The sequence below is a fragment of the Platichthys flesus genome, chromosome 18 (genome assembly GCF_949316205.1).
Source record: "Platichthys flesus chromosome 18, fPlaFle2.1, whole genome shotgun sequence".
NCBI lineage: Eukaryota > Metazoa > Chordata > Actinopteri > Pleuronectiformes > Pleuronectidae > Platichthys > Platichthys flesus.
Genome location: NC_084962.1, coordinates 12,272,263 through 12,335,421, shown reverse-complemented (window position 1 = coordinate 12,335,421; position 63,159 = coordinate 12,272,263). Strand labels below are relative to the sequence as shown.

Genomic DNA, 63,159 nt, shown 5'->3' with positions numbered 1-63,159 from the left:
AAAGGCCTCTCTGTTAAATTGGCTGACAGATAATAAGATCATACAGCAGAGTAAAGACACAAAGACCTTTGTCCCACAATCCAACAGTCTTACTTCTGGTAAAGCTCCTGGTCTGCATCGTAAAACAACACACAGCGAGGGCAGCATGGACACATCCAAGAGGAAATACATGCAGCAGGACTTCGGTTGACGAGTCTAACTAGTCATTATTTAGACAAAACTTTCCCAGAGATTTGTTTTGTTTTGCTTTTTTAACAAAACAACTCCGGTAAAGCTATAAGCTAAGGGTCCACAGAACCTCTGGAGAACCTCTGTGATCTTGTGTACAGCTTGCAAAAACATGAAATGCATAAAAAGCAACTCAGAAAAACAAAAAAGAAAAAGAGCAATAAGAGAAAATAACTGAAAATAGTGGACAAAAAATTATTCTAGCGTGGCCCCGCCAAATGTATGTCTATCAACTCATTGTCGGAGTGAAGGAAAAAAACCCGACAAACATCTTAATACAGAATTTTGAGTTTCAAAGAATAATTGAAATATGATAAAGAAAAATAGAGTGGGGACATAATGGTAGTGATGTTAAAGGCCAATGTGGAGCATCACTACAGTGAGAGTCATGCAGCTAACTGAGCGAATTCCAAAGACATATGTGCTTTGGTTAAAACCAGCTGCAAGTACCATCTTTACCATCACTACCATCTGACATCAGACACCTCACCAAAGAGAAGCAGCTCCAGCCATTGCATTTAAGACAAAATGTCTAAGTTCCAAGGATGCATCCTGAATGCTTAATGCATGCATGCTCATGAATCATCTAGAATCAAACTGAATTCAAATTAAATTGCAACTGGATTAAATAAATAATGAAATCAGGAGATCCAGTCCTGTAATGAAAACTTCTCACCACATGGTGAATATGATACATACAAACAAATACATATTTACACAGATTACTGCCTAGCAGTTGTATGACGTATGATGCAGAAAAATAGGAACATATAAATAGTCTATTCATCTCTTTATAGATAATTGTGGAAGTAGTGGGGTCCCCCTGCCATGGAGTTACCATTTATCTATTGTTGTAGCTGGTTTCAGTGGAAACAGCAAGTGTTAAAAGGCTTTTGTCGAAAAAAGACATTTTTCATTAAAACAGATTTTTCAAATGTGTCTGCATCCGTCAAACTAACAGTATAACTCTCCTCGCTCATGTGTTTGTGGTCTCAGTACTTATGAAGCAGTAGCTGCTCCCGCCTGTTCTCGTTATCTCTCAATCCCTTTGCTAAAAATCCCAAATGTGCCGATTCTATTCAACCACTATCTGCTTTACATTTATCTATAGCATTCATATTGAGATGTGCAGCTCTCTTTTTCCCCACATCACCCCTCGATACAACCCACCAGCGTGTCCTCGGGCCTTCTGCCCCAAGGGCTCATGGGATACGCACATTCCCTGGGGCTGCTGTTTCACAGCCTGTGAGAGAAGCACTCAAGAGAGAAGGAGAGAGAACAGCAGAGAGGCGGCGGCAGCGTCTCTCTGTTTGCTTGATGTCACTATAATGGAAATATGCATAAGTGAGAAAAGGCATAGGGGGCCTTTGGGGCCCGAGAAGTACAAATATTTTAATAACAAACACTTTCAGTGTTTGCCTCCTGTAACGGCACCTGGGTATTATTTCACATTGAATGCAGTCAGTCAGTCCTGAGTTCTGTATGCATAAAGATATAGATGTTTTCTGCTTTTTCTGGAAGTGATTTTCATGCTGTTGAAAGTTTTGCTGGTGATATGTCCTTTGGAGAACTGTCATTAATCAAAAGTCAAAGTCACCTCAGATCTCACATTAGAACAGACCAGTTTAGCAACGGCTGAAATTGCAGCTGACCCCTCTTGCCCTGAGCACTTATTCAAAATCAGCAACACGGCCATAGGGGGCTAAAACAACTAAATTGAGTGGGGTTGCAAGAAGCTAGTAAGAGTACGGGGGAAAAATACCCAATAAAGCCATGCCAACTTGCAGTCTCAGGGGTTTCTTTGAGCTTTCTAATGTCCTAATGGGTGACTTATAGCTTTGTATCCGCTATAAATGTAAATGACAAAGGGTTTATACTGTAGAGAGTAAGAAAAATGAACAGAATTGGTCGTAACCTACTGTATGTCCGGTGCACAGGTACATGTGGTCAGAAATAGAACTGAAAGAGGTGACGACCTCCAGCGCCACAAGGTGAACGAATAACAATACAACAATTAACGATGAAAAAACTGTGTGTAGAACATTTAGGAACAAGTAAATATTATGGGCCATAAAACAAAAGGCTCCGGAAATGTTAAATATACAATATAACTTGATTGTTGTTAGAGAACCAGATTAGTCAAAACTTCTTTCAACGTAGGGGTTGTTGGTTGTACTATATGAATATCAGACATATTTGCATATATATAGATAAATGAAAAAGAAAAAAACGCTTCTATGGACCCAGTGCATCTAGTATAATCGAATATTTGCAGGTTGCTAAGACGCATTTGCTTTTTCATTTTTTTTGTTATACTTGTCGGGAATCTTTTTTTTATTCTTGCATTAGAATTTAGTTCATTCTGGAGTTGAAAGCAACAGTCAGAGAGAATTAAAGGCCTCAGTGTTAGTGGACCTTCACGTCTGTATTCAGTGTTTATGAGATCGGGAAACAGAAAAGAGAAAAAAAACAAAACGAAAAAGGCTTCGGCTGAACAGGTTCGACTCCCCTCCTCGGATTTTCATAATGAGCTGTCAGTCATTTCTCAGTGCCCAACAACTTTCATCTGCCCTGATTCCTCCCAACCTCCCCCATTTATCACTCCTTTCTCTCCTCTGTGACGTGCTCCTCCGACGCCCCGTGTCGTTTATCACGTCCGGTGGAATAGAGTTTCTCCAGCTGTCAATTTAGGAAATGGAGTGACGAGCGAGACCCCTGGGACCCCCGCACTAATCTCAGACTGCAGCGTTACGGAAAATGAGCTACATCTGCGCTAGCCAGTTACACTCGCATCCTCGGGAGCACACGTATAAATCAATTACCTGTCCTCGGCCCAAAATTCATCCTGTCAGTTGACAAACAACTAATCAAAGGCTGCAGCAGGGCAGAAGTCAGACAAACTCAGGTGGTGATCCATCGCACGGCAAGATCACACGGACTCACACTTTTATTACCTGTACACAACATTTAAATTCATTTTTAAATTACCGCCAAAGGTTGGAAAAAATGCTCTGCCTTTGTCATCTGCTTTTTCACAGCGTTCAATAAGCTCCTGCGCGGCCCCCGGTGAATATAGCGGTCAGTGTGGAGCTGTGAAAAATGCCAGTGTCACCGAGTTGTGAATCCCCACGGGGAACAGATATCATAGTCGGTTACATGACAGCTGTGGAGGAGCAGTGAGTGATACCTCTGCTCATCACTCTGCTGACCGGTGAGGACGGCAGCAGCAGACGGAACGTGAACCACACTTCCAGCCTCCGGACGCATAAACACCTCCGATTCACTGGTAACAGAAACAACCTTTGATGGAGAATAGTCAAAATTGTTGCTGTACATCCCTAATTTGTGTTATGTATTTCTGTATTATGGCTTACTTGTTTTTTTTGCAAATTTCTCATTTATTGGCAGGCTCAGTGGTCCTCTAATTCAAACAAGGAGTCATATCCGGTTCCACCAGAGTGCGAGGATGTGTGGAACAGTACTCTAATGGCCATAGTATAGCAGTTATTCCATTGGCCGGGCACTTGTAATCACCCTTGTGGTTTAAAAGGTCGAGGGGTCAGGGGTTATCGGAGATAAGGACCCGAGGGACCGTCATAAAACACTTGCGACACTTCAGCCCTCATTTGTCATGCCAGAGCTCGATATCACTCATTCGTCTTGGTTAGGAAAGTCTTTTCCTTAAATAGACACCTTGCGTCATAGTCCTGCATTGTGGCCAGTTTGCAGGTTGTATTTTTAACAATGGTGTTTTGAGTTTGACGGTCTATTCTTGCAGAGTAGAAAACAGAAAGAGAATCTCTGACCTGCTGTCGTATCAGTCACAAGTCTGTGTTTCGAGGAAACAGCAGGTTTAAATCGAAATAAGCTTTGTTTAGAATTGTGTCTCCTCTCCATGTCTAAGTATGACATAGGTTTTGGGGTTTCAAAGTCAAAACACACAGTGAAAGCTCGCCCCTCGCCACATCTGCATCGTGTTTGCCTGAATTTGCCCGTGCAGAAAGGAACATTTAAACGGCCGACACAACAAATGAGATTCCCTTACATTACGCGAGCGTGTAATCACATTTCCCATCTTGTCTCTTTCCCTACATGCTATGTCTTGACGAAAGTGGAGCCGGAAAGCAGGGGGCTGCACGGAGAGGGTCACGGTGCGGCCCGGGCTGCGGGCCTCCTCCCTCCGTCAGCTCTGCATACAGCGAGACACTTCGCCCACCCCCCCCCGCTGAGACGTCTCATTTAGTGCATCTGCAAACAACATTACAGGTGGAAACGCTTTCGGAGATGTCTTGCAAGCATTAATCCCATTTGTGTCCTAATCCATTTCCAATGTGCATTCCGCTGCACTCATGAAATGAGAGGGACGCTGCGCGGATCAAACGGATGCTACACAGGACATCTCCTAATGCTCCCGTGGACACACAAAGGAAATGTCATCACCGAGAGGATCTGCATTCAGTGACGAGAACAGAGAGGGATGGTGTTGAGCAAAGAGACGCTGATTCAATAAATCATTTACTTGTGAGGCAAAGGTTCAATAATTTTGTTACATTTTGTGTAATTTGGGAGGAAATATAAATGTTTTTTAACCGAAGCCGAGGGTTTATGGTTTGACCCCTTTCTGTTTGTTTGCCGGTTTGTTTGTAAGTGAGATAACACAAAGCAACTGAACTTAATTCTATGAAACTTGGTGAGGAAACAGATCAGGGTGCCGATCCAGGAATATTTTTCTCTTTCTTTGGCATTGGGAGTGTTTTTTGAAATTCTCACTGTTTTCTCAGAGAATAATTGATGAATAAGGTAAAAAAAAATCTGGTATATCTAGAGGACTGGTATCTTGGATTGTTGGATCTTGGTGGACGTATGTGATGAGGGCCATTCTAGTTAAATATTCATTATTATGTGTAGAGAAATACAGAGGGAACAGATTGGAACCTCATCCTGTCAAATAAAGTCCTAAAATCTAAAATAATGCCAGCAGCAGTGACACAATCATAAAATCAATAAAACTAATTCCTCCTCTTGAATAAGTAAATCTCAAATTTCATTTATAGCTATATGTATGTTTTCTGATAGAGAGTTAAGTAAAAACAAAAGACATCTTTTGAAGTATTGTATTAAAAAACCAAGATAACGTGAAGAAGATCTGCACATCTTTCAGCAGATGGTGTTTTGAGGATGATTTCATGAAATAGCACCAAAGATTCCCGGACACTTTGTGCTCCAACCTGTTTTACTGGAGATATAATTTAAATTTCACTTCATAGAACTTGACTCCTGGGCCCACAAACATTAAAGAAAAAGTTTAACTTCTGTTTATCTAATCTGTAGACTAAACAAATCATCGCCACAACTCCAAGGGTTGTTTTAGTAATTCATAAAGACAAAACTTTAAACTCAACAAAGCCATAAAGATAAAAGCACTGGATACAGCACTGAGAGAAGAGGGCATGAATAAATATCAGATGCTGCCTGTAGTTAAATACTACCCTCTAGTGGAGGTTAATAATGCTTGATGTCTGCTCATCACCGAACAACAGGAAGCTTTTTATCACATGAAAAGGAAGATTCTTCACAGATTTTCTTGACTTTGTTGTTCCATCCTCACAAGGACATACGATTAATTTATCACTTTCTAGTCTGATTATATGAATGAACTGAAACCATCTGAGTCTCCAGGAGCGGACACATGCTGATGATCTGCTCGGTTTCTCAAAACAAACACAAGTAAGTTGGGTGAGATCAATTCAAAAACCCACAGATGGAGGAATATCGCACATCAAAACCACTATGACACTGATTTTGGAGATATTAGTTTGACGATTTTGTCCTGATCTACAGAGAGAAACTATAAATTCCTCATGTGAACAGTGGGACATTGTGCAGGAAGAAGCTTAAACATGGCGCCGAGTCTGATTCAAGAAGGGTAGCTGCAATAGATTAGTCTATTGATAAGTCGACTGACAGGTAATTATTTGTTATTTGATAATAGATTTCTAATGGATTGAATAAAGGTTCCTAAATGTGATGATTTGGCATTTGTCCATATCTGACAGTAACCTGATGGGTTTATATATTAGCCTTACAGAGATTATTACAGAGGCCTCGGATTAAGTGTGGCTGACATTTGTTAAACTTTATTTTTGGACAAAATCCATAGTTTGGGAAAACAAGCATTAGTTGCAGGCCCGAACACCTGCACTCTTCCTTTTCCCTCCTGCTTTCTTTACTGCTTTACTTCCACATGACAAAGTTAAACTACTATTAGCTGAATGACATACGCCACCCAGTCCCCATCTCTGCCTGCTTTTAGCATTCTCCTCCTTGGTCACGTCCAATTAGCTATCCCCTAAACACTCTCTCTCATTAGGCAACCCATAATCCACTCATCGTGCCTCGATTTGGCAAATAAATCACCCACAGACTTTTTTCAGACTCTTTGCCCCCCCCCCCCTTCCTCCGCCGCCGCTGTTGCTGTCTTTTTTAAGCTCCGTCTCTCCCGCAGCCTCGTTAACCCTGTCCTGAGTTTCTACGGTGACAATCTCCAGCAGGCCTCCTCATTGGACATGGCAGCCTGGCAATTTGCATGCCAGACTATTTCTCTTCATCATTGGGCCTCTTTCTCGCTCTCTCCCATTCGCCAGCTCTCCCTCCAGTTCTCTATGCTAGAAGAATAGAGAATAACTCAGCAACTGACGGCAGACGGCATGCACGTCCTTGTCCTACAAGGTTACGAATCCATTTCATCTGTGCAAGAGGGGAGTGAATTAAAATAAATGATGGCTGGACATTTATTGCATTCTGGGGGTGAAGGAGGGATTGGGGAGGAGAGGCACAAGTTGCCGGGTGAGACTTGTGTCTCATACTGAGTCCGACTGGCAGACACTTTGATATTGACTGGCGTTCGGCATTGGCACAGAGAATGGAGACAATGGGAAGACAATAAAATGATCCAGTGCTGAGCTGAGTTTGAGTCTGTTTGTCTCTGTGCAGACTTCACCTCAGTATGAGATCACACAAGTCCTCACGTGTCAGTGTGTCCAGCATCACACGGATCACATGCTGCGGGTCAGTGCCAGGGCAAGACGACAGACTCTTATTAACAGGAGAAATTCATAGCTTACATGTGATTATTATATAAAGTTCAGTGCAGTTATATTTGACTTTTGTACTCAATGTTCCCATTAAACAACTTCACAACATTCAACAAGTACTAGTTGTTCACAGGTGCAGAGAAGAGATGGCTATATTCTGAAGCATGGAATGAAAACAGGTGGTATTTACTATTGGAGGGCTGGCACAGTGGTACAGTGGTTAGCACTGCCCCCTCACAGAAAGAAGGTGCTTGGTTTGAATCCCCTTTATGAGTAGTGTGTCTTCCTGTGCTGCTCCGGCTTCCTGCCACAATGCAGCCACATGTAGAGTGATTGTGTTTTGTCATGTTGGCCCCGCATCACACTGACCACCCGCACAGCCTCTCGCCCAGTGTCAGCTGGGATTGGTTCTGGCTCCTCCATCAACCCTCACAGATAAACAAAATAATGGATGGATGGATTTTCTATTGGATTATATTAGTTGAATGTTTTATTTTGATCTGAAATAGTTAATAATTGTTTTTATTTATTTGATAGGTACAGACAATTAATAAACATTAGTATAAAATAAGTAAATTGAATATGGAAATATGGGTTATTTACTAAGAAGAATTTACATCTGTTGTCCGGAGGCAAGTCAAAAAATCCAGTACAAATACAAACACCAGAATACAAATAGAAAAAAAAAGAACAAAACACAAGACACTTTAGTCCAATTAAAAGTTCAGGGTTAGTTCCAATGAGTTTTAAAAATGGAATATTTTACACACAATTCAAACCAGTGAATCCCTGAATCACTTTGGTGTTACACAAACACAGGGACAGTGTGGGTGGATGTCACCGGAGAGCCGCGGCTGTGCATCACACCAAACTGCTCCTTGTTTCCGTCTGCGCGTTCCAGAAATACACCGAGGGCCCAGAGGATCCCCCGGCAAAGTGACTTTTTTTTCCCGTTGACCACAAAGCTATCAATATGTCTGCCTCTTGACACTGCCCTCTGGACACGGGGGCCGGACTCCCGAGTGCTGACTGCTGCTCGCTGCACAACTCCACTGGACCCCTTCCAGGACACTCTATTGTAATACAGTTATTTTTAGACAAGTCGACGCAAATAAATATTTATAGTTGCTGCGCGGGTCAGGGGTCTCGATGAACCGCAGGGCGGGTGGCAGGGAATAAACTACAGTAACTACGTAAGCAGGAATAAGAGTCCGGTGAAGCAGTGCAGGAATAAGCAGGGATATTTAAGGATTGGCACTTGCTCGTATTTCATAACTGAACCAAAATGTGTATGAAAGTTATAATCCACACAGCACAATAATGTTGAGGCTACATCTATCAGTATTAATTCTAGTGAGGCTTCAAATAACTTTAGTGGAGAGCTTTCTGGTGCCTTATGGGGACTTTCGCTGCAACGTGGTGTTTTTTACTCACACTTTCCCTGAACGCAGCTAACTCTCTTTTTCCCTCCCCGACATCTGGAGGCCTGTGATAATGGCCCTGACGCTGATCACTTTTACATTAAACTTTGGTGTGTCAGTGGAAATCATTACACTTGTCACTTCACTCCACTCCCTCTCAAAGTTAGACTTTTGCAGTGAGGACACTTCGACGTAAAGGAAAGTGGAATGACCTCGACGGAGCCCTGGCCCCCGGGTGATGAAGACGTAGCACAGGAGGGGGAATTTGTGAGGGCTAAAGGAAATGAAGAAATGCTGAGGAAGCCAGAAGAAATGGTGATGGAATAGTAACATTTTCCTGTGGTCTCCCCACTAAACAGAATTTGGACGCAATATTGTGTCTGTCATTGTTCGTCTAGCATAACTTTGAGTCTAAATATAGGTCAGGTAAGAACGACTCAGGCTACTTATGACAGACACACACAGACACACAGACACAGACACACACACACACAGATACAGACCCACACACAGACACACACACACACAGGCTGCCATTACACACACATGAAACTCACAGATTGCCATAGCACTCATACACACTCACACAAAGTATGAACAATGATGCTTCTGTATTTTGATAATAAATGAAAATATATTATTTTAAAAAACCCTTCCACCCATCAAAACTAATTTATAAACTGAATTTAAATGCTCTTAAAATGCTTCATCAGAGCAGTGACTTAAAATATTTTAGTATTTAGCTGTTATTTTGAAGTTGAGAGGAAATATAAGCACATATGAAAAAAAATGCTGACTTCTGTAATAACCTCTCATACAACAATGTGGTATAAAAAGTACGAGGCATATAGAATATGTGATTCAAATACAATAGAAATAATATAAATACAAAAGGAAAACATGAACAATTAAAATCTATAGACACAGACATCACCTCCGCAAAATATTTCCAAAATCAGACACTGCAGTTTTTTTCCCAGTTATTCATTATATAGCAGATTGTTGTCGGCGGTCAGACAATACAGAGACCCCACAGAAGTCGATTTTAATTCCTGAAAGTAATAGTGTACACCTCCGTCTCAATACTCAGAATGGATTCGATTTCCAGTGGAACATTTTGTCCAGAGTCCCTCAATTTTCAGATGTTCTCAATAAAGAAACAAATAATAATATGGTTGACTGCCAGATCTCCTTTTCCAAACCACATCAATATCTGTCACTGCAGCAAAACGGCTCACGACAATTAGCAATATCGGGTTTCACCGGCCCAGCAGCCCAGACGGTGACACACGGCGACCTTCCCACTAAACACCCGGGCAGGCGTCTGTCAGTCAAGGCCGCACAAATAACCGGGCTACTCAAACACTTGTCATCATCGCTCATCAGCATCTTGATTGTTGAGGAGGACAGATCAGCGGGAATGTCCACATACATCCGACAGCCACTGATGTGACAGCAAGGGTTTATGGGATAGCAACCAGCGAGACCCAACCGCCTCACCTTGACCCCTCTGCACCGCTTCCACCGCCGCCGCTCTACCCGTCTCGGGCTCCGCGGCCCGACCTCATCATCCCAGGGCCTCTGGCCTCGCCTGTGACGGCTGAGTTATTACCATAATTACCCAAGAGGCATTGCAGGGAGCCGCCACGTGGCAGAGGCCGCCCATGTTTAACAGAATATTTGGGTGTTTTATCGGCTTTAACTCAGCCCCCGGGGCGGGCGACAGGGGGTCTGGATGATAAGAAAACCACTCATGTGGGAAATGAAGAGGACCGTTTCACAGACGGAACCAAGAAGGGGATGAAATATACTGTTAATGCAGCAGTGGCCGGTGCACATATGTCATATATTCTCTGAGACACGGTGTAAATATGCTCATATATTCAGACGGTGTCACACAGAAGGACTTGGGAGGAGACGGCTGCTATCGAAAAAAATGGGACCCGAAAAACTTGTTTAATGAAAAAAGAACTTTGATTGTCTCGTGTCAGCATCAAATATTTGATGTTGTGAGTTGCAATGCAGGCGGATTAAAAGAATTATACATGTTTATTTTTCAGAGCAGGGGCTTGTGAACTGACGGAGTGAAAGGTTCATGTTAGTTAAAGTTGTTTTTTCTTTCTATTTTCCTAGTTGATATCAGTCAATCCTTTTTCTACCTGGGTAACTTTGATCATTTCAATTCATAGATGTATATGGGTAAAAAAATAAAGCCTTAAAAACAGCAGTTCAACAAAAAGTGAGCACAGGGTCATGAAAAGTTTTCCGGGGTAAAACAGGATTCACTGAACTTTATGTTTACAAAAATGGAAAAATATAGATATATTTTGAGGACAAGGTGTTTTGGGGACAATTGAAAATCCAAGTTTCAATTTGTCCCAGAAGGCTATTTATTACGATGGAGTATAACATTCTGAGATTTCTGGAATTAAATGATATGAATGAATAAACAAAGGCTACGTGTCATGTTAGAGGAGGAATATAGAAGATGAGCCTGTCGTCTGCATAGAAATATGGAATGTGGAGCTTCTTGTTAAGTTACATCTTAGTACAGGTCTCGAAAATTACGTAATAATATTTATTTTGGTGTTGAGCTACGGTGAGGTTTCTTACATCTGCCTCTTATTTAAATGGGTTTGGTAGATTCTCAGGAGATGGGTTCAAGATCTTTGGATTCAGAAAGAGTGGAAGCAAGCCCAGGTTCTTCTTGCGGCTTATTTCCTTTACTAAAAACTCTGACTTTATCATGACTTTATTTGCATAAAATGGCAATTTCTTTTCTCAAAATAAAATATTTTTCTCGTTATATTACGAGTTTCCTCTAAATGAATTATTGGAACATTACCACTGATTTCTCATTATATTACAACTTTATTCTTGTAATTTTTCGACTTAATCCTCCTAATCTCAGAATTTCTTTCTTCCACACGGCCCTGATACTCAGTTGTACTTTATAGTCCATGTCTATACCTCCGTGCCCACAAGCCAGGAGGCCATGCATATTCATCGAGTTTGAGTGAAAAGTACAGCCCATCCTGCCATACACAGGGCACAGGGGCCATTGGCCTCAGTCCAACTACGCACACAGGGACAAAGATTGTGTACAGTGAGCGCTCACTTCCATCGCTCCCTGTATTTACATTTAAAAGCTCACTCAAACCCAAACAGAGAAATACAGTAACACACACACACACAATCACACACGCCCTCACCTGCTCGGAAAGGTCAACGCATTAGCATTCCAATACGTACAGTATTCAGACTTTCTGAGTCCGGTACCGCTTCCCATCAAACATGTCCAAGATGGCACTTAGCCCTGTGTGCCCGTGTCTTATTATGCAGACCCATCTGTGTGGGGTCAAAGGTCAGGGCCAGGCCTGGCAGGGGCTACAGGTGAGCAGATGAGAACAGTGGGGGCTCGGTTTAATTTAGCTAAGCGCTACAGGATGTGGTGCGCCCCTGTACCTGGGAAGGACGAGTTGAACTTTTCACACTGCTCCTCCGACTCATCGTTTCAACGGATGGAAAGTCGAGGCAAATGAGTAATAGAGTCAAAAAAAGAGCTTTGACGCGGAATCTGTGTTTCTTTGCGGTTAAGTAGCTTTTTTTACTCTGTGCGAGAGTTGTTCAAACAAAGACAGACAGCCACATAAACACACAACCTCCACAGACACACAGGTCTCTGTCACTGTGTCTTTGTTTTCACCTCCTTCTCCTCCCCTTTTTTCCCCTTTGACATACATCTAAGTACCCAATACACACACACACACACATATTGAAAGAAGATGACTGTTAGCAGTGTGTGTGTGTGTGTGTGTGTATGTGTGTGTGTGTGTGTGTGTGTGTGTGTGTGTGTGTGTAATAGTGTGAGGGAGAAAATCCCTAATCTGGCATGGACCTGCTTCCTGTCTAGACTCTGCATGAGGAGGCGAGCTCTAGGCCAGCATGAGGAGGCCAGTGCTGTGTGTGTGTGTGTGTGTGTGTGTGTGTGTGTGTGTGTGTGTGTGTGTGTGTGTGAGAGAGAGAGGGAGCGAATGCATGCATGCACACTCCATTGTGTCTGCGTTAATGCTACTAATGTATGTATGTAAATGAAAATGTAATATGTGTGTGTGTGTGTGCACAAATCTACATTGTATCTGCTTCTGAGCGTATTTGCACACTATCATGGTTCTTGTCTAAACCAGAGAGCAGACATTAACCTCTGGCCCTTCATATCTACTGTCCAATGTCTGTTTTTAATTGGACGACTTCCAGTAAGCCTCCTTTTCTTTTGTTTTCTCGTTATTTTGACACTTTCTCTGCCACGCGTGCCAATGCCTCCACGATTCCAAAGGCCAATTTCCTCATTATCCAACTTGCAGCACTTACGGGAAAACTGAGGTGGGGGTGAGGAGAGTTAAATTTGGAGGGAAGTGGAAAAAGGGCCTGATGTGGTTTTCTCTGAAATTCCGTACAAAGAGCGAGGATGAGCTGAAGGCCTGAGAGACTCTCGTCTTTCCTCCATATTCTCCCGCATTCCTCAGTGCAGCTGATCGGCATTAAAACAGGACATAACATAGTGAACGTTAAGTTGGGTTAGTGTCACGTTACTGACCCACAATCCCCTGTGGTTTTGTTACATGATTAAACTGAGCTGAATCATAACTGCAGTTGCCGACAGCCTCCTGCCATCAATCACTGGCACAAACTTTGCCATTAGTAATCACAACGAACATCGGCGAGCACAGCGACTTTCTGCCGGCTTACTCACGCTGAGTGCTAATCAAAAAATGCTAAGTGTGTTTAGCCTTAGCTCTGACAGTATTTGTCTGGAGTGTGAATCAACAACATCCTGGGCGTCTCTATTTCATATTCATGCCGGGGCCCAATGACACCTTGTCCTCTGCTATCCGAAAGGCCTTAACTCAGCAGATCGCCTCCCCCTTAGACCCAGATGTAAAGTGAACAGGCTTCACCTCTGTGACATCAGGCCGCCACGATATGCCATCTTATGGGACCAAGCCGTCACACAGGACTGACAAAGACCGCAGCGGAGTCAAAGAATCCAGGAGGAACAAATAATCATTGTTGTTTAGGAAGGAAAAGGAAACGACAAGGATTGAGTGTGTGTGGTGTGAAAAGTGTTCTTCAGCTTTTTCTTTAAAACTCAATTGAGCAATATTTGTATAATTGAATATGATCAAATGTATAATGTGTTGTGAAGATCAGTAAGATGAGAACTAACAACGACGACACAAACATTTTGGGTAATTATTTTTATCTTCATCCATGTCCCATCCATTAACTTAGAGAGAGCAGCGTTAATGCTCTATACTGCAGCAAGCCACCAGGAGGCGATGGGGAGCAGTCAAGTTGACCATCTTTACAGTCCATGGTGCTTACACTGGAGTAAACGGGTTTGGTCATGACTTCAGGGTAGGAGGGTGCAGTTCACATCACTGCCCTCTAGGTTTGCACGACATTGTTCCGAACTCGATGCCGTGGGCTCTTTACGTAAGTTTGCATTTAACCACTCACAGGAGCTGTCGGCGAGTGAAATTGCCCCAAATTGAACTGCAACACAGAGGCGCATCCTTAGCCTCTCAATCAATTGAGTATATTTCTAATAATAAGTAAAAGACAACAATCTCACATAACAACGCCACTGTGACAGACAAGCTTTTGCCGATGCCACGTGACCTCACCTTCAGTCACCGTCTAGCCAGCGTGGTATTCCTTCCTTCCTTATGTACATGTATTAAGAAAACCGATGACTAACACAGATGGTGGAATCAAATGAGTCATTTGAATTGTATGGCTATGACACGCACACATCACTGTCTCCGCTGGTGCGGGTTTTAAGGGGTCTCCTGTTAGCATTCCTACCAAACTGACTCCACAAGTATGACTCATGGCTTGTTACCTCCAGACGAAAGCAGCCTTTGCTGCGCTGGCTCGTCTCCGTGCTGTAGTAGGGGAATCTGGGAGGATGCTGCTTAGTATTTGGGGTTTGTCTGACTCTGTCTCGCCAGTCTTAAGCAGTCTGACTGTGTGTGTGTGTGTGTGTGTGTGTCTGTGTGTCTGTGTGTGTGGGGGAGATGGTTGAGTCTGTCTACTCTATGAAACCACGATAAGATCTTCAAAGCCAAAGGAAACATGTTTTATAAACACAGCGGGCTACAATCACCCTGCTCCTGTGAGGTTGTGCTCTACAGTGGCATCGAACTAGTTCGGACAAATACACCCAGCAGGACTCTAACCTACATTACAGCAAAAAGAGGACATTTTCCTCCATAGGGCCACCAACATGTGTTTTTGTTTTCATCCTCCGAAACTGGAGCAGCATTCCTTTTCTCTGTGCTGCGCGAGACGGAGAGATTGCCGGAGAGTGACTCACTAAAACCTGACCCAGCAGTGAGGTAATCACTGGAGGACGCTTGGAGTAAAAGTGAACTTTGATGGTGATGTCTGGGATCATGTCTAGGAAGCCCCCAGACAGCTTGAACTGCACTACAATGTGTGCATGCGTGGGAGGGCATGACATACTTGCCGTGCACCAGACAGGGTCCTGGTGTGTGAATGGCCTCCGGATGGAGAAGCAAAACCCATTCCAGAATCTCTCCGTTCTTGATAAGAGGAACGGAAACACACTTATAAAGCAAAAGTCGAGTGGCTGCTTGATTTATAATTCCATCCTGACATTCTAAATTTCCAAAAGAGAATGAATGGGCTGTAATTACTCTAGATTCACACATGAATCTGTTTATTTGTAAATTGCGTGACTCCGTGTATTTAATTTGCAGAGGAAATAGTCCAACTAATTTCATATTTCCCAGAAAACTTTGTAATTATGTTCCGACTTTCTGTTGAAAACAGGGCAATTTCCTCAAGCGATAAATCAACAATTTTCTACAGTTGGGTCCTGCTGAGATGTTACGTTTTGGTGCTCTTGTATCAGCGCACACACACAGACACACAAAAACACCAGCAGACAGCAGACATTGTTTGTTATGCAGCATCACCTGCTGGCATAGTGGAGAACTGCCAACATTGAAATCGCCGAAGGATTGCTAGAGCGGAAGAAAGAACCTTGTTTATGTCAACACGAGAACTTAGCAGAATTTAAACTGCAAAGACTTATTCTATAGGAAAAAGCCACATTACATAAATCATTGAATTCACTGAAGCATGCCACAGAAAGTAGAGGAAGAAAGATCATCTTGAAGAGAAGATAAATCACTAATGACTTTGCCTTGTGTCACAGTTTTCCCAGATTACTTCTGTCAAATGTTTAAGATAAGCTTTGACACAGTGCAACAAAGTAGAGGACTGTGGGAAAGTGGCTGAGGGATACCAGGGACCTGGACACTTGTCCTAAAATAGTCTGACAATGGCGGGTAAGGCATCTCATTCCCTGCCCATTCTTGGATCACAAGAGGCCCAAACACCCATTTTTAGTCCATTTAGGTTTGGATCGCTCATTCATCTTCGCTGAAGCCAACTTATGAATGAAGACATATCAGCCAGAGCCCTGAGTGACACGACTGGAAACACATTTCCAAACAGAAACAGAGAAAAAAGAAGTTCCTGTGATCATGGATCGTACCAAGGATCAAAACGTTTTTTTTAAAAAACAGATACTATGGCGCAAAATGATCAACAAATAAAACGGTACATGAATAATATAATTAAAACCCTAAATAGAGAATATAATGAGGTCTAAATAATTCTGCTACCTGCACCAGAGACAGCAAATGAGACAATGACATGTGAATAATATGATTTAACATTATTCCAACAAAATGCAGAATAGAAATGTTTCTGTGTGACACCGGCACCTGGTCACATGATTCAAAAGCTAAATATTTACCAAGTTTGGACATTCTACAAACTCATTCTTTCCACGCAAACTGGTGGGCAGAGAGAAACATAGTGAAATACCAGACCCCATGTTTGGGTACAGGGGGCCTCCGGCGGTTGAGTGAGCTTTGACCTAAAATAGGACTGAGAAATGTGGATAAGCTCTATGAATAGAGATAAAACAGACTGTGGAGGAGGGAAAGATAAAATAACTTGAGGGGCTGCAAATAAACCTCCAGACATCAGTGCAGAAAAATGAATTTTATGTGGACGGCAGTTTGCAGAGGGCATGGGAAAAAATCCGCCTGGACGGACGATGAACGTTGGTCCTTTTGAACACTAATGCAATTATGTTGCCAGAATGTGAAGTCTGAATGGAGTTGTGTAATTTGAGTGCGGCCTCTGACAACAGGATTTGTCCCGTATTGTGTGGAGGCCTTTAAGAGAAGGCTCCACGCAGCTGAAGGAGGGGAGACAAAGGGCCCAACTGTGAATTAGCACAAATTACATTTATGGAATTTTTACGAGTAATATTTCCAAACCACTTGACTGTCATTTTTTCCAGCAGATATCAAATGTTGACAAGAAGGGAATTTGGACTTTTAAGTTAAATAGAGCAGAAATAAACTGTTTGAGCCACTTTTGATTCAGATATGCTCAATATTTCAATTGGCTTAGACTGACTGTTGTGTTGGTCTAGAGAGTATAATGTCCTTGATTCAGAAGGATAAGTTGAGTATTTATATATTGGAGATAACAATTATACAGACAGCATATGGTTATTAAAATAAAACTTTATGAGACTCTAAGTAGAGCAATTTCTTGGAGGAAAAAGGAGATTTTCTTCAATCCAGATTCTGTCAGATTAAGTGGAGGGCTGCAAGTACCACAACTTGCCACTGGAGGGAGGACGACCCAGGCCATGAAGACACCAACAGGACGGTGGAGAACCACAGGGAACTGAGACCATCATAAGATCTATATTCACTCTAATATTATAGAAATAGATGCGAAACGGCAAAATAACCATAGGCCCAAATCTGTATACGTCAGACATCTTAATAATAAGGGGAATGAAGACAGAATAATAAATCTCTAACTTTCCAACTTCATATAAAAGAACATGGTCAGAAAAACAAACAGTGGTCTGTGGTTCATGTGTGTTGTTTATTAGTCAGAGCTGGTGTCTGGTGCGTCTCGGTGCGCATTGTTGTGATCTGCGCTCTCCTGCGGTCCCTCCTCCACCAAACGTCAGAAACCGTACTGGTATAAAAACACATGCGAGGACAGACCGAGCGCTCAAAGTCTCACACAACTCTTCAAACCTTCCATCCTGTGCGCTGCCTCCTCACAGACAATCACACAGACTCACAGACTTTTAATGAGACGAGACGAGAAGAGCAGCACCGTGCCAAGCTACCGGATATGCGCACAAGAATGCAAAAGAAAAGTGTGTTTGTGCCTCTAGTGATTTTTGCGCCGGATAAATTTCACTCATGTGGGAGAGTTTCCTCTGCTCGGGACTTTGATTTGGTTTGATGGGCGCGCACACGCTTGGATTTCTGCTGATAACAACGGGGGCTGGAACGAGCGCATGAAGTGAGGAGTTTTTCATCCTCAGCTCCAGAGGGTTCACCAGGTTTGACTTGAGGTCTGTGAAGCTGCACATTTCTACCGAGCCGAACCAAATGCTGAGGGAGAGATGCATCTGGGCAAGGCGTTACTGTTTGTCCTCCTCCTCAACTGCGCAGCTTTGAGCTCGTCCCTGTCGACTTGTGCCACCGTGGATATTGACCATGTGAAGAGGAAGAGGGTCGAGGCGATACGGGGTCAGATCCTGAGCAAACTGCGGCTGACGAGTCCTCCGCACTCCCTCGGACCGAATAAAATCCCATATCAGATCCAGGCGTTGTATAACAGCACCAAGGAGCTACTGGAGGAGCTCGGGAGGGACCGGCAGCAGAGTTGCGGTCAGGACAACACCGAGACAGAGTACTACGCCAAAGAGATATACAAATTCAACATGGTCTACAGACCGCCAGAGAGTAGTAAGTACTACAGTTATTGAGGCAGTAAAGTTTCTGTCACTTTGTGGTGTATGTGTCGGCAATCAAGGCTTCCACTGTGCGTAATTACGCACCGATTGAAGAGGCTGGTAGGCGCGTCAATCTCAAACTGCACATCTCTGTCATGAAGTTACTCACTTAAGAAAAGTTTTAAAACGTATAAAAACCGCTTTGAATTATAATATGTCTGAGATGGGCTTTCCCTGAGAAAAAAATCAGTTGCTCAAAAATATAAAATGACACCTACTTTTCCCATGAAACTATCAATATGCAATTATTCTTAAATCTTAAGTTTGACTGATGGATACAAAATGTCTCACACAGCACAGATACACTTTCCTCCTCCAGCAGATGAATGTGAAATCCATCTTCCCAAAACTCTGCACTTACATCATTTTCAAAAATGCTGATGTGTCTGAACTCGAGCACTTGAAGGATGTGCTTCGCTCCTGTGACGCTCACCAACCTGTTTTAACCTTGTACCCGTGTTCCAGGAAAGTCACTCTCCTCCTACTCTTGACTCTTCTCTTCCTCCTCTTGTTTTTTTTTTTTTTTCCTCCATGGATCCTGTCCCTCTCCCCAGATGTTCCCATTTCCTTTCCAGGCAGGCCCAAATGAGAGGGACATCTGCCCAGGCAGGCAGAGGGGGATGCCTGTAGGAGAAGGAGCATAGGAAAAGTTAACAGAGGTGGACAGGGAAAGTTGGATGATGGAAGGACCTCCCCGGTTAGCCCGGATAGGGGATCCCTCTCTCCTAAGGAGGAGTGTCGACCAACGAAGCCCTTGCAAACGCAGACACATCATTACCACCCACGTCCCCATTGAGAGCTTTATCTGCGTGTCCTGGCCTGCACACAGGTGGCCTGAGAGCGTGAGATCACTAGCTGCAGTCCTCAGGTTTAACTCTGCTAAATCGACTGTGAAACTGAGCCTCCATCCATCCCCTTGAACCTGAATGATCCCGGAGGGCCAACATTTTATTGCTCATATTTAGAATTCGGCTATATTTATCTGCTTGGTTAATAATCTGCTTGACCCTCTTTTTCTCTTTTAAGAAAACCTCAGATAAGACCTATTCACATTCTTTATGTTTGTCAAACGTCTCCTCTGCACCACCGTTTTTCTCTATAGAATTAAAAGCTATGGAGTTGAGGAAGAAAAACGTGATCTGAGAGGGACATGTGTCAGTACTTGAGGGAGATTCATGCAGCATGTGGTCCGACTGAGGCTGGATTACTAAGAAAGTAGAATAGGATAAATGCTGTGCGTGTGTGAAAGCCGGAGAGGGCCTCATGGTCGAGAGCAAAGCCAAGACCATTGCATCACAGTCCCTTTGAAATCAACAGGTGTTTTCAAAAAAGACCTATTTTTCCCTAAGCGATGTTCTGTTTCGAATCTCACCAAATGGTTTTTGACTGAGAGCGGCGGGCAATAGGTGACTCAAGTCTGCGGAGGGGTTGTATATTTGGAGTCACAGATGGGCTTCAGACAGATTTACATGTATAGTGGGAAATGGCCACTGTTTCTTTTAGTGTAATCTAATATGCGATTAAAGAACAAACGGGGAAAAGGGCAGAAATACTTTGTAACAGAGCTGAACTGCCACATAAGTACCTCAATGTGCAAACCAGTCATCATCTCGACTCCCATTTTTGCTCCGACGAGCTTATAACTGTCCTATTGGAAGTCCGGTGTGATCTCATACCAGGAAATATATATTCTGTCAAAAGAGTGTACGGTAGATCCACAAATACACACTGAGTCTTCTCACTGAGGCTAGTTAATGAGATTTTCTTATGCTGAATCAGGCAAGATACAGAAAAACACTTTTTTAGATTCATTGTGCTGAGCTTTCACTCTGCTCTGGCAGGGACGCCTCCTGATTCTGTCAGTTGAAAAGAGACAAAATATATCGTGAATATATTTGACTTTCTGAATATTTTGTATATTTATCGTGTTTGTGGTTAAATCAGGGAAGTTATATAATCCAAAGCTCTCCAGCAAGTCCTGGAAATTTAGCCTTGAGGGGTTCTTGGCTTTTAGCCATTTATTGAATGCTTTTGATTTTGCCTTTAGTGAGAAGTGAGAAAAGCTTTCCTTGTCAACAGTAACGAACACTCAAGGGCGAGAGAGACGGATCCACTGTCTGTTGAATTGTTGAATTCTGATGTCAAGCTGCCTAATCTAAGCCTCCTGTCATAACTACCACAGCCACTAGAGGGCTATGGCAATTGAACGTTAGAAACAGCTCTCACACATGCACTGTGACCCCGAAACCTTTCCGATCAGTTAGACTGGACATTAAACACAACCCTGCCAGCTACCAAGTTAAAAGTCTGTGGAGCGTCACAGTACGGAGAACTGACAGCGAGCAAGAGGGCGTGTTGATGATGTTTCCTGCCTCCTCACCGTACCCTTGTGATACCCCTCGCCTGAACCAGAGTATTCACATGAGGTGAGAACATGTCTAACAGCTGAGTGTGTGAAATTAAAGACGTTTTCAGACTGTTCCCCTAAGATCGGGTCGAAACAGCAGACTGGGAGTGATGCTAGGGGTTATGTGGACACAGCCACCTTTGGGTGTTGCCGCCTTTTCGCTTTACCAGAACAAGGCCGCTGACTTTGTGGAATCAGTGTTTGACTTGGAGCCAGTGATTTCACCCTCTTCCACGGTTAATGTGGCCGAACACACACTCTCCTTGTGAAGGCCTCTGAAGGTAAACTGTTGACCTTTGGTGGGACCAAGGCAGCGCCACGAACCACCGCAAATCAGCGACAGGTGCAAATGAAGCACGGCGCTGACGGAGGACTGGCAAATTACTTCATTGAGCGAGCGGACGGCAAACATTGGAAAGATTTCCTTTTATAGCGTGGTACGCATACAATCTGGCATATGTCAATGACTGACGTCGGATTGTGGAGAAGTCATCACAGGCGGAGGGCGTTCGGGTCCAACAGGTTGTCAGTGGGCCTGTGGATAGGGTTTTAGATACGCAGACACCAGGAGGGTTAGGTCATCCTGGGCTGAAGGATACGGGCATTTCAATTACAACTTTTTCCATTTCCACCAAATATAGACACAAAGTGTTGGAAAAGCACTGAGGAATTCTGATAAGGAAGCCCGCAACACTAATCATTTCCCTGTGGGCTGATAAAGAAAGTGCCAGCCACTAGAGAGCCAGTAAACCCAAGTTCCTATTGTAGGTACCAGTATATAATAAACATGGATATCTATACACGTATTTTCAAACTCATGTTGGACTTTATTTCCACACAAATTGAAGCAATATGGTGCGTCAGAAAAATAAATTACACACTCTGTTGCCATGTAGAATTTGAAATTGTTACATCCACGGCCAACTCACTTTGTGTTATCAGTTAGTAGAGTGCTCTAGCTTCTTGGAAGCATAATGACGTTTCTCTGTTATCAAGTGGATGACAGTTTGAACCAAAAACACACTTCCTCCAAACTGTTTCTCCCTCCACTAGGCCACACAGCCGGAGAAGCATTTTTATATATTTTCAACTTTAAATGATATAATGTATTACTATAAACTAATTTTTTTAATGCAACACTACTTCAAATTCAGAAGTTTCAGCGTTTGGATGTTTCTCTTCATCTCATTCAATGGTAAAATTGGTCAAATTCTAAAAATAATATTTATCTCCGGTGTTGTCCAGATTAAACAAGCATCAAACCATCGTTCCCTAATAAAATAAGTTGCTTACTAGAGAAAATAACCGGAAGATTTAAAACAATTACTAGTTGTATCCTCACACTTTTTAAAAATTAATTCAAAGTTTTGGAAACATGTCACAAATCTATTATCTATATCTATATTGATATATTATCATTATTTATGGTGGAAACACCTTGTTTGTGTCAAGTCATTATTTTTTAACAAGGAGTTCAATCTGAATTACAAAAATCTAATTTTTCAATATTAACAATCATTAATAGATGACTGTTGATTGGTTAATGCTGCCCCACATGAGATGAGGAAATGTCAAATATATCGATTTTTCACCAACAAGATATTTTGACGTGTCACAGTATGAAAAACACTGATTTAAAGAATAGAATGTCTCCTGCCAAAAAGGCCTAAGAACCGTTTCATTGCATCTCTGAAACCCTTGTGACAGAGATCACACAGTGAGTATCTGAGATCACGTTGTCCAGAGGTGATGTTTCCGTTGTCTGGACATGTGCCGCTGGTTTTGCTTCAGATCCTGATAAGACTTTTTTAAGCCTGTTCTCTCACTAACCTTTTATTTGACTCTCTCTGTTCCAGACGATGTGCTCTATTGCCTCAAGGGCATCACCTCTAAGGTTTTCCGCTTCAACATCTCCGCCATGGAAAGGAACTCGACCAACCTCTTCAGAGCGGAGTTTCGAGCTCTGCGGATGCCAAACTCCAGCGCCAAGAGGAATGAACAGCGGATTGAGCTCTACCAGGTGTGTGAAGATACAGTTTCCTCGTCCTCCTGCAAAGATCAATTGAAAAGCTCCCTGTCAAGTCGTGTTATCTTTATACGCAAAAAACGTTATTAGATTCTGGTCTGTCAAGAATACATATTACATAAGCTGGTTGCTGGTTCTCCACCACATTATTCCAGGCCCTAATTGACAAAGCGAGCCAACGACAACCAGATTGTGATTGCAGGCGTGGGTAACAGCCAGGCCAAAAGCCAAGAAGCTCAGCGGGCCTGCAGAGTGTTTGCAGGGCTGGAACAGAGTTACTGTTAGCGCAGCTCTGACAGGCCAGATCTATTATGGTCCCCATTTTGGTTCTGTAGATGTTTTTTACCCTTCAGTCCTCAAGAGGGTATGCAAACTTAATTAAGCTGTTAAAAAGGGGTCTCTGGTCTGCTAAGTGATGGAATGATGCAACCGCTTCTCTGAGCTGTAGTAAACGTCATCTAGACCTTGGTATTCTGTCCTTGGCTTTACAGATCCAACACAAAGCTTGCTATTAAAATGAAAAGGAATTAAAATACCACAATACTCTAGTCAGGAGTGGTATCGAATAACTTTCTGGCAACGAATATTGATGTTGTAACCACTGAATCCGAATATCAGTTTCTGTCACTGCACGTGATGCAAGAAGAGAAATCGGACATATGACTGTAATCTGATCTACTTTAATCCTCACAAACATAACCACAACAAAAGCAAAGCTCTTCGATCATCGCCTCGTATCAAGCAAGTGGGTGTTTGCAGAAGATCTTCATGTGTTAGTCGTGCAGGGGAGCAGCAGGGCGAAGGAGCTTTTCTACCAAAGAGTTGAAAATACATTTATTTTATGGCCGATTTCAAACAGAGAGGAGAACAAGAGAGAAGCTTGATACTAAGAGATGGAATAAGTGTTTAAATCTTTGAAAAGTAGCAGTACCACAATGAGCAATTTCAAATCCTGCATGTTAAGGACTAAAGTAAGTATTGGCACCGACATACAAGTATATAAAATACATAAGTACATGTTGCAATCCCGTTTCATCCAAATATATTGAAAGACTGAATGCACATTGTTTAATTTAAAGAAAACTGGTAGTTTGCTTTTATAGATGTTCCCACTGAATACATACAACCGTAAAGTTTCTTTTCAACCTTAAGTTATGAACTATACAAAAGTTTTATATTTAGAATATATAAATAAAACTGTGGGTAGTGTGAAACCGGCAGTTTGCAGTGGGAAACTCAAAGAGACTAAGAACTCAACTCTGCAGCTTTGCACAATTTTTTTCAAGCCTTTAGATTTTTGATTTTGTCTGAGTGGACACATGGCTGATAAGTACTAATAAATAATAACTTTACTTTCATTTTTCGTTAGCTGGTTCCTGTTCGATCAAATAACTGTCCTACCTGAGCAAAATCTTTTCCAGACAAGGCGAGCAACTAACTTTCTGGTCAAAAACGTAAGAAGCAGAAATAAAGTGCTGAGTCAGTATTCCAGTGACTCGGTCTTTGGCAGCACCCCGCAAACATTTGAGGTTAGCATCTGGTTCAAGGTGTTGCTGTGCCTGAACATTCATGTGATACTGGAGGAGAGCGGGAGAGATTCTCACGTTTCCATCAACCAATGATACCTGCAAGAAAATTGTAAGCGAAAAGCATTAGCCACTAGACATGAAGGTAAATATAAAAAACCTCAAGTGATGACTGTTTTACAAGTTTGGTCTGAAATGTTAAAACACTGTGCTTTTTAAATGAAGGAAGTGATCCACCTTCTTTTACCTTTAACAATGGATGTTGGCTGCCGGCAGACATCCACGTTTGCTTGCTTTCACAGCCACATCCACACTCTTTACCAACGAAAGGGACATATCCCAGATTTCAGAAAAATGTGACTTTCCAAATTGTAAGTACGACTTGGATGCTGACGTAAATGCTATTTACAAGTGGGAAACCGGTAATTATGGTAACTCCAATATGACATGGAGGTGCCATTTTGCAGTCTCACAAAGTTTCTCTCCATTACCCTATGCATTATCTCATTCAAGATAAAAAAGTCTTATGATAATTAAAAGAAGACTTTAGTTTGTCGAGCAACAGCTTGATTGTGTGCCCTTCACTTTGTCTGCTCTATTCTGCATGTTATTTTTTGTTGAAGCTGTTTCAGTGCTGAGAGAACACTTCCCAGAGTGACGGGTTATTGTTGTGCTGCAGATTGTGAGGCCAAATGAACACATCAGAAAACAACGCTACATCGCAGCCAAGAATGTGCTGACCAAGGGTACTCCAGAATGGGTCTCCTTCGATGTGACTGACACAGTGCGGGAGTGGCTAATGAACAGAGGTGAGACCGAGGTCACTGACATATGTTTTTGCAAAAAAAACAATCATTAGGGATCACTAATGATCATCCACAGTTTGACTTAATAATTTAATGTGACAAAAAAAACGAACTTTGACAACCCTCCTTTCTGTGCTTGTTTTCCATCAGGAAGTAATTTAGGCCTGGAAATCAGTGTGCACTGCCCCTGCCACACGTTCAACCCAAATGGGGACATCATTGACAATGAGCACGAGGTGCTGGAGGTGAAGTTCAGAGGTGGGCTTCAAAAATGTTTTGTCACATATTTTTTTATGCCAGGTGTTAGTCGCTCTTCTGATCCAATATCTATGAATGTTAATGTCTCCTTGCCCTCTTTCTATCAGTTTAGAAGCTGGGGGTTGGGTTGCTTGGGTCTCCCTTAAAATTATAAACCAAAAAGTTGGTACAGGGACAAATTAAATGTATATTCTTTTCTAAGCATGCATTCTGTGATTTGTAGAATAAAATAAATGGCTGTTTCATACAACTGACATTTTAATACATAATTTTGCTAATTTTACACCCTGATTAATTGAAATTAAGAAAGTAACCTCCTTGATCATGTCTATAATTAAGGCGTAGATGAGGAGCAAAGCCGCTTGGATCTGGATCAGCTGAAGAAGCAGTACCTTCCTCACCTCATCCTCATGATGATCCCGCCCCACCGCCTGGACACTCAGCACAGTCGCCGACGCAAGAGAGCACTGGACACAAACTACTGTTTCTCGTAAGGGACAAATTAATTACCCCTAGCACTAAGCAAAAAGCCGTTACTTGTGAAAAGGTGCAAGAGATTATACACATATAGTAAAAGCCTAAATATATGCTGAAACAATATGTATCTCCTAATGCATTATCAGCAAAGTTAACATAGAGACTGGTTTTGCTGTTGTTGTCTATTCCTCATCACAGGAACACGGAGGAGAGCTGCTGTGTTCGCAAACTCCACATTGATTTCCGACGTGACCTGGACTGGAAGTGGATCCATGAGCCCAGTGGTTACGACGCCAACTACTGCTCTGGGCCCTGCCCTTACCTGAGGAGCTCCGATACGACACACAGCTCGGTAAGGAGGACCACACAGCATTTTCAAAGAAGACAGTTTATGAGGAAGGAACAAAACAAAAGCCTATTTTCTGACTCAGTTTTTTGGAGTAAACAGCCATGTAAGCACTTGTAGCTTTATTTGAATCTGAGGACTTGATATCAGATGTATCTGTACCTGAACCGGACAAGCATGAATTACAGAATGTACAGATCCAAAGGATAATGAGACACATTCCAAAATGTGGTCAATCTAAAAAAACATAGACAGAGTATCTTCAAAAGATTAGCAGCAAATATATATATACTTTTAACTTTCCTTCCCAGACCTTCCTTTGAACAGTTTTCTTTGGGATACTTTGTTCTGAAGAAATAGTCCCTTTGAAAACTGTTGACACTGTGAGGTTTAATGTTGCCAGTGGTAGTGAGAATAAGTTAAAGTCTTATTCAGCTTCATGTTTTGGTTCCTGAGCTTACATATGGACTGTACATCTGAGCTACAACACCTTAAAGTCCCATATTAATTCTTCAATGTATTTATATATATTTCAGTCGTAAAGAACATTACAATGACCTTGGCAGTAATGTATCAAGAGTCCATCACTCAATAAATACTAAAGATATTAAAACTTACCCAGTTGCAGTACAACTGTAAGTACTACTTGAAAGTGAGATCTCATCTCTCCTGTGTACTCTCCTATAGCTCCTGAGCCTGTACAACACCCTGAATCCGGAGGCCTCGGCTGCCCCCTGCTGTGTTCCTCAAGACCTGGAACCTCTCACTATACTCTACTACTCCGGACGGACCCCGAAAGTGGAGCAGCTCTCCAACATGATTGTCAAGTCTTGCAAGTGTAGCTGAGAAGACACTGAACGGCGAGGTAGAGTGGCACCCTTTCTACTCGGTACTGACCAAACCCATGTGCTCCTTTGAACTCTTAGCTGTGACAAATACTTAAAAAGACCCTGTGGACTTGTGGCTTAGATCTGGAAGGTCACACTTTTTCTTTTTTTTCCTAAGGATACAGTTTTTCTTAAAACCGGGGCTCATCTTTTTACTTGTTTGGTATTTTTTCCCCCACCCCCTCAGTCTGTTCTTAGTTACGAGTAGCTATTTTGATTTTAAAAAGGTGCAACCCAAACCAAACGTAGTCTGACAAGGTTTGATCTCCAAAATATTTCTGTCTAGGTTTGTGACAATGGACAGAACGCTCTTAAAGCTAGATGACAGAGTCCTGTACGAATGGGAGAGACTTGCTCTGTGCTATATTTTCTACTTCAGAGCTCAAGCAAATGTTCCACAAAGTCCAAGTCTACCCTTTCAGTAGAGAAGCGTTTGTGTGTCTTGCCCCGGAGCAGCATCTTTAATAGTCACAAATGTAGACGCCACTCTTCTGAACGGTCCTTTCTGACTGGATTCCTCCCTTGAACTTGCCTTAAGCTCCCTTTCCTTCAAACAGTGGGCATTATCTTCAATCACAAAAGGAGAAAGGACAGACTTGCTGCTGTATCCAAAGCCATAGCTGTGGTCAGGGAAAAGGAGAGCCGAAAGAGAATGCCTGTTGGATTTGCAATGGAAAGTGAATGAACAAAGAAGTTGAGCCAAGCTTTTCTTTTTTTGGCCAGCCAGCAGCAGTGGCCCTTTTTTTTTGGTGCATCTAATAGAATGGGTAGAAGAGGAAGAAGAAAGAGAAGGAGAAGAAGAAGAAGAAGGAAGAGGAGGAGAAGAAGAGGGGACCTGTATGCAAGGGAAGAACTCCCATGGAAGCAAGCCATGAGCTCTCTGACTGCCACTCACTGGAAGTTTTCATCCCTAACAGGTTCAAATTATTTTTGTGACTTCAAAGAGTATACTGGAAAAGTACAAGTCTTACGCAACAGTTTTTTTGTTTTTAATGGGATTTCTTTTACATTAATAGCAGATTTTGGTCTGTTATGTAACTTGTCATATAGTGATTTTTTTTCACTAACTGGGATGAAATTTGACGTATCTCCATTGGTGGAAACACACTTATATTAAACCCAGAGTGCTGATGCATTTCCTTGAGATGTAAAAAGGGAAGGGAACTTTTCTAAATGTTTTTTGTCTTGTGCATAAAAATAACCTAATTATTTTTGACCTGTTGTATTTGATTAAGTTTATGTTGGACGAAAATCATGTTGTGTTAAAAGTTGACTGTTCCCAGAAAAGTACATTAGAGCACTTTTCTCCTGCAATAACAGGACATTTAAAGAAATTTAAAATACAGCTGTTTTATTTCTTCCATTTTCAATCATGCTATCCTACCACTAGAGATGTTCCGATACCAGCGTCGCAAATGCCTCCGATACCGACCAAAATGTAAGAGTTGGATATCGGCGAGTATGCAATTCTATGTATATCGATCCGATAAAACGTTTTTAAAGTTTTGTGGTTTCACTCAACTGTTCAACCACAGGTATTGTCGCATTAGCCAGAGCTAGCTAAGATGTCTGCAAAGTAAAATAGATACATGTATGTGTGACTTCAGTTTCAAGGTGTGGCACTTATGTAGCCAATTACAGAACTTATGACCAATTATCCAACAATGATAGCAATCAGCACTTCCATAGAGGGTATGAAGCGTACAGCTGTTAAAATAAAATACACAATTTTTTTTTTTCATTCACTGGTATCAGATTGTTGCTTGTTATTGGAATCTGTGAGGGTACAACGGATATCAGAACATCTCCACCAATCAATCACCTGTCAGCTTTCAGCCACACCAGCTGACAAGCATGTGCACGTGCAGTCAGGACTCCCGTGTTCATAAAACACTGCACTCTTTCATTCCCTCTGCTCCGTCTCTGTTTGTTTTGGTGCTATTTTACAGTGTGTGGCCCAAATGGAACAACAGAACGAAGCAGGCGGGGGAACCAGGCAGTAACGTGACAGTTGCTTGGTGAACACTTAGACCTCCTCGTTCTCCGAGTCAGGAGAGTGATTCTGAATCCCTGTGCCCTTTGACACTGACCCCGTCAGAGTTATCTGTTCTTTAGGTGACATTTATGTGATGTTTTTTTTGCAGAAATATTGTTTTTGTTTGAGTTGTTGATGATAATGGTTATTAAAAACACAACATGCAAAAACCGTTGCGAGCCCTTCTAAAGCCACAAGAATCAGACACAAAAGCAATCAAATGTAATGGATCTGTGAAACCACTTAACTCCAAATTAGGGAATGATGAATTTACCCACTGGTCTTGTCTGCCGTATTGAAATTCCATTTAAAACACTATTTTCTCATAATGTTTTGGTTCCATATGAACATAATTTCTCTTACTTGAATCTCACCAGTCCCACCTGTTTCCTGCAGGCGCATGCAGAGGCCCCTTTTTTTCTACCGGAGTAATAAATTCAACTTCTCCTTCTCTGGAATTGTCGCTTAACAGCTTTCCCAGGCGAAAAGCAATTACTCTTATTTTCGGAGCATATTAATGTGCAGACATCTCTTTATTTTCTTATTTTTCACGAAATGGTTCACATAAATCAAGCCTCAACCTGAGAAATGGATTACACATCTTGATACCACCTTCCAGGTGTTATTCGTCCTCCAGTATGACCCCGGCTACGTCCTTGAATTCAAAGGGAGTACAACTCCAATGTTCAGTTTGACCTTTGACCTTTTGGAAAAGAGCTGCACAGCACCTGGACCGTAATGAGTTTATTATTGCCTGTATTTAAAAATGTCTGAAAATAGCTGGACTGTAGAACCATAAAATCTTATTGATGTGTTTTTTTAAATGTAAACGTGATGACACCACTTGAATCTTTAAGATATTATCAGCTACAAAATTGATAACTTATGTTAAATTCATTATAAATCATTATTAAAGATAAAATATGGCCTGGTTCTTCCTCACCCTAAACCAAGGGACAACATTAACAAAAGCTTAAAAATGACCTCTAAAGTATGACTAAAAGTGAGGAGTTACTGTTTAAGGCCTTTATCAAGGTTGTCGTATTGGACATTTTTAAGTCACGTCAGCTGCTGGCCTGCAATCAGTCGCACAGACGAGAGGCTGGAGGTGGGAGGTGGTGTGAGGGGCATTGATTTGAGTTAATATGGACTGACAAGTAGGCAGAGAGAATTCCCTGTCTCTGTGTGCCCGTTATTGTTCCCTGTCACAAACAATCAGAGATGAGCCATGATGGAGACACAAAGACCAGAGTGCACGACATGGTCTAAAACCAGGGCTCGGGGGCGGGGGGGGGGGCTTTAATGGCTTTGCAGACAGCCCCTGTACAAACAAACACACATTACTGGTAAAGGAGCAGCCGTGTCCCACGCATGATTGACTTTTTAACCTTCGGCAAAAGTCACTTACTTCCACTCCAAGTTCATAAAGCCACAAACGCTCACGGCTCTGAAGCTCCAGTTTCCCCATTTACTCCTTCAAGTCAGTAAAATGCAACCAAACTGGGTGGTTGCTCTCTGGGTGGACTCCCAGTGAGATTAAGATAATGTAACTTATTCTTCCAGAGAATTTTTTCCCATGTCGGCGTAATGGAAGCAGGCTGAGGGGGTGAGCGATGCTGCGGCCGCTCCTGACAGGGGCTGTAGGTTGGCCTGGGTCTTTCTATTGATGCAAGGAGTCCTTTCTGGCTCCCGTGGCGGCTGCCATATTGTTCCTGAAGCCGCCACAGACGGTGAAGAGCTCACGCAGCAGCGATGGGAGCTGCTCATCAAATGTGATACGACATGTTTGTCTTGTTATCCAGTGTTTGGTGCTAGGAAAAGTTGCACCAGCTAAATTGAACATAAGAGCGCCACACAGCAGATACTGTAATTATATGTCCTGCTTCTCTTTTATGATTGCATACACACCATTTGAAAAAAGGAAACAAATGTCTCCATTCTGCTGAGCCTGGACTTTTATTTATAGAAAAACAGACACTAAGTGGTGGTTTTAAGATGCAGATAAGAACACTGTTTTCTACTTTTTCGGGGTGAAGTTGGCCACCTCAACCCCAAACCTGCAATAAAGCTATTTCCAGCTGCCAGCTACTGGATGAGCAAGCCACAATCTGATTCAAGTTCAGGGTCCACTCCTGGGTTGGAGTCTGACTTTCTCAGAACTTGTAGTCATCCAAGACTCACCAATGATGAATTGCATGACACGTAAATGCACAGAGGTTTGGAAAACTGTCTCCCGCTATTCCCTGAGCAGATTAACAGATGTGGTGGAGAAAAAAAAAAAAATGAGAGGGGGAAGTGAGAGACAGAGAGAGAGAGAGATAGAGAACGTGTGTGTGTGTGTGTGTGTTTGTGTCGATGTGTGTGTGTGTGTTTGTGTCGATGTGTGTGTGTATGTGTGTGTGTTTGTGTCGATGTGTTTGTCTGTGTGAAAGAGAGAGAGTCCTCAAAAGGACTGCTGCTGCAATAAAATCATCAGGTCACATCAGACTAGTTCTCAGGCCCGAGGGTGGAAAGAGTTGAGTAATTCAGCAATGGGAAGAGCATGAACACACACACACACACACACACACACACACACACACACACACAGACACACGCACACAAAGACACGTCTGGAAAAAAGTGAAGGGGTGAACAAATATGTAAACACATATCAACTTCATAGACCTTTATAGCTAAACAAATGAATGGGAGGTCTGGATCAAGCTACAACATTATATTACAGCACAGTGTGTGTTTCCGTGACAGTATTCCAATAATAGAGGGATGGTGTGTGCCTCAGGAGGAGAGTGAGAGAGGACAGAGAAGAGAGACTGTCAGAGGAAAGGAGAGAGAGAGACGGAGACAGTGTGAGGTTTGCAATTTTAACAGACACTCTGAATCAGGATACAACATCGTGCTAAATGTATTACTCCGGACAAAACCGAGCCAAGTTTGAATCACACAAAACGACTACCGGGTCAGAGATGCCAGAAAAAAAGAAAAACGATGCGTTGATGAGATGTCATCAAATTCACTTGGCTCTACACAAAAACACATTCCTTGTAGCATTAACCTGTTCCGGGCAGTAATCCTTGAAACACATTATTTGTCCCTCAGACTGAACGTCAATAATTCAGTAGCTGTGTCCCAAGCAAGCGAAACAGATCCAGGAGCATTTCCAGGGACTTTGAGGGTCCCAGGTTAATTCTACAGCCTTACATGCAGCTTACGTGGACTAATGTTTGCCAACTGCTTTTAGTTTGTGCTACTGTAACAGCAGATTTTCGGATTTGACCTTATTCTGTAATCTTCATTCATGGCCAAACTGTTTCCCCCAGAAGCTACAGTAAAAATACACGAAATAAATTGTGCTTTAAGTAATGTACGGATCTGCTGAGTCACTGATACTGAACAGATCTGCAAAAACCTTGATTGCAATACGTCATGTTTTCCCCTCGTGGCGATATAACATCTACTCTCACTGCTTTTATTCTTAAATGTCAAGGCACTCGCTGCACTCCACACAGTTTAGGGGGAAGATCTGGGTCTTGGTTAAATAATAAAAACTTCAACAGTGATTTGAAGTACAGGACCAGATGTGTTTAGTTTTTCAATAAGTTTGAACAAAACACAATCTCTAACCCCGAGCTTAGACAAAATGTTTTTTTTTGTTGCCCAAACCCAACCACACGCGGGAGGGAAAACTTGATCTTCTATTAAAGCAATGTCCTGGTATTTATTACATGACATCAAAACTACAGTACCATCCTTAAAGACCTGTTTCAGATTTCAAATGATCCTACGCTGTATAAATAATGCCGGTTCTCACATCATACAAACAGACAAACAGGGCGTCCTTGTCACATGCACACACAAACACACACACAAACAGTCAAACGGTTCAACATCCTGACAATAAAAGGATAAAAAGGTTTCCTGTATTGAGGACTGAGTGTACCTCTGCCAGCGGGAGGGGTTTAAGGTTTCCTCTGGCTCATTTATTTTGTCTCCTTGTAGCTGTAAACACCTTCTCCATTAAGATCACGCTATGGGCCCCTGTGCTTTACCTGCGACTACAACAGCATTCAGGGAAACACGAGGATAAAGCAGGATGTCTTTGTAGCATTTTAAGTATCCTGTAGGTGCAGCATGTGTGTTCAGCTGCAGCGACATGTTGCGCCTATACAGCCTGTGAGAAACAGGGAACGTTAAATCATGCGGACACCTGAGCAGTAATACTTAGATGACGCTCTAGGTAACGCTGTCCGACTCCCGCCACACTCATCCCAGAAGAGCGGAGCAAGACTGATGAGGGCAGTCGTATCTTTAACGGCCTCGTGTGCAGCTGCCCCGGCTCAAGCAGGTAATGGAGACCGTGTCAGCGGGGCGCTTCTTCCTGCACAAGCTCCACAATGAGGACTTAAGTGGTTTTGCTAAGTTTATTGTCTTTCTGCCTGTCTGCGCATTCTGTATGCTCTCACAGTTACCGGGGATTGAACCCGGCGAAGACCCACAAAGAAGAAGAGATTTGTAACTCTTGGATAAAGGCTGACAAACACAAAAGCCTCAAGTCACAGAGTCAGTGATCTTCAAGAGGCCCGACCCAATTTTTCTTAAAGAATACTGACACAGGAACAGTCTAGTGTTGCCCTACATGTAGTTAAGTCTGTAAAATGATCTTTGAGAAAAATTATCTGAGGTGTCCTTGTCCAAAGTCCCATCCAATTGCATGGAGAAGTTGGGTTGATCATCTAATACTGCAGAGTGCAGACAACTACCACTGTGCAGTTGAGACACTTTGGCTTCACTTGTCGGGAGCTGTCACGTCATCCATCTTTATGTGCAGTCTCTAGTTGCTGCACTGAAAGCTTCTTATACAGGAGATTTTATAATATAACTTATCAAACTAACAAAATAAAATATATAATAAAAGATTAAGCAGGTATCCAGATCAGCCGCAAGAGCTTTCTTTGAACCAAATCCTTATGTAACATGCATGAAAAGTCGGTGTTGAGTGCCCTTTCCGGACAAGTCCCACTGGTCTACATTGAACTTTGACCTGAGTGCACTCACCTTGATGGACTGTAGATGCCACAGATGCATTTAAAAGATATGCAGTGAAAACAAAAGCAGCAAACCTAAATGAGCACTGAAGTGAAGAGCAGCATTTCAGTCATTACAATAATTTGCCTGTTCAAACGTTCAGCTGCTTTAAACACACGTGGATACAGGAAACTGCAGAGTTGGACTTCTGATCGTTTACATAAACAACTAAATGCCAAAATTACTCAACAAAAAGTGGAAAAAAGTCAAATTTGTACATTCTGTAATTACTGTTCTATTGGTAACAAGATATTTCAGCCTCGGTGTTGCCAAGTCACCAGCAGCAGCAGCAGCAGCAGCAGCAAAGACTGCTGTCAATGAGAAACATGTTTGGTTTGTGCCTTCCCATTAATCTGCACGAGACCTCATGACTCCTCTGGCTGGCAGCGCTCCATAAGCGACTGGCTGCTTTACGTCTCGCACAATGTGTGTGTGTGTGCGTGTGTGCATGTTCATTGTAATGTATTGCAGGCCTAAACCTCCTCCATGGAGGTCTATACGTGTGTACGTACCATAGACTGTATATAAAGATGGATGGCACGTCTCCGCTTCCTCCTACTCAAAGAATGGAGCTGCTGAGGTACCACTCGACCAATTGCAAGTCAGTCTCAGGTGTCAATCCTGATGTTTCATCGAATACTAAATTAAAATTAGCAGAACACTTGGAAAAACAAACTACCTCAATGACGGAAACTATCTCGGAGAAAAATGCATTGAACGTTTACGACCTGTACTGCACCCGGCCACCAGGGGGCGATCGGGATGCATCGGCTTCACTTTTAGCGGAGCTGTCATGTCGTCCATCTTTCTATGCAGTGGTAAGTATGTGTATAGCCTGTATTCATGTTTGGACCAGGTTCTGTTTCTTTACTGGGTGCTAGCTTGTTATTTGCATAATCAACAAAGGAAATGTGATTAAAATTGTTAGAAATACACATTGAAAGGAATCTTTTCAACGTATATCCAGTGCTGCAGTAAAACACGGGATAACTAGTGAGGTGCCGCCGCAGTAATGGCAGCTTGTCTACTTCCACATACAACCCTCATTCTTCTCCTGTATATAATTTACGCCTCGACAGCAGAACAGTGGGCCCGCTGGAGGTTTCTGTAAACATCATGCGGTAGCGGCGCAATGAGACGAAGTGGCCGGTGTGAGAATGATCCCTCGGCTCACGGTAGCCCGACGAGGCGGGATCACCGAGGACAGTCACTTCAAAGCCGGGTTGCATCAACGCAACATGTAGGATTTATACTCTAAGTCACTGCGATACTTAAACAAACTTAAATTGCTTAGTTTTCCAAGTCACATCCTGCCCTCACTGTAAACAAAAGCTAATATGGGCAGTCCCCCCCCCCCCCCCTCACATTCCCACCGCGTGTTCCAGCAGTGCACAGGGAGACGCGGCCTTGGCGGGCTGCACTCGTAAATACAAATCACTGCAAGTGGCCTCACAAGGAGCTGAAGTCGCCAGCGTTCGTTTGGCTAATGGAGGGGTTTCCACTGAAATGAGAACGCCTCAAAACAAACTCTCGCTGGTTCGGTTTCCCTCCGCTAATGCTCGGGGTAATCATATTTGTCCAGATGGCCCCAAATCGAATCTGTAAACACACCAAATAGGATGCCTTCTACCCCTCCTGTCACTGCCGTTCACCCCTCCGCCCTCAACCCCGATTCCTCTTTGTGTTCCCCTCCAAATGAAACAGTGGTCGCACTGTGGCTGTAAACTGAGTCGATCAGCTGTGTTCTGTTATGTTTGCAGAAGGCAAATAACAAACATCCTGGTAGTCAAGCTGCGAGCCGTCCGGCGGTCCACTTCTCCAGCCCGCTGCTGACTAACATGTTTCTTTTATTACCCAGATTAGGATGTAAATTCAGTTTTTATCTTTTTCAGCACCACAAACACAACCAGCGTAATGGGAAACAGAAAGCCGGCCCGCGTTAAAAAACAATCGTTTCACTATTGAAACATGGAATAATAAAAAAACCTTTCCAGCAGAGACGCTCTGTGGGGTATTTTCTGTTATTGTGATTAATTTCTCAACTCAGTAATTATAGTTTTACTGCATCAAATTTTCACCTTTACTCTTGGACACAGTTAAAAAGGGACCCACTAACCTCATGAACAAAGCTTTGTCAAATACACAAACACACTAAGTATATTGATGGGATACTGAGATTTAATAGTAGCAATAAAGTAACGGTGAAAGGGACTTTTGACCCGCAACAGGACGCATTTGGGGTTTCCCTGGGGTAGCATTGCAAAGATGGCTGCTTGGTTGGTTGATGCACTGGACTGCATATGCACAACTTCAGGAGGAGTAATGTCAGTGTGTGTGTGCACTTTTTTTCAGCAAGTCTAACAGGGGCCTCTAAAAATGATGATGAAGCGTCCCTTTTCCTCCATTCATTAATTTATTCTGGATTATGAACCTAAAGTTGACAGTAGGTGCCAAGACACGTTGCGGTTATGTTTCCAAGCTTTGTTTGTTGATTTATGTTTATTTGTTTGGAGGCAACTTGCGCAAAAATAACAGATTTCAATGAAACTCGGTGGAAGAATGTGGTGTGGGACAGGGAAAATCCTCATTACAGATCCGGATCAGAGAGTGTTTTTTTAATTATCGTTTTTTTTATTTACTCTGACATTTTTACAGATCTAATAATCCATTGATTTCTTTTTTTAATCCAGCATGTTTATGGGACTGATATCTCTGAGTGTGTGGGCCTGTGGACTGTTGGGCCCTAGCGGCGGTTATGCACTCACCTGAGCTCCATTCTAGTTTTAATACTTTAATGAATCACTGAGTGACTCCTGTGAGGGAAATGTAACATTTTGATCATGCATAACGTAATCATGTAATTTAATCTTATACAACTTAACCTTAATCATGCTGTATCCTGTACAACTGAATGAATCTTGGCCCGTTTGCCTAAACTAAGGCCATGTTGCCTTGATGTCATCGGAAGATCCTTGGGGGGGAGGAAGAAGCCAAATGTAAAGAGTTGCATGTTACAAACCAACCTTTGCCTTGTGCACCGTGCTCTGAGCATTAAAGTGTGACAATACTGTAAGTGATTTGTGTCTCGCTCCTCGTTGTCAGAGTGGGATTGCAGAATTGCCGAGACACTCCACATAGAGAAGACGAGGACAATACACCTCAGCACACAACATCCCCATAATAAGTGTTATCGTCAGTGTCGGGGACCACCACCATCGCAAATTGTGTATCCAGGATACACTCAGCTCAACACACCCGTCTCCCGCAATATATTTACCGTCTGGGCTCGGCAAATTCAAGGCGTCGACGTGGACATATTTGCCGCCACATGCGCTGAGAAAGATAAGCAACACTTTGTCACAGAGAGTCAACACATCGGGTTTGTCTACAATGAATTGAAGTTGCAGAGACACACCACCGCAATCACTTGTTGTCAGCATGGTAACGAAGAGGGTGCAGCACACACACACAAAACGACACACACACACACACACACTTTATAGAATTGAAAACCTCATTTTTACAGCATCAATCATGTGAACTTCAATCATCACCTCAACCGTCTGAGGGCCCCAGCTTCACAAACCGAACAGGAGCATTTTGAAGCGTCAGAAGATTCTGGTACATGAGCCTCTGTAATCTCCCTAACACACTTAAACACAGAACCCGCCATTACCCGGCACACTTTCACATGGCCTCTGTTTTACTTTCCACCATGACACTTGAGTTACCGTACACTTGCAATTAACTTTGCCCAGCGCTTCCTCTTTTAGGTGTTTTTTCACAGTTTGGATAATTATACACCAGGAAACTTTTCTGTAAATGCGTATTTAGGACACTTCTGTAGAAGCTTCTGCTCGAGCAGGACCTGGTGCTTCTTTCCAGCCTTGACTATTTCACCTCATCCCCCCTTGATTACATCAGATTGGTCGAACAGGGTCGGCCCTTTCATCAGCGCTGTGAATGTAGGGCAGGAAACCCGGGGGTCGGACTATTTTTAAGTCCCCTGACGGCCATAATCTCTACTTCTGGCAGAAATTTCACTCCATTCATTACAATCTGATAGGAATCCGGGGCTTCTAAACAAAAGATTGAGATCTCGCAGCCATCCTCCCTCTTTTAATGGATTAAAAAAGCCCAGAGACACCGAGTTGAGTTTATGGTGCTGTGTGTCCGGGAATTTCCAGAGAAGAAACCCCCGTGCTCCTCCACTTAGCCCACAATCATTTGTCTTTGGCCAAGATAAGAGTTTCACATGTATTTGCAAAGCATTAATTAAGGCGGTGTAGTCTGCTGCTCCTTAGAATACGATGAACCCTCCACCAGCATGAGTGAATCAGAGTCAGACCTCCGGTGTTCAGTGCTCGCTCTCTCTCTCTCTCTCAGGGGGGCAGCAGGAACATCTGTTATCATTTTTTTTTACGTTAAATGTTTTAATGTGGGGGGGCTCAGGCTTCACCCACTCATAAGAAACGTACACACACCGAGCTGATTCACCAGCAGGTTTTTTTATGAACAATTGAGGCAGCAGGTCAACCATCAAACACCAAGGAAATTACAAACTCACTCTGTTATTTCATGAACGATAAACCGAGCTCCCTCTTTTTCTTGAAGAAATGCCGTAAAGATTTATTTTTAACTCCCTTAATCTACAGAGCTGCCACGGAAATCCAGAGGTTTTACCACACCCCACACGTTGTAAAGCTCGAGTCATGAAAGTAAAACACGATCTGGGACGAATTTCCCCCGCAGCGGTAGGCGTCCCGTGCATGTCCAGGGGGGCTGTGCCATTCAGGCGCTGCACTCTCTGTCGTTATCGAAAAACATTTATCAGATTTACATGATGAATTAATCCCTGGGGGCAGCTTCTCCTCCGAAGCGTCAGGGCCTCACACAGAGCTCGGCAATCAAATGCAAACACGTTGCGGTTCCACCGATACACTGGAGTCAAAAATGTGTCATCCTGCTAATACGAGCAACAATATCAAAGCAAACAAAAAACCACTGTCTTACATAATCGCAGGCCCCTCAGCACTAATCAATCGCAGCTATTCAAATGCAACTGGGAGTGGATCCCAAATAAAGATTGCAACTTCAGACTGAGACATTGAAAAGTACGGCACGCGGAGCCAGGGCTGCTGAGAGGGGGAAAAAAATGGGTAGAGAACATAATCTGGAAAATGTGTTGCCCAGTTTAGCCGGAGAGACAGTGAATGTGGGGATGTCAATCTCAGTCCCTGGGCATCGTTAGCATGTAGCTGCACACTATGATCAGAGCTGTCTTACCTTGTGTGGGCGGGGGGGGGCCTCATCTGGTTTGGATTTATGAGAACGAAGGTGGAAAAGTTTTGCTTTTTTCTTTTCCTCCATCTTATTTTTTTTATTAAGGGAGGGCAAAAAAGTGACTCTTCATTTCGGCACTGCTTCTCATTTCAGCTTCTCAATTAGCCCTCTTGGCCTGTCAGCCTTTTGGATGCCGAGGGGAGGGTTGCGTGAACTCAACCATACAATTGCCAATTTAATCACTGCTCAACGCCAGGAATGTAGTACAAAGAATGGGAAAGGGGAATTCAATTTCATGTCGAGCTTTCAACTTCAGAAAAGATCTATTACTGTATATAAAAATCAACTGTACAGGATTACGTGACAGGGCGCATGATTAATGTATCGCTTTGAGGGAACTAAGAATAACCCGCTGAGAAATTACCCATTTTTTTTCCCCTTGCCATAATTTGAGCCCCCCTCACTCAAGTTTCTAAGATTTCAATGCATTGGTCCCAACCGAACTTTTTAAGGACAAGTCTGTTTTTCTGAGAAAAGTAAAGCTCCCTGATCCGACACAACAGAACCTAAAGGATCTTCATGCTAAGCACAGACAAGGTTTCCTGTTTGTTCTCTCGCTTTAAAGCCGCTCCTATGATCCCAATACTAAATCGTACCATGTGTTCCAAAAATTACTTTGTGAACGCACATCCAGCAAGACCTAGAGCTAAAAATAGACACCAGGGAAATTTGGAGGTGGTTCAGGTATGTTGTTGGTTAGCTTCATATGGTGGATCCATTGAAGCCTCTCTATTATGATCAAGTATATCTACAGATGTGTTTGGAGAACAGATTTATAACAGACTTGAGTCGGGATTCTTTGGCTGAAATCAGATCAGATGTTAATCTTAAAACTCAAAGCTGTTACCCGGAGAGTGTAGGGTGTTTTTTAGAAAATATTATCATGTAAAAAAAAAAATGGCAGCCTATTCGTCTTGAAAATATTGTGTGAAGGTTTTGCAAGTAGAGACTTATATAATAATGCACCAAACCATAATTACACTCATTTGGGATTTTATCAAATATGCTTGTTCACGTCCTTGCAGAGTAAAATGAGAATAAACGGTTGCATCACTACCGAGGCTGGACTACACAACAATCATTGCACTATAATCAAAAATTGATATAAGAAAAAAAAAAAAAAAAAAATATATATATATATATATATATTACTTATGCAGGGTTGGACTTCTTTCATGTCTGTGCATTAACCATGATGCTGAGGCCAGGGGTTAATTAGTCTAGCTTAGCATAATGACTTGAAACAAAGGGAACAGCATGGTTCTTTTCAAAGGAAGAAAATAAGTCAAGCTAAACCCTGATAGATATTTTTAAACCGTAATGACAGACGAATGGATGATGTGGAGCTGAGACGTGAATCAAACGTACTGAGTGAGGTGAAGGGGACAGGTGCACGCTGCTGTTTGAAAAACAAGGGAAAAGATAATGGAGTTCCGCACCTTGCGTTAAACTTCTAACTTATAGCTAAAACCGACATCAACACAGAGACACGATGATATTTCTTTTCATGTTCATTGTGACTTACATTTTCTGGATCTTTGCCTCTGACGTCCAGTGAGGATAGATGTCCGTAAATCCGTTCAGAAACCAATTGGGGGAAAAAGACGCTCCACAGAATCCCGAACTCGCTTGACAATAATCACTTTTTAAAAATGTATTTAGTGTCAAAGTAATCCAGTTATATTTGTCTGTAAAGTTATGGACCCAAAGCAAACAAGGACTTCTCATACGGAATTCGGCATACTTTAAATCCTGCCAAAATTAACCATCACAACAAAAAAACAAAGAAAGAATGACACAGGGCTGAAGTTGTAACCCACCCCAGACTGATTGACCTGCTCAGCTACACCTCTCCTAAAGCATTATGGGAACTGTAGTTCAAATCATGTCAGGTTAAAGAACAACCCCTGGGAAAAGGATTTGATCATAATACATTGGAAGTGCACACAAACACAGAGCTCAGTCTGTTCACGTTTGTTTTACTTAAGTGCACCAGACTGCTTATTTTATGAATAGCAGGGACAGTGGCCAGGCAGATTTGCTATGTGCGAAATATACTTTTTATGTCCGACCTCTGAGTCAGACTCGTACCTTTGAGTCATACCTTTTCCTACTGCTCCGTAACATTGAAAGTGAAGGTTGCAATTTCAATAAAGTTAAAAAAATAGTTTTTTAAAAAAGTCAAAAAGTGAATTCTGGGTTGGATTTGCCAGACAGGTTCTGGGTCGGAAAAACTGATACTGGACTTATTTATGGGTTTTTCTTGTCACTGTATAAGTTTTACTGGCTCTCCCATTTGTTTGCACTGGATTACTGGATCTGTTATAATACCAACTCATTGAAGTTGTCATATCCATTACCCACAAGGCCACATCCCACTTTTTCACTTATTTTCCTCAGATTTTTATTTCCCTTCTCTTATGCTATCTAATATTTATCCTCAGCGCAAAGTAATAAGTGATTCTGAGTATTACACTGCATGCCTTTAGATGCATGCAATACTCTGGAGCTGCAATTTTAAGCTTATTGCAATTTGTGGTCGATAGAGCATCAGATAAATGCTTCGAATGTAAATACTGGTCGAGATGTTGAAAAGTGCGTCTGTGGGACATCTCCTGAAAAAACAAACAAAACCAAGAAGTTGTGCAACGTTTAAAAAAAACCCTCCAAAGTTTGTATCAGTTTTTTCCCCCTGAATAAAGACCCCTCTGAGACTATTACACTTACCTTTAAATTTTACCAACGGTGACCCCATTCCCCGAAGTAAGTGCCCGTAAAAGTGCCACAGAAATTAATTACGAGGAAAGTCGAACTTCCCATTGTTAATTTGCCAGTTTATGTCGATGTCCCCCCGGGATTACAGAGATCTCGGGGAAATAGATTTCACCGGGAGATGTCATTATTGTGGCTCGCTCTGTGAAGATACAGTTTCAGTGCACATAGCTGCAGGGTCGTGGCCATTACCACAAACACACTGCAAAAACACACTGGTTCAACTTTCTGCCACATGCAGAGGATACAAGGGAGAGGGTTTTTTTTTGTTTTTTTCCTTTGATGCTCCGTCTGTCTCTTCTCAAGAATGAATTCTATTATAGAGGGTCATCACGATGCCTCCCCATAGTAACCCACTGGCATCACACTGTATTATGTTGGCTGCGAGCCTGAAAAGCAAAGAAAACATTGGCCCCAAATGATGATCTGTGCTTGGCTGAAGGAGCAGAGGAGACATATATATTCTCAGCAGCATTACATCAATAATAGCAGTGTGCCCGTGTGTTGAATCCTACCTTATCATGGTTGTCAGCCCCAGAGGGCTTTTTAATTATCACGGCATCATACCAGAGGTTTGTTTTTCCTTTACCACTTCTACTGATGCAATCGGCGTCAGCGTGATTTCTGCTGCAGCTACAAGTCTGTATTTCACATAGCTGGAGTGGGACCCAAGCTACTTTCAGACAAACACTTCAGTCCGGATATTTTCCTGAATTCCTCCGGACGGGTTTTAGGTGGGAATGCAGGTAAAATGCCTGGAAAATGTCTGATTGGTGTAAAATGAACCATCTAAAACACGTCCATCTTCATTTTAGCAACTTTTAATGACAAAATCCCACAGTTCAATACAAGCACATTTTGCTTCAGCCAACACATACAGCGTCTTTCTGATTCTCTTGAAGGGACAGTGCGCTCTGTCCAAAGGGTTAGTACAAGCAGTTCCCCCTTGGCAATGAGCAGTCAAACAGATAAGTAATATTTTTATTACACTGATATTATAAAAACAGCAAGAAATACGAAAATATAAAATAATCTTCAGTGTGCTACACCAAGCCCAACAACTCTCATTGATTTCCCATTTTGATTTTGCAAGGCACTCAAAACCCTGAACTCGCACTTAAAAAGCTAAACAAAGTTAATCTGAGAGTAGATGTATGATGACGGGTGCACAGAAGCAAGCGCACAAGCAGAACACGTCTAAGCATGAGCAGGGGCTACTGGAAGGCAGTCGCAGGGTTTTGAGTGAAAGCATCACCAAATCTGAAAGTGAAATCAATAAGTCCTGCTGTCAAAACGAAAGACCACTCTCCGGAATGAAGATTTTAATATATCTCATAAACGTTTTTCGGACATTTTCCTGTTGTTTTGAGCGCGTCTTCTGCTGCGGTCCTCGTATGTGAAAGGCAAACTCTTTCAGTTTAACGATTTTCCGGAGTTCCTCTCTGAAAATTGGCTTAAGAAAGTCACACTAAGAGGATATTCAGCACTCTAGGAATAGCCGGTTAGTACAGAGTGGGGGTATAAGATTAGGAGACATGGTTCTTAAAATGTGTGAGTACAGGCAATCTTCCCTGACCAGCACTAAAATCTTTGTTGCACCCCCTGTCTTACTCGCTCTCTAGCTCTCTCTCTCTCTCCCCTCTTGGCTTCATCGGTGAAGTTTCCATGAAATCACAAGGCCTCGCTCTGCCTCTCTAGCGTCTAAGACACAGTGCAGTAAATGTAAAGCGATGATTCAGAGCCGGGGAGAAGAAAAATAACCACATGGCTAACTGGTAAAGACACGGTCGGGCTGGAGGACAATAAGAGGAGGATGACAGATTGATAACAGAAGAGATGGAGCGTGTTCTTCTGTTCTCTCCATTATCGATTTTACTGAAAACAACACGCCGTGGTATGTCTGAGGCTGTAGGACATTTTCAACAGAGCACATTAAAAACCTTGGACTTTTACAGAAGTCGTAGGAGTTTAGTGTCTGGCTGGCGTGGAGGATGGTTCAAATTAAAGGCGAATCACGGCTCCCGTGGCAAATATTTACATTTTACAGGGCCAGAGGGGCAAGTGGAACATATTGTAAAAGCAAAATATGTGCAGGTATAATTGTCGAAATACCACATAATGGTATTTATATGACTAAAAATTATGACAGGTCATGGAAAACAGCAATCAAATGTCACTCCAACTTGGTGGATTGGCCAAGATGTTGATAGTGGCTCTTCCAAGAATCAGGCTGCAGTTAAAAAAGGTCGACGTTACTCCAAATATCACGGCGGTATTTCCTACATCTGTCGGCGAGCATTATAAAACACTGGGAGCGTGACGGTCTATTCACTGGGGAAGAGTCGCGCATCTCACAGGTGCGAAGAGGCATCAGAGGACAGGAATGCTGAGGAGGAAGCCGGCAGCGCTTCCTGATGTCAGGAGGTCAATAACAACATCCGCTCCTCTCTGCTGTAGACTATAGGAGGCAGGATACTTTTGAGATTGCAATTAAATGTCTGTGAGCCAGCAATCAATCATTAACTTCATGATTAACACCCAATTATATAGTCCTCTCATTTTTTTTTATTTTTTTTTATATTTCCATGAAAACTTGTGGAGGGGCGGAGCCTGAATCAAATTTGGATGCAGATCAGAACCAGGCAGCAGATGCCGGATTTTGTCACTTCCACATTCTCATTGATTTCTCTGAGAATAATTCACGGATCTTGATGAAAAAAATCTGGCATATTAAGGCGACTGATATGTATGAGTGTGTGCAATCTGGTGCAGATCCAATACAAATCTGTTACATAATTGCCCCTGCATCAGGCACGGGTTGTCTGAACTCACTCGCAGCACTTTTGTGATGAATTTAAAAAATCTTTGTAAGTTGCCAAAAAAAAATTAAAAAGTTGTATTCAAATTCTTTGAATATAAGTGAAAAAGTCTCCTCAATCCCCATTCGTACACAGATTGACAAAGGTTTACTTGCAGATATTTGGACGGCAGTTGGATGCAGCCAAGAGAAGAACAGTATACATGAGAGCAGGCTATGACCTGATCTACTTGGTCTAAAGCCAATTGAAGATTCATTTTGACACCATTATATAAACAGTCTAAACAATGTGTGAAGACATCAGCTTCACAGGTTTCCTTACAGATGTTCTTCATATCTCTGACAAGCTGTTAAATTATCAGCTGCAGACGTGTGTGCCGGGTTTTATTTCAGTCTTGGTTGTTGATGCACCGAGGCTCCCGTCTTCCTGATTAGCTGATATCAAACACTGGGGATGACTGCCACAGGCAATCTGCTCTGTTTCTCACATTATACATGCACAATGAATTTCCCACCGTCTTATCTACAACTGACACTGAACAAACACTTAATGTGTGCCCCTCCGGACTGTGTGAGTCTGCGATTGTGTTATTTGGCATCGCCGACGCTGCCTCGGGAGCCATTACAGAGCTGAAACTTTGCAGCCAGGGGAGACAATTATCTTGCCTCTTTAGCCTCTGAAGATGATGTAATTATTGCAGAAATCTTCGTTGTCCAGCAGCAGCCGGAGCAGCAGGGGCAGCATTGAGTTCAGGGCCTCATTGTATAGAGATGATAAAGACCGACAGACAGTTGGAAAGGGAGCTCGGAGACGGAGAGGTAATAGTTAGCTTCCACAGATTAGATGACCTGGAGGACCACTAATTTCAGGGTTGCAGCGTTCAGAGGAACGAGAAGAATGTGGAAAATACATCCTCCCCGCTAGTTATGGCGACCATTGTTTGTTTTTGCACCTGTGTGTAGGGAAAGAACATAAAAATCTTGGTTGGACGCCACAGTGGAGAGGAGATCGCACCATGGACTCAGGACTGTTGCTCATAGGAACACTGAGTATGAATTTTCATAGTGTTCTGCATTGAATTACACATCTACTGTAATTGATCCCATCTTTAAAGCAATATTCTACTGGATTATTTTACTTTCAGCAAGACCTGACTTCTACTGTACGTTCTCATATTGATTCTTAAGGTTTGTTAAAATGAGTGAAGGTGCATCATTCTGTGACAACTTAAGTGTGTACTGTATAAGAATATGTATGTATAAGTTATTGCACATTTCAAACGGTGTAACAACCAGTTGTAAATCACCCAGAGCCACAAAAACACAAACAGGAAGTTTCCCAATGTTGGCTTTATTTTGAAGAGTGAAACTACTAAACAGATGTCTGTCCACCAACTGAACTCCTGTGATTTCCCGACTGGATTGATGCAGTTTATCATCCTGTGAGGCCTCGTTCTGTTTCCCCGGCAAAACACGACCACCTGACAATGCGGGATGAAATAAAACAGCGGGCGGTGCAGTCATCCAGCTCTTCACGTGTCCCGGGGTTGGAATGCGCTGCCATGTTGAAGCCCCAGGAGAAGACATTCACTTAAGGATTAGGGCACACACTTTGTACTAGACACAAGAATGAGGGCAGCTGAAAGGACAAGAATGAAATGATGGAAATGATATTCAAGCGCCATTTTGTGCATGAGCGGAGATGCAGGCGGTGTAGGTAGCGGCAATCAAAACAAAGTGCAAGGATCCTCCCTTTGTCTGCAAAGATAACAGCTGAAGTGGAATCCTGCCACGGTCGAGCTTCTTTTTCATTTCGTGTTTCAAGGTGTGAACAGGGCTGAGATCAAAGGAGCCGTGACCACTTTGACATTTCTTTCAATGGAGCAGCGATCAACAGGTTCTCTGGAGGCCCGGGTGGCTCTTTGGCTACGACTTGGGAACACATAAACGCCGCTATTGATACCCCAGGTGTTCACACTATTGCAGTAAAGTACAGTCTGACAGAGGGCGTTCAACGTCAAGCAATTCGAAACTGCACGTAGGACGATATATGGTGATCGAGACGTAAACTTGTTATGTGACGTAATGTCACTAAGGCCACGTCCATACTGCCATGTTTTACAACACATTAAATCTGCTACGGATACACCTGGTGTTTAGCGTCCAAACTACTCCGGACTTTAAGAGCCGCTAAAACTGAGAAGTCTGGGGCTGTGTTTTTTTCTGGATAGTCAGAAAACAAAAGGTTTGAAAATGACCCTGTTGTCTTTGCTAACAGCTGTTGTGCAATTCTGCATTTTACAATAATACAACTGCTTACATGCTTATGACACAACCTCTTATTGTGTTTACACCGGTGCATGCATGTCCATTGTACCGGAGTGGTCATGAGATATAGGTTTATAGGCGTGTTGGTTTGGACAGGGATGAAAACTGACAGAGATTGTGTTCGTTTGAAAACACAGTTTACAAATGGAAACGTAGTAGTAGGGATGCAGTCCTCATGTGTGGAGCGGCAGCAGCAGCAGCAGGAGTTATTCAAAAGATGAATTCACAAAGTAATTCAGTTAGGGAGCGTTTCGTGTTACTGCTACCAAAACCTCCAGGAACCTTCCAGTAAGAGCTCATATTTTCAAATCGAGATGTCTGCGCTCGCCTCGAATAATCCGTTCTTTGGTGTCCCGAGAAACGGGCCCGAGAGTGTTTCAACTGTCGTTCCAAACCAAACAAAGGCATTGCATTTCTCTGCTTGTTTATTGAAAGTTTCAATAATAGGCAATTTGGCAGCGACAGTAGGAATCCTCAGCCGAAACCCATAAAAAGTGGCAGTATGTGTGGTCTGGTGCTGCCATCGCAGTGAACTCCGAAGAAGCAGGGGGTGGGGTGGGGGGTGGGGAGACGAGGCTGGGCCAGCGTATTTCCCGTAGCATAACACACGCCGACAGCAGGCAGACATGGCAAACTGGACGCTCCTTGTTCTCACACTCGTTGCCAAATTGGGGGGAATTCTTCCAGTGGCAAGTATCAATTACTCACTTTAAACAAACAGCCGAGGCTTTTGAATATCAACATGGTACGTGCATGTCTCCCGACAGGGCATCTGATACGGAGAGACCACACACACAGAGTCACCTTTCAGGATCACCTTTCTCCTCGTATTAACTTTGCATGCTCCATACGTCCCCCCTCCACTTTCTGTTTCTTACATAAAGTGGGGTTAGAGGTGGGAGAATCTTCGTTCTCTACACCATCTTCTAAAACCCAAGGGTAGAGTTGACATTACAGTTAAAACTCCGCAGAGATGTTGTGATCAGTGGAGTACAAGTGGATAAAAATGTACTCAAGTAAAAGATAATCTGTATCACAGCAATGGTGTCCATCAGGGGTTCTCAAAGTAGGGCCCGGGACCCCTGAGGGTCCTTCAGAGGTTGCAGGGGGTTCTTTGCAAAAAGGAGAATCATTTATTTTCACTTTTGTTTTCATTTTCATCTAATTGTAACACGATGACAGAATGCTCCGGTATTTGCTGATATATGTATTGGAGAAAAAGTGAAAAGTACCTGAAAATAAATCTATTAAAGTACAGATAGATGAAAAATAAACTTAAGTACAGTAACTAATCCCATGTAGTGGCTGTGATTCTGCCTGACTCTGTGCGGCTGCATTCAGTCACAGATGTGTCACAGAGAGCATCAGCCAGGGAAAACACATCCATCATTCTCAGACGTCTCACTCGCAAACTGCACGTCGCTGAAGTCGACAGCCGTAAAGCCCACGCCGTCTGCCTCGACCCCATCTGGTCGGGATATGCGGGGGAACTTCAAATGGTCAGCTTCAGCCGCGCAGCACATATCACACGGCAGCCGCACATGGTCCCAGTGAAGCTGTGCAGACGAGATATTAAAGTGTGTAGCAGGGACGCAGGGATGTGAGCGGATCACACAGCTTGTGGTGGAGAAAATTCAAGTCCGTCATGGACGCGTTTAAATCTGCTACGGAGGGAGCAACCTGCTGCTAATAATTTGAGGCGCTGGATGAGGCAGAACCACAAGATGCTTTATGGGGTCTTAGCATGTGCATTTGAGTACATTGTGTGTGTGTGTGTGTGTGTGTGTGTGTGTGCAAAAAAAAAAAAAAAAAAAAAAAGCTACCATCACTAAACCTGGAGGTTTAATAATCATCAGAGGAATTTAACTATTTAGCAGATTAAGAGATGTTTGGACAACTTCACCTGAATCTTAAACTTGAAATGATGAGTTTCAATGATCATGTAAACTGGGACAATTTTTAATTGCATTTCACATGGTGGTGGTGCAAGTAGTTCAACCTGACTTTGTGTTTGCATGCTCTCCATGTGTCTGTGTTCAATACACACACGCAGGGTGAGCGTAAATGTCAGCATGGACGGTTTTCTCTCTCTACATGATGGCCCTACGACATGTTGTGTTGTCCCTCCCGGCTTAGCTCCAGTCCACCTCACAACCTTGAAGGATGAGCGGTATATATAATAGATCGATGGATGGAAAAATTAGCAAATGAGGGACACATTATTAATAGGAAGCCCTCAGTTGAAATACAACAGTTTTTTTTATTATTCTAAGTATTTTTGTGCCTCTATTTGACAGAATACAATCAAAAGAGAGGAAATAGTTAATAGAAATGGGTAAGACGTGCCAGGAATATATTATAATTTGTTAAAGATCATTCTACAAATGGTTGAAATCACAGGTGCAGGTTCAACAAAACTGACTCGGACATAGAATATCATGCATCTTCCTTACTTGGTTCCTTACTTAATTAAGTAATCACTTTCTTCAGCCAGACAATAACTACAAATGTGTGACAATAACTCAGATTTCCAAAGACAAAACATCAGCCGTTAATTCCTGGCAGACGCCGCGGTGACTCCTGCTGCTAAAAACATCACCAGGATGACGTGAGCTCAAGCTGCTGAACATATCAGCACCTCTGCAGGATTTAACATATGGAATCAGACTCCTACATTCTTTTTTTTGGAGTGAGAAACGTATTGTGAGAAAGAGTCAAAAGTCCTCCTCGCTTGCCGGGAAATCGAAAACATGAGGGCGGTTTTATTTTGTTGGGGGCTTTTTTTCACAGAAAGGGAAATGGAGGCTTTGATATCTTTTTAAGTGTTGACAGTGCAGGGACACCTTATCCAGCAAACCCCCCCTCCCAGTGGCTCCTTGAGCAGCTCCCAGTACAACAAAGACTTCAAACGGACCTGCGGGGGCATTCAGTTTAATGGCGGCACGATGAGAAACAAACGCACACGCTGTACTTCCTTTATTGATAGAACACACTTATTACAATCGCAATTTTGACCCAGAAGGGGAAAAAAAGGACGAGGGCTTGAATATGAATGACCTCCAGAGTCTCCAAATCCGATCCAGGTGTCACTCCGCAGCTATCACACAGACTTAAGCTGAACTCCGGGGGTTTGGGGGAAAAAATCTGCTCTACTGTACATCCAAAACAAATACGTCTTTTTGCAGCCTGCCCATTGGGGGACTGGTTTGAGGCAAGCAGAGGCTACAGTTGGGAGGTAGAAAATCACACAGAGTGAGAATGGCTCTCGACCATGAGAATAGAGACCAGAGCCCGGTTTTCATATCGACTAATAAGAGTCATATGGAGAAAAAAAAGGCATCGGCGGTTCCGCACTGGGGATTGATGTGGAGAGTGGAGCGGGAGAGAGATCGTGGCAGCCCAGTGTTTTCGTTGTGCTGTTGCAAAAACAGACGCTGACACCATGTGTCAACTTTAAACCAAAGCAATCTCCACTGTGCCCTTCAAGTCTATTTCATCAATACCAACACAGCAGTAATCAGGTTTGAAAATCAATCATGCTTTCATTATAAAGGAATTTTACTCAAGGGAGACACTCTTATATGTCTTTTATAAGTTATAAACCCTCTCTTTGTATGTAAAACAAACAAGAGTTCATTGCACAGCACGTAGAGACGATCGGAGGCTCAGTCTGATCACTTTTCACTGGGAACGGTTTGCCGAAGGGCCTCGTAGGCTTCAAGAAAAACCCTAATTTCCTTGCAAATCCCACACAACAATATTAGTTTTAAACCAGCAAAGCATTTAATGTCATCTCCAGGGAGGGCCGGTGGCCAGGAATATAGGAAATAAAGGCACAGGAAGGATTTAGTGCTTGTGCCAAAAAGACAGAGAGAACTGCCGGAATTTGTTCAAATACAGGCTCAGAGAATATGTTCTAAGTGCGAGCAGGATGTTTGTTTTAAAGTGTGGGACTATTTTTCACACATGTTCACAATATACGTTTTTAGTATTTTACATCTTTCTTCCGTCCAGGGTGATAACTAAACTATACTGCTGTTATTGTTTATATCTTGGTTCCTGTGAAAACAAGCAGTGGCTTGATACAGGCTCCAATAATAATAGTAATAACAGTATTATACTGTGTGTTCAAATAAATACGTTGTGTGACTGTTTTATCTTTTTCCAACACAAGTGAGCACATTGAGCACAATGTGAGCTGTATGGCAGACTATTTATTATAGTTTTATAATCTTAAAGTTTAGCATGCATCACCTTTTGGCTGTAGCTCAGGAGCTACAGCAGACCTTCTGTTAATTGCAGAGTGTACTGTATTTCTGGCTCAACCTGGACAAAGGCCAGTCTCCATGAGCGAGACCAAAGATACAATATGAAACTTTTCTTTATTAGAATGTCAAAAAAAACAACTATAGGTTATATATTTCGTTGACTTGTGTAGATACATTATCCATAATCCTCAATTTTATTCAAGGTAACAGGACGTTTCACTTTGGTCGCCCTTTAATGGAGTTAATATCCTGGACAAGAACGCTGCCATCTTGCACATTTGTAGCAGAAGTGATCAGGGGAGGGAGACGCAGAAGCGAGGTCCTGCCGACCAATTGTGCGTTAGTCTCAACTGTCAATCATAATATGTCACCCTGTTTTTATGGCATCAATTAATCAATCAAATCTTACCAGAAAAATAACCACTTAGACTTCAGTGAGGTAATAAAACTACCTTAAATGATAGAAACCCTCTTTGAGAAAGAATTGATCAACACTAACAATTTAACTTTTTAATTTGGTCCATGTCCCATCCATTGACATAGAGGAGGCAGGATATATGACCTATACTGCAGCCAGCCATCAGAGGGCAATCAAGACACTTTGGCATCACTTATTCATGAGCCTTCACATCGTCCATCTTATCTTATCTCATATAAAGTCTATGAGAGACACTATAAAGCCTCTGTCCTGCTAGAAAAGTGCCATGTAAGAGCCGACCAATCACTTTTTTTCTCTACTACATCCTTTTGCTATTTGCTGATAGAGCAACCAAAGTTCCCCACATGCATCATTAAAGCTTCATTTCAGCTTGTGATTAGTTCTAGTTTTGCCTCCAGCTTGCTCAGCACTGAGTGAAGGGGGGGAAAACCCCAACATGTGATGCATCATCAGCCTGTGAGGAGGATATCTGTTGCATCACTTGACATTTTTGTGCGATGACCAGTGTTTTGAGAGAAGCATAGAAAGGCCAAGACAAAGGCTATGGCTAATTGCAGTGTGGGATTAAAATAATAACTGTAGTAACTTCCCTCACTCGGAGGCCAGACGGGGATAAAGAGGGGTTACAGCCTCAGAAAGCGACTTCTCAGTTGCCTGGAGCCCGTTTGACCCTGTAAGCTTTTATTTTATATTTAGTGGTTGATCTAAATCACAATCATGTGTCGCGAATTCGAAGAAAAAAAAACCCTTGCTTGACAGTAATAAAATGCTTCTAATTGAAACCTGCACGTCCCACTGTGCATGATGGCTAGTGAACCAAACAATGGGTGTGTTATAAATACGACTTTTTTTAATATATAAATTCTTAAAGTAAATCCAGGGCTTTGGAAGCCGAGGGTTCAGCAGTTGAATCGACCGAACCACAGCCAGCTCTAGCTGTTACTACACATTTATTGGGCTTTGTGAAAGTCTTAGACTATGATTGATCATAATTCACCGAGCTGGCTCATTGCATGGCTGATGTAACTTCCCTTTTCACTCTCTGTGATCACATTCACAGTTGACCTTTTCTTGCCAATGGACCATTTCCAGAGGAATGGCGTTATTTTAAGTTTTTTCTACCTTACTAAAATCCAAACATGCAGAGTTTACATGATATTCAGCCAGAAGGGCAAAAAAGGCAAACAGACAGACAGCTGTTGCGGCCAATCAGGGCTCAGTATGGTGATTCATACACCTGTTTGTTCCAATAGTGAGACAGAGGATCCAGGCTCGAGTTCAGGCCGACGCTGCCAGAAAGTGACTCAATAGCAGGTTTTTGGTCGACGCCGAGTAAATCAATGAGGACAAAGATTATCCACAACGAACCGTAAGAGCAGGTGACTTCAAGATTTATTTCTAATATATCTGCTTTGTTCCTCTAGATTTATACCTGTTCCTAAAACCACGTCAGCAGCCCATTATGGCAGCAGCCATTATAGTAAAATTAGATAGAGATGCATTGTCAGCAGTTTTTGTTTTAACGACATTACTTATTATTAAGGCATGTTACTGAATAATATTGGACAGCAAATTACGATTTATTTCCTTGTTAACGTAAATGGCATCCAGTAATGACGGCAGGTTCCTAATGTACAGCACATGCAGCAGGATGTTAAGAACAGGTTTACAGAGCCTGACTGAATGTATAGAAGCAGGTTTGTAAATATTCGTTAACACTGGTAAATGTTGACTTTACTAATTATCAATGGTGTCTTTTCATTGATGAGTAACTAGTTAATTTAGCTTTAGGTCAGGTTTTATTTTTTATTTTGAGTGTCAGATTAAGAGTAAACAACCACAAGGAGCCACTCTTATATTGGCTCTCGTGCTCCAATCAGAGGCAGGGAGGGGCGGGTCTTCAGACCTCATGGGCAGTTAGTCAGAATTGATGGTCAGTGGGAAACATGCTGATTGGCTAATCCCTAGAGGCTTTATTATTGGGTGAGAATAGAGTTCAAACAGATAAATCAAAAGTCCTTCAATAGATCAACTCGACAGAATAATGACAGTAATAATATATCATTTTGTGTAAAAAGTTGAACTCCAAGTGGATGAATTATCCTGGTGACTGAATTGTGTTTCGAGGTCCAGGTATTACCCATGTTGTGGGGACCTGTTTACACGGTCACATTATGGGGACTCGTCTTCATTATGGGGACAAAAATCAGGTCCCCATAACGTAGGTCATTAAATTTGAAGGTGAAAACATGTTTTAAGGTTTAGTTCATATTTAGGTTAGGGTTAGTATTTAGTATTGGGCAAGTTATTACTATGGTTAAAGTTGGAGTTAATGTAATGTACCCTGAAGTTACGGAGAAATCAGTGTGTGTGTGTGTGTTTGTGTGTTGTATTGTACTGTACTTGGAGCTGCCTGGAGCTGCTGCCTGGAGCTGCTGCTGCTGCCGGCCATTGGCCGGCAGCAGCAGCAGCTTTTGTTTGGTGAATCACAAACAGGGTGTGTTTTGGATACGACTTTCTCTGCTTTAACATCTTCATCCAGATTATGATGATTGTCAGTTGAAGAATTTCTTGTGATCCCAGAACCTGTTTATGGGATCAAAGTGGACCTGGAGATGAAAAATATTCCATTTGTTTTATTTATGGCCAGTGATTTATCTCAGGAGCGTCAAAGGAGAGATCTTCTTTGAACACGTGTTGGTGGGCGTTGGTGTCCAGCAGGATTTTTGGAACAGTGCAGCATGATGTAGTCACACTGAGTGTAAAAAGATAAATGAGATGTGATCACAATGGTTTGTTGACATGTTTTCTCCGGCTGATGTGGAAGAGAGAGCAAAGATTTCTGAGTTGTTTTCAATCACACAAGCAAACCGTCTCCAAGTCACAATGAATCAGCCCGAGCTCTGGAACGAGTGACTGGATGTTGACTGTCACAGATGATCATCTCTCCCATAAAGGATAATTATGGTTTATTTCAATCTTATTCTCATACTGGTTTGGTTTTGTCTTTCTTTGCCTGATCCTGCTGAGAGAAGCAACTAACAGCTGACATTCATTCTGTATTAAATCATCTCTATAACTTTAACCATTTCTTTATAGATTATATGGTTTCCTTGATTCGGACATACAAATATATGTCTTTTGCCTTTGAAATGTCGGATTGTGATTTGAGGTCACTGACCAAAAGTGACCTCAAATCATCCCCTTGAAAGGGTGTCTGCAGTATGGTTCAGAAAACACACCTCCTCCATGTTAGTGGTTGGGACACTAAAAAGTCAAAGTTAAATACATTTTACGCAAAGATGGTTTTAATCATTTTAGGTTGATCTCATCATGCTGATGTATGTTCAGGTGTTTATTTTGGTTTGTTTTTAATTTGTCATTTGATGCTTCGAAAACTGGGTGAAACATGATTTACAACTGAAATTGACTCCTGATTGGCCGAGCATGTGCCTCAGCAGAACTTCACTCCCCCGGCTCCATTCTCCAGATCACTACTGCGTCGACTCCGGCTCCGAATCACATTGTCGGTACAAGTCGGCAGTGATGGTGGGAGGAAGTGGAGACACATCGTCCATCTTGACCATGAGATTTAATGTTTAAAAACTCAACATTTGTGAATTAAAAGTGTTTTTACAAGCAGAAAAATGAAATGCTGTTAAGCCTGGCTAAGAGTCAGCTCAGCCATGTATTTATGTATTCTATTCAATTTATTCCAATCTTTTTATTTAAATGCTAGACATGAATCAAGACTAATACCATCTTCCTGGAAAGGTTTCCCAGGTACATGAAGGTTTTCAGGTGCCAGGTGCCGATCAGACGCATGTCGACTCCTTCTCATGCAGGCAGGAGTGAAACGAATCAAGTAACAATGGGTGTGTGACAGATTTGGTGGAAAGACAAAACCAGACGCTCGCTGGTCCTCATTAGGACTGAGGTCGTTCTCTCCCGCTCGCAGTCTGGGAGAGACAGGCAGCCGTGTCCTGTCTGGGCAGCGGAGCGAAGGTGGATTATTCGAAGCAGATATAGGACTTTGCCTGAGGGCAGGGTGTGAGAGAGGATGCTCGAGAACAACAGACGCGGCTTGACAGTGCCGAGTCTGAGGATTTCCTCTGTCAGGCCGCTCATTTGTCGCCACGTTTGCCTGCCAGAAAAATGTTGATGCCGAAGCGATGGTGTAATGAAGAGGTCTGATAGAGCGGTTGTCGACTCAGGTGGAGCCGATTGGTTGTAAAAATGATCAAAACTCTGTGAGCTCCACTCTTGGCTCAGACGTTTCGTGCTGCTAGCTGGAGTTTTGAAATGGATTTCACAGAGGTTAGATATTATTTCCATAAGTTTTCCATGTTCATCATTTGATTTCTGATGCATAAGATGAGCGAGATCAAATCAGTGCATGTCAGATGAGAAACTGATGACTTTCTGATAATATTTGTATGGAAAGCAATGATCTGATATCGAGACAATAGAATAAGACGCTGCCACGTAAACAGCATGTTCTGATTACCTTAACCTAAATAAGGTCAAAGATTTATCAAATCAAGCAGCGGAGTATCTAACTGCATTATATAGAACATACATAAGTATATAAAGATGGACGGCATGACTTCCTCCAACTTTGCAGAAATGAAGGCAAAATATCCTGGTTATGAACACTGCCATCTTGTGTCGATTATGTCCTTTGGACACAGAGTCTACGCAAAAGCGATCAGGGATGGATTCCTGGTATCGAGGGTCCATTGATAAACCTGCCTGACCAATTGTGAGTCAGTCTCAGATCTCAATCATAACATTTCCCCCAATTTTATAGCATCAAAACAATGATCGACTTACCAAAAAAGTTTGCACTGTATGATGAGAAACTCCTATTCTCGGTATACTTGACTTTTTAGCCCAACTTGGAGGAGGTGGGGTTTATTACTGCAGCCAACCACCAGGGGGAACTCAAGGCTCTTTGGTTTCTTCTTTGAAGTGATATGTGACATCGACTCGTACAACATTTAGCAACTGCTTGAACTCACATCAGGCTGAGCTCTGCAAACAGACGTATGAATGGAATATTCCATTATCAACTCATATAAACATCATAATCAAAATAATGTTTTACTCAGAATAAGGTCAATAGTCGGAATATTGCTGTCCATGTAAATGTAGTCGATGTCTGTTATTTGCATAAGTATCGTTTCCCCGAACAGAACCACAGCTCATAACAACTGCAACAGATATGGCTCAATGCCATTTATCCACTTACCGTCTGTTAAATATCCTTTACCAGTTATATTGAACTTTAAGATGTGAGTGGTCCAGGGTCTCTGGGCACTGATGTGCACTTTGGCTCAGCGTGAGGCACTCATCTATTGGATTTGTCCGCAAGCACATGGGAACAGGGACAGATGCCCTGTCCCAGAGAGCTCGGGCCATTTTCAACATGTCACTTCCTTCTGGGTCACTGGATTCGTACCACGTAGTTTAGAACAAGCTGAAAACCGCACTCACCATTGTTTTAACTTGAAAGGGGAAAAACATAGGGACGAATCTTCTCCTTTGCAAAACAAAATTCCTGATACGCATACAATATTTTGTCATCATGAGGAAACACATGAAAGTGCATGTTATCAACAGGCGGGATGTTTTGAGGCCAGAACATGTGAGAGTTTGACAGTTTTCTATTCACAGAAATCAGCCATTTCTGAAGTCCTGCCCAGAAATAAAAAAGTGAGGCTCACATTCACATGAGCACCTTTTTGTTACGAATGCTGGTGGAGGGGATTGAGGGTCACACTCATGCAGATCGATTGTTGCTTTTCGTAGGGACAGACTGAGGACAAACGCCGAAGCGGGGTGATTAAATCCAGGCCCCTACGCTTGGACTTTTCTGGGGCAGACTTTCCAAGAGCAAAGGGACTTGGCGCCGGGGATCCTGTGTATTTTCCACCCCGATCTCTGCTTGGCGGAGCTCTAAATCATAAAAAGCTCCCATTTACTGAGCTGCCCGGGGTTCCCTGTGTACAAACACGAGCCCTGCACCAACACCCCCCCGCCACTGCTGTTTTAACTTGACCGGCCGCCATGGGGGTTTACCTCACACGCCACTAAGCTCCCATCCTGCAGTTGTCTGAAAAACAGCGGCCACTCACACGGGTCAGGCAGAAGTGGTTATGAGGTAATTTTACAAGGACCGAGCTGCACAATGCTGGACTTGATCAACGCACACGGGTCGGAGCAAACAACCGACAAATATCTCAACCCTAAAAAAAAAAAGCCAAGGAAAAAGCTCTAAAAGTGAAGACGTGAAGGTTTTTGGTTTCCGCTGTGGACGTACACTGCACCCACACCTGCACCAGTCAATACTGCACATATGTTTTCACTGTTATTTTTAATTGCATCACGCAGGGATGTAGGGTGTGAGTCCAGCTTGATCACGGAAATGTAGCGAGCTGCGCTGAAACGTCCATTCATGCGGCCATGCGTGGATGTGTGTTTATTTAACTACTGTGCAGGTTAATCTGGGCCCTCAAAGCCCGGTGCTGTGTGCCGGTGCCAAGGCTCACAAACCTTCAGCGCTCTGATCTGACTGCCAGCTTTGAAACCCGAGGCCGCGGGAGAGAACCCTCCTCCTCCACCAGCTCTCAGGCCTCTCCTGCTCCCAGAAGAAAATTTTTAAGGTAAAATCCAAGCGTTTTTTTTTTTTCTTTTCTTTTCTTTTCTTGCAAACTGTTGCATGAATAACTCACTTGTCGTTAAGCGTGTGCCGTACAGTTGGAAAACGTTCCACTCGTCCTGCAGCACTGCTGGTCATTACGGTGAAATGTCACTGACAGGATTTGGTAGCACCTTTACATCCACATGCCCACAGGCATAAACCTTTTAATGGAGAGATCCAGTCTCCGAGCGGCTGCGTGGGCGCAGGAGTGAGCACCGAAAGCCAAAACAGTAGCTCGGCAGGGCAGGAAAAATTAAGTGACTTTTCCACTTTTACCGGCTGAGCCACTTTCCCCAATGAAACAATAAAATAAAAACAACACATAAGCACTGGAAGAAATTTGTCTCCTTCTGCAGAAGGTAATCAACGCGTCCACAGCCACAAACTGGGACGCCCTGTTTACTGTGACACAATAAAATGCAAGTGGGGCACTCTGAGAGTCATGGTCACAATAAGATGGGTTTAATCTTTCTTTTATTATAGACGAGAGATGTTTAATAAGTCTTGTTTGCATGTGTGCTGGTCCTACTTAAGAAATATACAATATGGTATGTAGTAGAGTGCAGAACCTCCGCCAAGGCCCAACAGTCCCCTTAAATTCAATCAAGTCTCAACAGCCAAGCCAGTAAAACAATGCAGATCATGAAATCATAATCTCCACTGCAGATGAGTGAGAAGTTAGTGAATAGTATTTATTCACAACATAAGAATCCCTAACCCTAACCCAAGACTCACTAGATAAAGATTTATACTTTCACACTTTCATAGATATCACCTAAATATGCCAGATTTGTGTGTCCAGGTCCTTGAGATCTTACTTGGCCCATGTCCCATCCTTCAATCAAATTTCGCGGAAATCCGTTAGGTGGCTTTTGCATAATCCCGACAAAAAAAAAAAGAGAAGATCGCATATTTATACCAAGGCCCAACTGTCAGTTGTATCAGTTTCACTTAAAGTTTGTTCACATAGGATTCAAATCCTATTCTCATTAACTAATTGCGGATTTTCCAATTTCCGTCCAAGCACGATCATTTCTCTTTGCACCGATCACTAACAAATAAGCAAACAGACAGGATCAGTGCTCGGTGTGTTATTCTGTTTGTTCAGAACAGAAAAACCAAACACATGCATTTTCTGTGTTTGCTATTTCTAGTTCTCCTTATCTGAGGAGCTCAAGAGGCCACACACAGACATGCACACACAGACAAACACAGACACAAACAGACACAGAGAGAAAACAGAGCGAGGTCTTTATCTTCTGTGTAACGTGGAGAAAACGCCGGTACCAAGCACAGCACGCCTGGCGCTGAGCCGGTGTTAAATATGAAGAATGGGTTTTAGAGTTTGACTTCACAGCAGCGCCTCCCTCCTCTGCAGTCCATCCGCACGGGGGCTAATGTTTCTCCAGCGTGTGGACGGATGAGGTGCTCGCACTGCGGCTCCTCCAAAACACACCGAGCGGGCCAGCTGTGTGCGACAAAATCTCTACCGCACTTACTTGTGTTTCACTCTCGGTCGCAGTTACACTTTCATCTCCTGTTTTGATACCCTCCCTGTCAGCCTGAGCGCTCCTCACTCTGCTTTTCTCATCTCCACAAAGTGATTTGGCCTCATCCACTCTGTCTCGCTTCTTTTTTTTTCCATCCCTGTGCACACCCTCCAATTCATGCCCCGTGAGACCGATTGGTTATCTCAGGCCCTGGCGATGTTATTGGCAAATGTCTGGTTTATTTCGAGTTTATAACTAGTCGGAAGGAGGCCTGCAATCTAGTCCCGAAGCCTCATTTGACTTAAACGGCACACAGCTGATTACAGAATGCCGTTTTCCTCCCACCTCGCTTGACAAACTAAATATAGTCTTTATAATTTGAACTGTGTATTCTGGGTTTTAGGGGATTTGCGGGTGCAGGACGGAGCGCGGTGTGGATAGTTGATAATATCTGTGAAGCGCCAGCGGGCAGATTGGATCGGCCGCGCTCAGTGCAATGACGCACTTCACCATCATGCAGCGACTTTGCAGAATAAATCATTTTGCCACGGAGTATTAAGGATTTTTGCTCACAGGCTGTGGTCGTGCGGGTATTCTGTCACAATACCCACAAGGCCATGAGGTACACGAGCATGTCTAGGAGTGGGTGATGTGATGATATATAGCAAACAATACCATTTATACTGAGTTAGACTTTCTTTAGAGGACCTATGATTTGCACGGGTAGACTGTGTGGATAAGCTTTGAAAGTTAAAAAAGTATCTACTAGCATCTCTATAGCTCAGTACAGATGGACGAATGTTTCTCTTCTTACTCCCATTCTGTAAAAATGAAGCCAGAATGGCCCATATACAGGAACCACTGGCACTATCGGCCTCATTTGGTGCCAGGACGTGCAGATGTGATCAGGGATTGAGCCATGGTATCGAGGTCCTGCTGATACACAAGCTCAGCCAATCACAACGCTTCACCCTGTTTTTACAGAAACAAGTAACCAATTAAAACCAAACTCACCGGAAATATCATCAATATGTAAATTGACAGAAACCACCTTTGAGAAAAATGTACTACATGTGAACTTCCCATCCACTAACATCGAGGAGACAGAGGTAATGACCTATACCCCACCCAGCCACCGGGGGGGGGGGGGGGGGGTGATCAGGATCAATTGGCTTCACTTTTTTGGGGGCTTTCAAGTCATCCTTCTTTATGTACGGACCAATAACACTTTAGGATTGTATGAGTGTCATGATCACGGCGAGGTTCAACAATGAATAGTTACAGTGTGAGTGTATATGTGTGGGTTTTTTATTGTGGAGGTGAAAGTAGGCAGACTTTTTAAGCCACTCCACCATACTTAAAGTACAGACATGAGAGCAAAGCAAAGCAATAAATACTGCCCATGTAAAATGTACTCAACAAAGTAGAAATATAATTGACAAATTTCTCCAAAGTTTTTCCGACCTGGTTCAAATCTAAACTTAACTTTATCTGCATCTTGTTGGATCTTCACAGCAGAGAAGTACAGTAACATAACAAGTGACGGCAGTCGAGCGAAATCCCTCAAAACAAAGTGACGTAACCACACACGTGTCGAGTAAGTTGTTCCTAGCAGCTCTGAAATGTACTACACCTACAAGAGGCCTTATTCAAACATCCATGTCTACATGTGAGGAGTTTCCCCAGCAAGACCCACACCCTGCTCGTCCTCGTCCTTTTATGACCTTCCTGTCTCCACTTCACATATTCCACATTAATAAAGCTCATAAAGAGAAGGAAACTCGGCTGTGTGGTATAAATAGTGTTGACACAACAAATGACGCATGATGTCACCGGCTTCATGAAACCAAATATGAACCCACTCCTTTTTCTTTGCCTTTTTTTTCTCAATTTGCGTCTCAAAGCAGATGTAAAAATGTATTTTTTAGAACGAAGTGATGAATGTGATATTTCCACAGATCCAATGCGATCGGATGAGTCTGTAGCACCGGGAGAAAATAAGCCGCGATAGAAACTTCCACAATCAATCTATGGCAGAGGACGGGTCATTAGCTGAACTGGAGAACAATGAGATCATCAGAGAATCATTCTGCTCTTTGAGGACTGGCCTCGAGTCAGGATGATGTCATGATGGAGCTGCTCCGAGGCAACTTTATCTCTCTATGCCAGCGAGAAGTTTCAAATTCAGACCATCACTGCTGCTCTCTCTCCTCTCTCTGCACTGCATTCAGTCCATCTCCTCTTTTCTGATCAGAGGAATCAATAAACAATCAATACGACACAGGGAACTCAAATTATATCCTCAGTGAACTTTGATCACGTTTTCCCTTTGAGTCCCTCACTTGAATCCTTCTGGGCCCTTTTGCGCGTCATAGGGAGTAATGTGGAACAATGCTGCCCCCTTGTGACCAGGAGGGGTACACACAGCCCTGTATTTATTTATGTGTGAAAAAATGTGACAAGTT

General features: G+C 42.7%; 1 protein-coding gene across 1 annotated transcript; it reads left to right on the top strand.

The window, feature by feature from the left end:
- The first annotated feature begins 17,904 nt into the window (after window positions 1–17,904).
- On the top strand, window positions 17,905–30,264 carry LOC133973695 (transforming growth factor beta-3 proprotein-like). Its single transcript, XM_062411710.1, has 7 exons — window positions 17,905–18,633; window positions 22,944–23,107; window positions 25,319–25,448; window positions 25,596–25,703; window positions 26,043–26,193; window positions 26,379–26,532; window positions 27,214–30,264. The coding sequence occupies exons 1-7, from the start codon at window positions 18,288–18,290 to the stop codon at window positions 27,370–27,372; spliced, it is 1,212 nt and encodes a 403-aa protein (XP_062267694.1). The 5' UTR covers window positions 17,905–18,287; the 3' UTR covers window positions 27,373–30,264.
- The last annotated feature ends 32,895 nt before the right edge of the window (window positions 30,265–63,159 follow it).

Excerpts from the sequence above, each read along its gene's own strand:
- LOC133973695 (XM_062411710.1), top strand. The coding sequence starts at position 18,288 with ATGCATCTGGGCAAGGCGTTACTGTTTGTCCTCCTCCTCAACTGCGCA. Across the intron at positions 23,108-25,318 it reads AGCGGATTGAGCTCTACCAG|ATTGTGAGGCCAAATGAACA; the intron begins GTGTGTGAAGAT and ends GTTGTGCTGCAG. Across the intron at positions 25,704-26,042 it reads GCTGGAGGTGAAGTTCAGAG|GCGTAGATGAGGAGCAAAGC; the intron begins GTGGGCTTCAAA and ends TCTATAATTAAG.